Source organism: Astatotilapia calliptera, chromosome 20, assembly GCF_964374335.1.
Source record: "Astatotilapia calliptera chromosome 20, fAstCal68.1, whole genome shotgun sequence".
In the NCBI taxonomy this organism is placed as follows: Eukaryota; Metazoa; Chordata; class Actinopteri; order Cichliformes; family Cichlidae; genus Astatotilapia; species Astatotilapia calliptera.
This window is the reverse complement of record NC_137441.1, coordinates 4,555,389-4,627,477: the sequence shown is the minus strand read 5'-3', so window position 1 is coordinate 4,627,477 and position 72,089 is coordinate 4,555,389. Positions and strand designations below refer to the sequence as shown.

Sequence of the window (72,089 nt, the reverse complement as noted above, 5' to 3'; positions counted from 1 at the left end):
CAAACACCTCGTTTTGATTGTGTACAAGGAGGAGGGAAATGGTTTAGTGGTCAACAACATTTGTTGAGTGGTGATATGGAAATCGCTTTTATTACAAGAGCATGATTATATAAAGTGCAAACTGTGTCCAGGACAAAAAATGACAGTGTTATACCGCTAACATCGACTCTTTGTGAGCATCTGCACAGACAGCATGCTAATACAGAGCTAACGAAGAAGGCAGTGTGATGTTAAAGTTGAGCGTATGCTGACCCCAGGCCTGCATCCAGAGCCTGAGCTTCAACAGGTAACAAAGGCAGCGATTAAGTGACGCAGCCTCCACTTCTGTTCATGTTTCTACAGCAAAATCATCGTGGCGATGACTTTGAAGTTTCATTGAGCTGGTTTCAAACTTTGTTATGTCGGCTTTGTGTTCTTACATAGCCTCAGGTTTACATTGTGTTTCAGGTCACGTTACAGAGTAGCAAGAAAGTAACGTAATGAGTACTTTCTCTGGGGACAAATTCATAGATTACTTTGTTAATCACCCCAACACTGCTCAGGTGTTTGTGAGTTTACCTTCGGCAGTTTGAGACATTTTGATGACACGCCGTACTCGATGTAGGCCTCCTCCTTTCCACCGCTGCCTTGTCCTCCCTCTGTGTAACACACTTCCTGTGCTCTCCGCAACATTGTGTCTAACTCCGCCATGCCATAAACGCAGAGAGCTGAACGATTTGTTGCTACGGGCGTGGACGCCTGCCCCGCTGCCATGACGACAAACAGGTGAGGTTCACCTGAGTGGTTGCCTAACCATGCACCCTGTGCCAGGTTATACCCACCCTGGCACAGCAGCGGCACCTCAACGTACGAGTAGAAGCTACGATCAGAGATGCAGAGCCTAGAGGCATAAGTCCGGTACTCCTTCTTGTGCCGCCGTGAGAACAGGAAGTAGACATGGTTGCCATGGACAACAGCCTTCACAAAGTGGTTGTTGTAATCGGAGTAACTTCCTACAACAAGTTTTCCAAGCTCCTCCTCCTGAGAGAACGCTCTGCGGGGTGGAACCACTGGAAACAGCCGCCGTGTCGTGATTGGTGGGATGTCACCAGGGCCTTTGCTAGTGTAGCTTCGACCAACCAGCATCAGGCGCAGCACGTCACCATCCCCACCCCCTTCCTGCTTATTTTTCGTGGTTATTACCACGGCAACAGTGGAGACACCTGGAGCGTTGGCTGCGACGTACTGAGTGTCAACGGGATTGGACGTCTGATAGATGAGCTGAGAAATATTGGACAGATTCCTGCAGAGAAAGACAGGACAGAAAAGTCATTCTTCATACGTGTTTTGGCTAATCCAGACATCAGTCACCGTTGATACATGCAAAGAACAGATACAGTGTGAGAAAAATGTATTTGGATAAACTCTGGGAACACAGTGAGGAAAACTAGCACAGTAAACTGACGTACCTCTTTTCACAGATTCCCTGGAACAGTGATCCACAGACTATCAGACTCCCTGGCTCCACCCCCTGCCCCGTCTCCATCAGCAGCAGTTTGTTGTAGTTGTCGGTGTCCTTGGCTGATGGGCATTCCTGGAGCACGATTGGTGGGAGGCACTCTGGGGAGTCCCGGTAAGGGCCGGTCTTTACGTGCAACAACACCTCGAGGCCAGTGGTCAGCTGGTACAGATTATTGACCCCGCCCACATAAATATGTCCCGCTCCAGGATCCAGGAGCAGGTGCGACAGGGGGGCGCCCTTCAACTCCACATGTTTCGAGGCATCCACAGGTTGGGAGAAAGGGGAGAGGATGTGGAGGAAGAGGAGGAGTGACGGGGGGATGGAGGAGGCCAACATGGCAGCTCCTCTTTACCTGAAACAGATTAAAGTTCAGGAGAATTAAAACTTGTGAAAAGCAGCTGCTTATGATTATTCACAGGTCAGCAGGCCCACTTGCAGTTAATCTCACTGCCCGCTGGTCAAAAACAGACAAAACTTGTTTTTCTTGTTTTATCTGTCCAAACCCTAAAGATATTCCCTTTACAGGGCGATCTGGTGGAAAAAGGAAATGAAATAAACCCTCCGAGAAACTGAAACAAGACAATATTGTAGATTTTTGAATTGTGCAGAAACTGACCCCAGATCTGAACTTCACTGTAAAATTTGAAATCCACTAAAGAATGTCTTCTTGGCTTCACCGTCCGCCCACAGAAAGTCAGCGGTCTGTCTGAATACAAAACTCAAAGCTGTGATTGCATCTTATTTCCACTTTCTCCCCTGCAGCAGAAAACCTCGCCCGAGTTTCAGAGCAGAACTGAACCATGACTGTCTCAGATTAAGGTGGAGAAACACGGATCTATTTCATACCCCAAAAAGAAAAAAAAATCTTAAATATGTAAAATACACCTGAGCAGGTGAGGCTCAGCCCTGCAGACTCGCTGCACCGTTTCTCTTTCTCTCTCTCTGAAGTTATTAATAAAATATTTTTGCTGCTTCACACTTTTCATCTGGCGGTCAAACTGTAGTTGCCTGTAGTAACATCACCATGGCAACAAACCGGTATCCACGGCAACGCTGTGAAACGACTCAAACCTCTGGTGGGTTGTTTGGTTTTTATGACAGAGTGGAGTTTTAAACTGGTGTCAAACTGGTTTCAATCTTGCGGGTCCTTCTGTGTCTTCAGGTTGCATCACTCTGTCAAAGTGTAAAATATTCCTCAGACCTCATTCCTCTTCTCCTGAGGATAAATCCACGATCTTTCCTCCAGCTCTCCCACTACTGCTACAAACAGCCTCCGCCTTCACTTCACCTGAAACAAGCTGATTTACTATACAGCCGAAACGAGGAGAAAGATTCACTATTTAAAGATGAAATTTCAAGCAGCACAAAAAGTGTTCTTCCAATGCTGAACCTCCAAACGGTTTTATTCACAGGCCGCCTACAACAGACACGGTCAGCAATTAGTTAGCTGTTATGGGGTTTGTTTTGTGGAAGGCAGAAGTAACCATATACTGATGAGGGTGGAGTACTACGTTATCAGCCTTCGTAGACTGCAGGGGTGACTGGCACTAACACAAAACCTGCTAATTAGTGCTGATGATACTTTTGTTATTCCATCTGTAGTCATCTCTAATTGGTTGTGTGGCTTTAAATGGAAAGCCAGAAGGCAGTGAGAGTAGCACCACCTACTCACAGAGCAGAGCATGTATTATTACAATGGCTGTGTTATTGATAAAGTCAAAGATAGCATGAATGGCCTGAAACAAGCTGGGGGTGGAGGTGAGGTTGCAAAGTGGCATGCAGAGGTACCAGTAACCCTATGTTGAACAGCTTAAATATAATGTTATGTATAAGATTTACCAACAGGATGTACAGAGGGGTTTCAGGCGACATCAGCTGGCACTGAATTATGCATCTCTGCCAAATTTGCAGGAATTTGGCTCCATGGCTGTGATACAATTTTAACTTTTCATATTAGTCATATCGTTTATAAGATAATTACATTAAATTACTCTAATAGTGTCATTTATGCTTAGCTTATGCATGTATGTGTGTACATGTTTAGACATCTTTGTGAGGACAGAAACTACTATACTTGTGGGGACCAACAGTCAGTTATGGGGACAATGAGATGTCCTCACTAAGATATGAAAACGAGTGTGTGTGTGTGTGTGTGTGTGTGTGTGTGTGTGTGTGTGTGTGTGTGTGTGTGTGTGTGTGTGTGTGTGTGTGTGTGTCATTATGAAGGGATAAAGCAGGTTTATTTGTACTGTAAATCTGGGCATTTTAACACAGGAGTCTATGGGGGCTGACTCGCTTTTTGAGCCAGCCTCAAGAGGCCATTTGCACTACAGTTTTTGGCGCTTCTACTTGGACTTCATATCTCTGTCCCAAGTGGTTGCCACATGGTTCTATCCAGTATGTGTTGGAAAACACGCCTGTTTAGATACTCAAAATATGGAGAGAATGCACACAAACAGCTTAGCTTGTCCATCGGTGTAATAATGTGTAAACATTTTCAGTTCAGATATAATCTGTTTTGATTTTCACTTTTACCTTATAAAGAGAAACCCAGGGGTTTTCTTTGACTGGTATTTTCAGATAGTGGGGCCAAAAAAACTCCCAAAACTCGAGCAGAACCATGCACAGGAGGAACTGTTTGGAAACATTTTTGCAAATCTGTATATTTTTTGCTTAAAGACAACATCAAATAATCCTGGCAAATATCCAGTCTTTCAAACAACCATCAGGTCTAAATCAAACCGCAGCAGTTAGAAAAGCCAAATTCTATCCATGACATAAACTCACAGTTATGACATTTGATCATCAAACTCCCAATAAAATGGTTTTTAATCTCCTTTTTTTAACAAAGGTCAGTCAGATTAATCTTGAGCACTAATGTGGTCAAAGGTTTTACCACAAGCCTCAGAATTTCCTCTGAACACTTTCAATCAGTTGTCTTTTTCTCGACAGCAAAACAGATCTTTAACTCACATTTCCACACAAACAGCCAGCGCATATCCTCTTTTTAACAATATTCCCAGTTCGGCAACAAAGAGGACTTTCTCTTGCTTTCTCGACACGTCAAAACAGTCACACATCAGATCTGATTCAGCTTCATGCAAATCAGAGGAAGAAAAACTCATTTACATCTGTAGTCTCAGAAAATACCACAAACTGTGGGTTTTACTGTGCTGTGGCGTGCCTCTGATTAGAGCCTGGGACCTCCAAACCAAAAAATAAATCATCAGGATTTTTCCTCTTAATCCAGCTGGAGCCTGAGGGAGACGACACACCAGGCGTGCACCGATTGTGAAATTCTGGGTCAGTACTGTTTGCAATTTTCAAAATAAAAATCTGCATCCTAGTATATACATATACATATAACACTCAGAGGGTGATTTCAAACAGAAAGCCAAACATTAAGCCCCGATTAACATTGATTAACAGTATTGTTAATACATCACATGTGATGACATCACATAAAAGAAGGTCTATGAAACATGAATTAAGAAGTTGTTTAAAGGAGGAGGTTACTGATTTCATCAGTCGTATCTCCTCAGGCAGGTTGTTCTAAAATCGAGGGCCCTGATAGCAAAAGCACAGTCACCACCCAGGAGGATCGACATATCTGGTATGTATCTCAGGCTCAGACTCAGATGTACTTTTAAAGGGATCAGCAAAATCTTACAAGTTGACTCTATAAGCTTACAGATAGTCAAAGCACAGAAGTCAGGACTGGGGTGAAGCTCTGCAGTCCACCAAAACCAATAAAACCCCAGCTGTTGCATTTTGAATGAGCCAGAGGCGAGAGAGTAACTTTGTGTTTATACGAGTGTGGACAGAGTTGCAGTAGCCAAGCCTGGAGAAAACAAACATGGGGATGACTTTTTCCAGGTATGACAGTGAAAGCTGTGATTTAATTGAAACAAGACCAGGCGGCTTCTTTGATGTGTGCCTCAAAGCTGAATCAACTTGTGCTCACAAGATCCTGGCAATGGGCTTCACTTATGTGGACCAGGGTCAGGGTAATGGTCGCGGGGCGCGGGTAAAGTTGAGTAAAGCTGGGGTCAGCGGGGGAGCTGGCCCCAGGGAGGGGTCACTTGCCCCTCCCTTCCTTCCCTCCCCATCTCCAGCTGCCTCCCTCTTCCCGCTCCACCACAACCACCCACACATGCAGGACCTTGGAGTAGGGGTATGTCACCAGGGTGCAGAGGAGGCCACCGTCCCCTTCTGGCTGCCTCTGCCTCAATTTTATCCCACAACTTAGACATTCACATTACTCACACTCTCATTACACATACATATAGGATCTTGGGGGTGGGCACGATACACGGAGTCCAAGTTACCATCAGGGTGTACACCTCACCCCTGGCATCGTTGCCCACCTCTCAATTTTAAATGCACGTAGACATTGAGGGCCAGCAGGAGGGACCATGCGCTTACCTGCTGCTCTCTGGCAGGTAGCTCCATGCCCTCCTGGGTTTTAAATGCACCTTAGAACACACATGCATCAACACTACAATGAGCGGGTGGGGAGGAGGAGTTGGCCGTCCGACTGCGGTGGGGTGTGGGGCCTCCCTGCTGCTGCGGAGTCGGGGCGGTCTGCCTCCCCCCACCGCAGGGAAAAGGGTAACACCACCTGGGTCTGGGTGCAGTTCCCCCCTCCAGGGGCAAGGGTACCTAGACCCGGTTTGTAGAGTACGCTTGGGGAGTGTGATCATGTGTACAGCGTCTCTTTATGTCTGTCTCCACGTTGGTTGAGTGTGGAGTAAGTGCATATGAGAGCATGAGGGTGGGAATGGATGTTTGTGTCTGTGTGTGCCTGTATTTCTGTGTCTATATGTCAGGTTGGGTGTCAGGCGCCACCTCTCTGGGGACATCTCAGGCCCTCCAAGGTTTGGAGGCCTATCTCCCCCTACCACCACTTCCCCTGCCAGTGGCAGACTCCCTCAGACATCGGTGCGTTGGTGGTTCTTTGTGTCCGGGGGTGGGCGTCCAGGTACACACCGGCTCACTCCTTGGCGGCCGCTTATCGGGGCCTGGAGCCTGGGGCTCGCTCGGGCCACTTCGGAGGTGGGGTGCCCCCGGCCTCTCGGCCTGGGGCTCGGTCACTCAGGCACGGCTGGCTGCCGGCGGAGCTCACGGGCGCGTCACTAAAACTCCCCCTGGCTTCTGCTCCGCGGCTGCTGAGTGAGCCCTCATCTGGGACTCTCCTCAGCTCTTTCTGGGACAGTGGCGCAGCTGCCCCTCTGTTGGTCTTCCTTGGTCTCTTGTGTTCTGGGGGCCTCTGGATGTCTGGAGTTTTGATCTCCTCCATACCTGCTTCATGCCCTGGAGGACGGGGCTGTGGCCCCCCCACACCCTCTAGCAGATTATTACATGAAGGAACCTTTTAAAAAACAAAAAACAAGCGCGTCCATGCTTACAGGTGTACACACGGGTGATCACACCCACAAACTACACCCTTTTTGGCTCCTACCTCAAAGCACACTGTGTTCTGTTGATCTTATGTGCTGCACAATAATGTTTAACATTTAGTATTTACTGTCATATTCCCATATGTCATTGTGATGTTGTTTATTCTATTACTCTTGTTCTCTTCTGCTTGTTTTCTTTTTTCTTTCTCAGCAGGTGATCCAGGTGATCGATAGATGCATTTTTTTTCTTCTTTTTTTTTCTGCTCATTCTGTTGGTTTTTGTCTTTTGCCCTTCTCCCCCGTCCCTCTTCTCAGCTGTTTCTCTTTCCCTCTTTCTTTCTCCCCTTCTTTACCCCAGTCAAGTCTGTCCCGTATTCAGTAAGTGAAAATAAAATGAACAATAAAAGGTGAATCAAATGGACCATTACGGCAAGGCTGGGATGGTCAATTTGGTAAAGTAAATCCGTTGGGCATCTTTCTTTGCCTTTAGACAACAATTCTGATGGCAAAAGAGCCAAACGGGACAGGCAAAAAAACAAAAAAAAAACAAAAAAAGAGTTGGAAAAAAAAAGACTAACATGGTGGGAAACAGCAATTAGGCTCTTAAGGTCACCGAAACTCATGGGAAGGTACACTGCATGGACAAACCTACTGGGTCACCTACACATTACACCTCATCACCACAGAAACCCAGCCATGAAGCTCCTGGTGTGTAGTTTTTGTGCAGCTCAGCACTTGGTAACAACACTCTTTAACTTTTCTGCTGAATTGCTGTGCTTCTTAAACACTTTCTACGTTCGAGTTCAGTGACCTGTTAATAGTGACTCATTGTAAAGGCAATCGGCATGGCTTGGTGCTTGACTTTATACACCTGTGGATATGAGACTGAAAACATTTTAGTCCACATATCTGTATGTTGTGAGAGTAGCGAAGAAAAAAGATTTAAGATTTAGCTGAATGGAAATGAAATTGAAATTAAATAAAAATAGGACCTAGAATTGAACCTTGCGGTACACCACGGTTAGTGTGAACAGCAGCTTAAACACAGCAGCTTTAATGCTTTTTCTGCCCACCAAAGGACAAACTACAATGTGAACTTCAAGGCCATTTTAAGACACGTTTGACAGCTTCTCCTTCATCCCTTTATCAGATACCTTAATTCAATCACACAAACAGTCTCACTGAATCTGGTTCATACCCAGTGCTTTATAGCAGTGGGCCATGTTTCCATCACTGATACTTGGTGCCATTTGCTTGGCACCATGTGAGTATAAGTCAAGTTATTCACTCATAGTAAGCCATAAAAGAGGTGGCTTTATCTGTCAACTGACAAGGTTTTTTCTCTCTCTCTCTTTCATTTGGTTTTAGGTCCTGTGCAAAGGTGGTTAGTTGTGGTTGTAATCGGTGCTCCTGTATAAGAAACACCTCAATGTCAAGTGGGGCCTTTGATGTGCCACAGTCTTATAACCATCCCACAGCTACACAGACACATTTTACAAATACACAGAGACACTCAGGTAAGGTGAACATAGCTGTAGGGAACACACGACCGAGGTAACGAGGCTGGGAAAGTAAAACTGAATACTAAATACAGAGACAAAGGCTACCAAAATAAAACAGGAAATAACATTACAGGAACAGCTAACACAGAGACGAAGGCTAGACAGGGTACTAGGGAACATGCGGGAGGCGGAGAACTGTAAATATAGACCTAAAGAGACAAAACTGAGTACAAAAACAAACAATACCTGTAACTGGGGATATATATACTAGGAATCAAACTAAACATAAGACCTTATGAGTCCAAATACAAAAAACGATGGGTCAAAGACCATCTCAGACCGCAAAGGTACACCTGCACTTGCCTCAAGGCACACCATTTGGAGATCACTGTTCTCAAAGATAAGAATTAAAACCAACCAAATGCAGTGTCCTTGATGCAAACTCATTTTCCAACAGGGGGCAGTCGCTTAAAATGGCATGATCTACCCTGAGTGTGACGGGCAGATATCAGTCAGCAGGGCTCATATCGGCTGATATGCACATCCCGGTGCCGTCCTGCCATGAAGAATAGGAACTGGATGTGACAGCTGATTTGAGCCTAGGTGAGCTGGTCAGATAAAAGTTGGAGTAGATAAATAAAAGCAGACTACTGAGTGTAACAGTTTTTTAAAAGAAAATGAATTTAAAAAATCTCTGTGCAGCTGGGCTGATGAAGAAAAAGTGAAGGCTTCAAACCAGCAAGGACAGAAGAGGCTAATCTGAGTTCGGCTAGCCCGTGTAGCTTTCAGCCAACTTCAGTTCGGTCCAAAGCTTCAAGAGGACTTTACACGATCAGTTTGGCTTCATATCTCTCAGGAAAACAAGATTTTCTGCCCCAGTAAAATTAATAAGAGCCTCTGACATGTTTTACAGAGTGTGTTCCTCTGATACAAAACACTATTCATCTCTCTCTCTCCTGGTTAACTCGTGCTCGCTCTACCCTCCCTCCTGCTGCGTGTTGGTACAGACTGAAACTCGCTGTTTAACTTCCCCCCCAGTGCATGCTGGGAAACAGCCAGTGAGGCCTCGGGACACACAAACACACGGTGCCGAACACACACAGCAAGAGGCACACATGCTTCAACATTTCCATGGTAATACTGATCATCCTCACACACAGTCAGTCTGTATGCTAATCACTTCCTCCTTCAGCCTGATGGGTGGGGAGGGGGGCTTCATCTATAATTCATGCTGCTGAGGAGAGAGAGAGCGAGAGAGTTGTAGGCTGTCAGAAAGTAAAATGAGAGGGAGAGTTAAAGTTGGAAGAAAGAAAAAGAGAGAGAGGTTATAAGAAGGACAGAAGAAGGCGAGAGAGAGCGCTGGAGGCGACGGAGCGTTAAAGTAAAAAATGAGGAAAAAGACTCAGAGAGAAAATAAATTCATGTTTGATCTGCTGAATTCAGATCAGCTTCTGTCAGCCTGTCTATCTGTCTCTCTGTTGACCCTGAGAGCTCTGCACACTGCAGCTTAAGAAAGCTCAGGCATGGGAAAGTGCTACGGACACGTCCATGATACCTTTTTAAAATAAAGCCAGTCTCCGTCCATACTAACGCGCCTAAGAACATATCGCGTACACCGAGCCACGTCTCCTAAGCACAGATGCAGAAGCAGAATGATAAAAGGCAAAGTTGAATGGCAACAGCTGGTGCCAGACATCAAGGTCAGCAACGCCTGTTATTCATCCTGCGTGTTAGTCAAGGCTGATGTCTTTGTTATCTTCTCAAAAAGCATCATATGATAAGAGTGTCACAAATCAGAGTGGAACACTTAGCGCCCCAGCAAACACGTGCGCCTGCATCGCCGTTTCCAAAAGTCAAAGTTTCCGCGGAAGGCTCAGTTTTCAGTCTCAACTCAGCTGCATTTACAGAAGCCTCCACATGCCAGGCGAGCGTGGATGCTCGGTCAAAGCACAGAAGAAGAAAGTACATGAAAATAAAATGCATAGTTTATGACTAGTTGGTTAACCCTTGAATTGAAATTTCTATGTTAATTTTCATGTTGCTCTTATTATACTCATCATGTTTTCAGGATTATTTAAACAGGAGGGCGAGCAGGGTCAGAGAACGAGGCAGGGGTGACTGCAGGAAACCAGAATAGCTCATCATAGATAAATACACTGTAAAAACTGGTGTATTGTCTTAAAATACTATAAAAAATTTGATTTCACAAAAACATCTATAATATAATGCTGTCTATAGTAATATGTCCCAGTGTAATAATAACTAAATAATAACTAAAATCAAATCAGGGATGTGGAGTACATTTACAGCTATAATATATTAGAGTAAACTATATTTCAGTAAAGTACTCGAGTAGATGTACCAAGTTGCATTCCCCCATTGGTCCCATCTCTGTCATGAGGTGGCACATTAACTGTAATTTTAGTCCGGTGGAATTATTCAGGAGGAGAGGACCCCCTGAATGAGACAGACAAGCTCATTGTCATAATAATTGCTAAAATAATTAAACCATAATTAGCTAAACAAAAAAAAGTGCGTTTGAGAGACCACGTTTTATCTTCAACGCTTCTCTTTTCAATGCAATCATTAGCTGTCGTAACCTGTCAGCTGCTGTAAGAGCTCACAGAAGGAGAAAGCAACAAACGCCTTCGTGTTCACTGTGAGCAGAAAGCCAGCATCTGAATTTAATGACAGCCAAAACTCCAAAAATGTGTTCAGGGTTTAAATGAAACAGCTATACAGCTGAAAAGTGAGGCGTGATTTACATATTTGTGTGATGCCTCAGTTTCCTAATGACTCTGATCAAAACAAAGCCAGGAAACAGACTGTGCCTGGAAAAAGAGTTTGATCAAGGCAGTTGCTCCCGGCCATCGAGACAGACAAAGATCCACAGTGAAGCAGACGCCCGAGTTTCTCGCTAGATTTAAAGGCAACTTTCCCAAAAATCCTGTTGACATTACACAATTACCACAGATATGTTATTCATATTTATTTTTAGGTAAAACTTTATTATTTAATGATAGTTTGGTAACACTTTATATGGTTCAATTTAAGTAAGCTGTTTAGTATAATGTCTTATGTATTGTATTAAAGCTGTTAAAATATTAATAATTTAATTTAACATATAGAAACTGTTAAAAACTGTATTATGTATTTGCTCATGACTGTGTCCGTTAGTAATGGGTCATGTGATACTTGGGCTGAATTCCTTGCTGTCCCATTTTAACCTGTTAAGCACTCCGGGGCATCAGTTTTTCATGTGCAGGGCTAACAATGTGAATTTTAAACCTACTCAAGCAGTTCTGCAGCCTAAATCTGACCGTGTAGTGAGTGAAAGTGACATTAGAGGACACAGCAACCTACCAATATACCTGAAAAACTATCTGAAGTGTCCTGAAGTGGCCTTCAGGTCAACACTTCGTGTATTTTAAATGTGCTGTACGTGATAATAAAGCTGACTTGACTATAACTACAGGTTAATTAACTCTCACTTTACTGTTTATTACTGATGATTGTTACAAAGTAACTGCTCAGAGGACAGTTGTCTGAAAACTTATTTCAAAACTGGGGGTATTATTAAAAAAGGTCAGAGAAGCCCTGAAACATGCAGGCAAAAACACAAAAACTGAAACATGACCGAGGAGAATCGTTTTCCCTTCCAGGCTGACCAAACCCCCTTGAAGGATCCCCAGAAACTATTCCAGTAACCTTCATGCCTCCTCAGGGGCTCGAGGAACATTTTTACAGGCTTATTTAACCTCCTTAAAAGGCCTGACAATTTCTTCGACATCCCCTGGAAACTTTTCATGCTCCTTTGGAATCACCCCAGGGGCCATTTTCACATCCTCCAGGTCCCCCGAAACTTCTTTTGTGACCCGAGTCCTTTCCAAGGACAGACCCGAGGAATTAGCTGCACTAAAAGGCACCTGAAACATCTTCCATTACTTCTGAACCCTACTCCTGCTTCCTCAAGGACCACGTCACTTCTCCAAAAGCCTTGAGACCTCCTCCAGGACCGCTAGGACTTCCTCTGCGACCTGGAACTTTGTCTAGCGCTCAGAATTAAACAGCCGTGAAGAACAGGTCCTGCTCTCTGATTGACCGCCAGGTGAGCAGATTAACCTCTGTTTCTGCATCGCAGCTCCAGGTGTTTTATTGTGCTAGTAACCGTGGCAACGGGGACGATGCTGCAGGTGTGTCTGCAGTGAAACACGCAGCAGTTTACTTTGCTAATCGCAGCAGTTTGTACTTCACTAGTCTTTTGTTCCTGCCCTCCCTCCCCTCTCTCCCTTCTCTCTTTCTCTCTTTTTTTAATTTTCTCATGGGTCCTCTCCTCGCCTCGCTCGCCCCCCTTCTTTTCTCCGCTTCCCTCCTCTCTCTCTCTGTATGTAAATGAAGGACAGCCTGCTTTCAACACAGTGAGGTGATGATTACAGGCTGCCTTACCTCAGGCGCACACACACGCACACACACACACACCTCCACCCCCATATTATCTCTGTGGTTTGGTGCTGACTCTCACACTCACTCTTCAAAGAGACGACAGAATCAGACGCATACACAGCTGTGAGTGTGTTACTGTGTGCAGTTAAATTTCTTGTCTTTGTTCATTTCCTGTCCTTCCCTCTCGGCGACTCCCCTCCCTCTGTGTTTGTACTCGTCCTAGTTTCAGTCTGCTGAGGAGCCTCAGAGCCAGGCAGCTGCAGAATACCCTCAGCACATCAGGGTCCATCCTGAACCCGGTCTCAGCACAACCTTTGGCTCCCGCTTTCTACCTCATAAGAAAGCAGAAATGAGCCAGCCACACCTTCCCGCTTACATTCCAGTGGAGGAGATTCAGACCGCCGTCTTCCTCCCTCTTTACCTTCAGGCAACATTCCAGAGTAGGAAAAATTTCATGCTGATGCATCAACGGCCTCGCAGAGCATCACATGTTCAGCATCATATAATGCAGAGGCTCGTCACATGATCTGTGGTGCCTGAATCTATGCACTGTGTCTGCAGCACTGACAGGATCCATGCAAGTATTCAGTAAAAGCATCTGAAGTGTAACACAAAGTAAGACGCTGCACAATGCTGTAATACATTAGTGTCTGCAGCCTCTTCCATCCACCTCCAGTTTTTGGCACACTGTATGTTAGGCACATGTAGCCTGATGGCATCATTATGACTGCATTGTGACATGCCACAAAGGGACATCATCCAGCTCTTTTTACACGCCGATGAAGAACAACCAGGACACGAGAACCTCACAGCTGCTTCTGGATTCACATCTATCACAGCATCTCAATCGGGGAACATCTGCAGACCAACTACAGCTGATGTGGACGTGCCAAAAGCTGCAGTTCCTCTAATGACCACATCACAAAGCTGACTCTTAAAGCGAGTCGATCCCTTCAACTCCCATCTTTAAATCCCCAACCTAACAGCAAAAATGAGCCATGTTTGTTTCGGTCTGTGGCTGTTGTACACTTTGATCAGCTGCACTGGATTGTGCACTGTGTTCTAATTCACCCATTAAGGCTAAACTGAGGCTTAAAGTTAGGGCTGGTCTGGTCTGATAGCTGCTCAGCTTCAGTAAAATTCTATTGCTTTATTTGTGCATTAGTACATTTGCATTTTAAGTACACCCTGCTGTTACTATAACACTCCACCAAATCATCCAAATACAGTCACAAATATATGTGCTATGGACAAAACGCTACTATCAAGGTTTCAAAGCAAAATGCAATAATAGAATGATAATACAGCAGTAAGAAAGCAGGAGAGAGCAGGGAGAAGACACGCACTGTCTGCAATATCCTTACGTCATATGGGTCGCCTGCTAATCGGTGGACTCTGGACACCCCCGCAGAATACACTTAGTGGGAAGGAAGCGCTTTAACAGGAAGAGACCCCTAACAGATCGAGGCTCACCCTTAACCATGTGACGTGTTGTTACAACAACAACTTTCTTGTACAGACAGAATTATTTGCTGAAACATTTTATAATAACATGAAAAGTATTCAAATGCTTCAGCTGGTAACAACAGTGTTGTGGTAAAAACACGAGAAGTTTCTTTGTTATGAGGAGAAAGCAGGTCAGAGCTGCTGTGGGACAGAAAACGGGAACAACGGCTGATGAGACTCCTAACAGTGCTGGAGGTCCTGGGGACAGGTACACTACAGGGTACAGACACACAGCAATACTACCTCAAATACTAAAGAATGTGAACCACATACACACAAACACTCATGTCGGGTATTCATATCTTGTGCAGACATCTAATTGATATAGTGTTTTCCCTAGCTACTAACTCTAACCATCAAAACTAAATGCCTAACCCTAACCTTACCCTAAACCTAACTATAACGTTATGGTAACCCGGACACTAGAACCACATTTTGAGTCTCAAAAATGCCTTCAAACTTGTGGGGACCAAGATTTTGGTCCCCATAAGGGCTCTTGGTCTCCACAAGTATGGTAAACTTCACCTTTTGGTCCCCACAAAGATATGAATACACACTTACACACACACACTCAGAGGACTACCACTTCTCTATGCATTTCCTCTCCCTTCCTTTGTTTTTCTTTTCCTTCTTTGTCTCTTTCTTCTGCTTCAGGATTATTTTGTTGTGTGTTTGGCTTTGTTATCACACACACACACACACACACATACACACACACACACATTAAAAAACACTCCCCTGGTGAGCTCATGAATATTTTTTGGTGTTCGAAGAGACGAGGACGGTTTGATATCATCGAGGGTGTGTGACAACTGTGACACACAGACACACTCCGTGACACACACACTCTAAATCCCACTGGGATTTAGAGTGTGTGTGTTTCTCTGTGTGTCTCTGTGTGCGTGTTATGCATGTTGTCAGCTACTGTCACAAAAAGTCATTTCCCAAAAAGGCATTTTTTATGTCTGCGTGTGAATCATAGAGCTGACTGTACACAGACCTTCATCATCGTCCCCACAGGAAGTCAATTTGTTGCCGTGGTGATGCAGCTCATTGATGTAGAAACATGATGAGATGTTTAAAAACAAACAGCCCATGCTCCGGTGCTATTATTATGGCAGTTACTGTACAGCAGGCTCGTAGCAGGGTTTGAACTCGCAGGTCTTTTAGTGTTTATTGGTAAATGTTTAGCATTTGAATTTAAATAGTCTGCCTCTGTGTCACTTTTTATTCTGCTGCTGTTCAGTACAACATATACACAAGCTGGTAGAACTAAAAGGAGGCCTCGGAAGCATATTACCAGCCAACAAAAACTTACAGAAGGGCCAACTTTGTCAAACTTCTAAACAATGTTGAGGTTTTATTAAAAGGTAAAATGTAAGGGTGTGTCTGCCAAATGAAAAAGCTTCGATTTAAGTCTAGAAAGTCACTTCTTTATTTCTGCATCGTTCTCAGATGGTTCCTAAAGTTAAACCGTTGAGGCTTTCACTTTGATAGTGACGTCCCACCTGATGTTCTTTAGCTCACTAATCAACAGGAAGCTGTCCAAAGGGGGTAAATGTGAGAAGGTCAATGGTTGAAATTTGGTTGAATTCAAGAGAAGATTACTTTTCACCTTTCACTTCTAAATTCTGACTTACAGGGGACATGTTATTAAAGAACATAATGGGTCAAACTGTTACCTACATATTGTGTCATAGCAACGTGATGCATATCATGTTACTGGGATTAGATTTAATCATATATCTCAATACTTTGTGATACTCTGAGGATTTCTTTCAGGAAATCTGATTGTAAAGAATTTGTCTTATTATAAAGAAAACCTTACTTAATTATACCGTTAGATTTGTGGTCTTTGTATTTGCTTTCATCACAGTTCAGTCAGGAGCACTTTCATCAAAATATAGCTGTTATTCGGTCTGCAGTAATTTGTATTTGGTGGAATGGGTCTGAAAAGCCTGAAAAGGGGGACCTGACATAAATGTGGGTTGCAGAGCGGCTTGCAGAAGTGTGGGAAGGCTGAAGCAGCTTCAATAGCCCACACTGTCTTAGATTTTTCAATTGGATGTGTAGAAGAATATCAGCTGAGCTATCAGGTCACATCGACGGCCACGGAGCCGCTGATCTCCCGTCATTACAGCTAAACTAACGCTGTGCTACAACCCAGGAAGGTAGCAACATTTTCCCTGTAAAAGCTTTGCTTGTTATTTGCTAACAAGTGGCTAAATAAGATAATAAGATAAAACGATGATAAGATGATAAGTTGCCACAGACACTGAACATCAGTAAGCGGAACAAAGGAGCTTAGTGATAATGACCTTACAGTCATGCGACAGTGGTGTAGTTTATTTTTGTCATTAGAGTTTTATTTTGCCGAATGCATTTACACTCAGAATCCACAAAAACAGACTAATTTCTGTAGATCATCTTTCTAAATAAAGTCTCTTAAGTGTCATAAACCTTTATGCCAAGCAGACCTTATTTTTTGTGATAATCCAAAAACCTGAGGGAAAATCCTTGTGTCGAGGAAAACAATGCTAACTACCAGGGTGGCCTATACAAGCAAGCTATTCATGCAGAACTGTTTTGATAGAAGTGTGTCGATAATTTCTCACGGCTAATCGCGTTAGCTTGATGTGGACACAGGACCGAACTGTAGCTCAGACTTTAGTTTTTGTGCAGCAGATGTCTTTGTCTCCGTCTGAACTGTTTTCAGCAGCAGTGGGACTCACTTTGATTCTGGGCCGTTGTGTTCTGATCCGATCTGAATGGAGCTAATTCCTCTTTTTTTTTTTCACAGACAGAAGAATGGTCCATCGGGCTTTAAACTGTAACTGTGTGCTTTCACATAATCATCAGCTCACACTGGGTCTTTTTTGATGATGACGAGGCTGCTGAGCAGCTATTCCTGCCTCTGTGTCTTTAATCTGGATTAAATCCTGTTTGCACTGACAACACATGTAAACACACTCAGAGCCGAACGCTTGACAGCAGGATCAGATCAGAATAAGAAGAATTAGAGATTCTCCTCAGCTTAATCCCAGACACCAGATCAGAATAATATGTGAATAACAGCAGATTAACAGCAGTTCTCCTGCAGGGAAACAACAACCATCTAAAAATATCTGAAACTCGAAGGAATTAAAGGAGTCGTAGCGTTTCTGTGAACAACTGCAGCTCAAGTTTGGAATTCACATTTCTGCTGCACATCACATCTTATTCATAAAAGCAACAGTCCAGCAGTCTGTAAATATCTCTGTTCTGAGTGCTTTTGGAACCCGTAAGAACCTGTGCAGACTGGGTTGCAGGTTATGACTGCTTTTCATTGTGCTTTCAAACCAGAAGCTTTTAGATAGGTGTCAGTGAAGGCCAGCACTGAACACGAGGTGTTTAAAAGGCAAATATTGACACCAAATATTTGATTCAGGCTTTTAGGTACACGGGTACTTTATTGTCATTCAGTGCACTCCCGCCACAGTATGTGAGCACACTGTGAATGGAAATGCTCAAAGTAAATAAAGCAGTAAGATACTAAGTGGCCTGAACATACATTTATTTTAAAATTCTAGTAATTTAAAGATTTTGATATACCTGTTACAGTTTTCTTTCTTTCTGTGCAAGTTAAACTGTTTATGTTTGATTACATTTAAATATTTAGTAGATTGACTCAGACACCTACTGAGTCAATATAATGACTTTACTGCTTATTTCTATTGTGTGGATCTGTTTTTCTCTGTGCTTGTCCATTACTGCTGTAAGATCCAGACTGAGCATGTAGGCAAAGCTGCAGGTCTGCAGGAGCAAATTACAGACGTTAGCTAAAATACTGCATGCTGTCATACAGGTTGTTTGTTTTACCTTCATGGTAGAAACACTCTGAAAACTCTGACACCATGAATACATTAGGTTGCTGGTTTCATCACCGTGTCAGCACTGATAGAAGTGTACTGAGGGATGGCCTTCTTATTGTAGAAGGGAAGCTTTTGAAGTAAAGCTATTTTATTGCCGCTCGTCAAAAGTGAAACATCACTCACCATAAATATTTTAAGAACTAATAAGGCAAAAAGGAGATCTAAGTCATGGTCTGTGATGACCCCCAACCCTACGGCTTTGTTGTCAATATATGAGTTTTTTTATTGTTCTCCCATATTGCAGGGAATAAAGCAAATAGTTCTAAGCAACACATCAAGAACTCTTTATTTTAGGGTTAAAACCTAACAGTTGTGTTCCTTCAGGGCAAGCAAGGCGAGGATTACTAGTTTCTAATTTAGCACTACCAAGTTCGAAAAACAGACATCAATTAAAACCAAAGTAAAGCAATTTCTCTATTTGCATCTAACACAGTGTTCTGTCTTAAAGCTTCTGGCTTGTTTGCATTATACCTTTAAATTTTTGCCATCTTGTGGCTGCAGTTGGCCACTGTCTCTGGAAGCAGTCTTAACTCTGCTTGACTATGAGCCACTGAAATCTGTATCGTGTCAACAGCTTTTTCTGGTTGTGTTTGTGCATTGCGGATGAACCTAAACTAACTCAGAGTAACTCAAAGATAAAACAAATCCACAGACTTCTGTTCTAAAATATATATATATTTCTTTATTCATCACATCCACCAGGTTACAAATAACTTGGTGGATAAACTGGTTTAGTTGTAGGGTTAAAGGTCAAGGTTAGGCTCCTACTACTCCAACCTAACCCTAACTGTGGGGACATAACAGTTATTCAAAGGTGTAGCACTGGACCTCAGTTGCCCTCTTAAATTTTCTGTCAACTTATTGGGTTTCACAGTGAGCGCCAAACGTTGAGGCCTCAGAAGTCATCTGTGCTGAGTAAAAGCAACAACTGTGCTTGTGCTGTCAATAGATTTTTGTAATCAGATACTTGCATTTTTTCCTGCTGAACATAAATATTTCAAAAAAGTGGCCATGCAGCAAAATGTTAACTGAAGGTGAAAGGTCGCCGCTGCACTGACAGCAGGACAAAAGTAAAAGGGATTGCTCCGCCCAAAGCTCAGAAAGATCAGCAGAGGAGTTTCTTCTTCTGCACAGACAGAATAAATCCACTCGGCCTCAAACACACATCACATAGTTTCTACTGCTCCCTTTCTGCACTGATGTTTGGGGGTCTCTACTTGGTTTTCCACCACAGCATAAAATCTTTAAATTTGTTCATTTCACAGTTTTCATCTCACACTGTGTTCTGCTGCACTGTACTGTACTCTATTGTACTCTACTGTAATTGTTTCTACTGTATTTCAGTGCAGTCCTCTGCAGCCACAGCAGCAGCAGCCTGTTCTCCTCCACAAACTGAATACTGATCACTGCAAACATTAAATATTAATAACTACAAGACTTTGATACTCAAACTATAACACACACACAGATGTGTGTGTGTGTGTTTGAGGGTAAATGTGTGAACAAGTGCAGGGAGGTGATGGGCGTTAATGATATTGATGCTAATTCCATCACTCTAAGTGCAAGTATGTGTGTTTCTGTGTGTGTTTCTGCATCCGTGTCTGTGTGCGTGGGTATGTGTGTGAATATATTATCTCTCCAGCCTCCTCTCCAATTAGCAGACTATGTAAGTGGTTCTGATCAGCAGGAGATCACATGACAGGATTTACCTACACCTCCTCGGCTCGCGGGTCCATCACAGCTACACTGAGAGGCTGTTAACACACCTCAGTGAGCCAGAGTAACACTTCCAGTCCCTGTCGGCACCCCTGACAGGATGCAGCCTTCAGAACAGAAACGATGAGCACAAATGATGTAAACAAATAATCGTTCTCCGAGGAGTGCCTTTTTATGCAATCGTAATCCTCCACAACATAAGACCATCCTTTAAACTCTACACAGTGTCACTCTCTAGAGAGTGAAGTCCTGTTTTAATCCCTAATATTAGCATTTGGGTGTTAGAAGCAACCCCTAGCAGCCATGTGAGTACTTGTAAAATGTATAATGTGCACTGGTATCACCACTTCTAAATGAGGTGGTAGAGAGGTAAGAGATGGTTTGGACATGTGCAGAGGAGGGATAGAGGATATATGGGACAAAGAGTGCTGAAGATGGAGCTGCCAGGCAGGAGGAAAAGAGAACTACAGAGATTGTTCATGGACGTAGCGAACAAGGACATGCAGAGGTTGGTGTGACAGGTTTGGGATAAGGTGAGGCAGATGATCCTCTGTGGTGACCCCTAAAGCCAAAAGAAGGTACTCAGCACCCTGGAAACCTAAAAAAGGAAATCTATTAACATGTATTTAACATTGTAAAAGGGGGCATTTCAACCACAATCATGATCTTAATAATGCTTAGCATTAAAGGTTAAAGTTGTTTTTGTACCTAAATTTAACAAAAAATGAAAATGATTCTTAAAATGAGTCCATAATGAAACTCTAGCTCCAGTCTCCCAGTTGATTCATGTTTATGGATGTATGGACACATCACACAGACACCAAAACTTAAACCTTTTCTTCGTTTTTGAATTATTAGTACAATTAACCACACATCAAACCATATTATTTGTCAGATAGTTGTACTGGAAATGCTCCAACAGTCGCCATCTTCCCCCCGTTCAGCGCAAACATTCAGTGAACCAATGGCGCTAAGGTAAAGTCAGCTACAGCTTCCTGTCACTCAAAGTGGCCACTCCCCTTTCTTTAAGCCTTAATAAAAATTTTAATAAAACAATCTCCCTCAGTTCCTTTGAAAGGCAAGCTTAGCCAAAGAGGCCTGAACCATTTTTGTGCCAGACCGTAAACATGTGTTCTCTGCTGTAAATTTGCCCATTTAACACAGGAGTCTGTGGGGATCTAATCAGTTTGAAGTCTCAAGTGGCCGTTAGAGGAACTGCAGTTTTGGGCTCTTCTGTTTCTCAGCCCCCGAGGCTGTTTTGTTGGACTGTTCACCGCTCTGCTGGTTGGGGTCCACCGGGACCAGCCCCTCCATCAGATCTAATTCTGCCCCCCAGGCTATTAGACTCCCTCCTGGACCCAATCCCAGCTGAGGACCAGGTGTTTGCCTTTAGACCAGAATGCTGAAAACAAATATGTCCAGTATCAATGGATTAAATGATAATTGTTTAAGGTAGTCCTACCCCTCTCACAATACGAGCCCAGCTGAGGATCGGGGGTCTTTCTGAGATACAGTGATTTAGTGTTTGGGGTTGACAAAGAAGAGGGAAACAAAGTCATGTTTAAATCTGGTGAAAGTGTCTTATTCTGAACCCTGGACCTGAATTCACCCCAGAGCCTCACCTGGACCCGGGGCATCATCTCAACAAGTCATCTATTCAGCCCCCATAACTGCTGCCGGTAATAATAACTCCTCAGCTGCGGCACTGAGACCCTCTATTAAATCGCACGTTGGTCCAGATTCAGTTGTCATGACAACAAACACAAAGACGAGCAGAAGAAGACAACAGCTGGACGGAGAAATGGTTAAAACGGGAATGAAACAGGAAGTCGACCTCAGAGCGTCGCCGCTGACACCGATAATCCAGTGCGAGCATGAAAGTGACGCATCAGCAGATTCAAACTACCGAGGCGCAAACAGGGGAGAAAAAATGAGGGCTACATTTTCCTGCATCAGGGTGGAGACGTGTAGAGGAGAAAGAGGAGGAGGTGCAGTTATATTAAAACCGAAACCCTGACTGTGTTTTACAGCTGCTGTCTCTGCTGCCTGCCGCCCCTCCCTCTGTAGCTAACAGGCGTGAACCAGCTTCATTATGTGTTTATGAGAGAAGAATATTTTACAAGATTAAAACAAGGCTTTGAAGGGGGGTGGGGGAGGCAGAGGGGGGCAGTAAATGACAAAAATACTGTAATAACAGAGAGGAGGAGGAGAAAGAGGAGGGGGGGGGATCTGAACTCTAATAAACATGGGGGAAAAAGCAAAGGGAGGAGATTCCTTTATTTAGCAATCTGTTTGATTCCCCACAGAAACAAGAAGATCAGGACGAGAGGAGACAACTGGACCTCCATCATCTCCTCCCGCACCGGAGGACGACTGAAGCCAACGAGCCTCGTGGAGCACAGATTTCCTCTAACAACCTAATTGAATTTCTGAATGCATGAGTGACTCCAGTGTTGAAGTCACTCGTGCAATATATATATATATATAAAAGAAGGAATATGAAAATAAAATGAAGATAAAACACATTAATGGCTGCAAGTTCACCGCTTTTATGATTTTTATAGTCACATTCTCTCCTTTAACATCTCCATAACCATTACATTAGACCTAGTCTTGTCTGAACTGCTCATTAGATCCATTTTTATTGCTTTTTTATGTCACACTGTTCCCCCTCTTCTGTCTGCTCCAATGGCAGCTTTATTTTTAATATATCATCGTTTCAGTTGCTCTTATATAACCCCCGACTGTGGTAGCTGTACTGTTGGGGAGTAGTCAGAGAAATGTAATTAAACCCGTAGTTGAACTACATTTCACTGCATCTTGCTGAGCTTTCAGCTACAATCGCAATCATCCCTCAGGTATTTAGATTACTTTTTTAGCATTTTTGTTGAAGTTAACTATTGAATAAGGAGCACGGAAAGAGAGGAATGTTGTGTTAACTCATTTTACCGGTGCTCCTCTGTTGCCTCACTCCCTTCTCCTTTCATCCTGACCACTGTAAAGGCATGCAATCATTCATCAGTCAGCCGCCACCACAGACTTTAACTTCACCGGAGTCCACGGGGGAAAAGAGCGGGCGTTACCCAGCATTCACACAGCAACAATGCCATACATCTCCTGCATCTCAACCTAAAAAAAGCATCGCCACAAAAGTCACCAACAAGTCCTTTGTTCGTGTGCGAGCAACGAAAGCCGAGAGTAAAACACACTCTGCACTGCAAAGACTGATCTTTTTTTTTTACAAACTAGTTTAGATCACCTTTATCTGAGTAGCTTTAGTTAGCTACGCTAGAGTTCTCCCTCAGGTGGCTTTTATGTAATTTGGTTTCTCCCTGTGCAGAATAAGTGGTAGGTCTGCTTTCACAGAAGTTTCCCCACCAGCAGATATCTGGAACAGGAATTTAAAACATTTTACTTCCTCACACAAAGCAGAGCAGATAGCAGATCGGTGGAAATTCAGGTGGTGATTATGCTTGTGTTGTTTTTTGGCTAATGCACTTCATAACTGAGGTGCTTCCATTGTCTGTGTGAGGTCATCACACAGTTAATTAGTCCTGAACGTGCAGAACTTTTGCACAGACTTTTTAATGATATTCATAATTCACCGCACTCAATGGAATATTCTTCAGATAATTGAATTAAAAATGCTCCAAAAGGCCTTCATATTACAAACACAGTGGATTGGTTGAGTTCAGTCTGTAATTATGAAACTTTAGGCATTAATGCAATCTAAACTCTCTGGGTTATAAAACAGTTGCATCCAAAGCCTAAAAGCCTAAAACCATTTTTGTATCAGGCTGTAAATGTTTATTTCTGCTGTGCAGTTTAACATTAGAGTCTATGGGGAGGGACTTAGTTTTGGAGCCAGCCTCAAGTGGTCATTGGAGGAACTGCAGCTCTTTTTAAGCACTGGCTTCATTTGTGAGCAGAACTCAGGTTAGAGAAGTTCATGAGAAAAGACTGAATTGTTTTCAATGAGACTCAAACACTTTAAAATGAAATTTGTATCAGCAGCCACAGACTCAAAGTTCTGCTTTAAGTAATCGGTAGATGTGCTTCAAACACTGAGTTTCATCAAAAACTGGGTCTTTGCTGCCAGAGCACAGGCGAATGCGCCGACCATCGGCCAGAATCCAGCTGCTTCGGGCTGTTTTTCTCTTTGGTTCATTCATAACAGAAGAAAATGATCAGAGACTGTCAGCGATGAAACAGTAAAGTGTCTCCGTCACCGTCTGTGCTGCACACATCTGCATCTCTCAGAGTCTCAGAGCAGGAATGCAAAGATGTCAGGTGCCAGACTTCGGCACAAACAGGTAACCACAGAACAAAAGGCCCGTACTGCAGCATCATGTGGACCACAGCACCGATCTGATTGGTTGATCTGTCCCCTTACAGAGAACCGATTCAAGTCATTAACATGTAAACTGGATGCGGTCGCCCACAGAGACGCACGCCGACACATTCAGGCGACACATCAGATGGTTAGCCTTCCACCAAAGATCAGCTGAACTTCTAGAAAACGTTCAAAAGAAAATTCTGACTGAATGCTCGTTTCCATGCACTGCGGCTGATGGCCGGTCGGGCGAGCAGCAGGTGGAGAAAATTCACCACAGAACCACCGAAGAACCCACGCGGTCGAGGTCATTAAAATGACTCCAATCGCAGCTGAAACAGTGCAAAAGGGAATCAGAAAACATGGCAGAAACAGGCTGTTTCTGTTGGCTTAAAATGACACTAACAGAATCAGGATTTCCCTTCATGATTATCATGGTTTTGGCATTATTGCAGCTATAAAAAAAAAGCAATAAAGCTGTCAGTCAAATTCAGATTATATTACTATACTATCTGTGGCAAGATAATTAAACTCATAGAACAGGTGCACGGAGGTAATGAGAGTCTGTAAACTAAGTCTAAAGTGTACAAAAAGAACAAATATTTATAATATTTTCATACGTGCATAACTAACACGACCTTTCGGTTGTCATGCCACCGCTAGTCAAAGATTCATCCTAGAACGTGCCCTCGTCCAAGCAACAGCTGGCTGTGTCACCTGACAGCAGCCAACAAATTTGTTATTTACAGAGACGACATCCGTTAAACTGTATGTCGAGAGCAGAGAAATCCAAACTCAGCATTCAGTCGTTCAAACATGTGCTTCAGCTCGAAACTACTCTGGACAAAGAACATAAACGTAACCTGCCAGCTCGCTGGCACAAAGACCGTGCGTTGTGCAAAGCCACAGATGTGCAAACAGTGGAACTAATTCCAGTGCACTCCCTATTAAAGGCTGGTGTCTGCCTCCATCCAGGCTGCTCCATCACCTGAACCACATACAGTCTGTCAGTGCAGAAGTTAAATTGTCCTCAACCTGCCAATTCTCTAGCACACATTCCCCATCACACCTGAATGCACCAGTGTGAGAATAACACAGGTAAATGAGTGCAACACGACCTGCACACTCCATCCCAGCAGCTCCCAGCATTTTTATACTATGAACATGCATTAGAGGTGGGCTGCGTCCCACTGCGTGCTACGTGTGAGAAGAGGGATCTCCACAAGGTTAATGTGTGAAAATGGCTCAAGTTAAATTCTTTTTGCAAACCTGGATGATTTACTGACAAACGGCAGCTCTGCATGTTGTTTGTGCAGCAATGTGAGTGCATGTAACAAGTGCTTCAGTTTCACCACCTTTAGATGGGACAGAATTAATCGCTAACCCTGTGGTTTCCTCTGGCGTGCTGAAAATAGTCCTTGTATCACACCTCATGCTTTGTTTGTTTTTCCACTTAATCAGTCATACAAAAATCCAAGTAGAGCTTTATATAAATACACGTCACCTTTATTTTTGCAGGAGCTATGACCCCCTCTCACCAAAAACATCAAATTCACTTTATCTTCACTTCGTGTTATTAACCTAATTGTTTGCACACAACTTGCAGCGTCTTCACTTCCCAGTTTAAACACCACCGCTCTAATCCAAACCTAGCCCCGTGACATATTCTCAGAAATAAAGCTTTCAAACAGCTTTCAAGCTTTCAAAAGCTTTTAACCTTTTAAAGGGCTGCCTGATGTTTTCCTAACCTGATCAAGAGGACACGGATGAAGACCGAGCTTTAAAAAAAACTGTCCCAAACCAGATTTGAACCCAAGTCTCCTGAAACTTGGGATGTTTCCTCCTCTATGACCTGATTCACTAGTGAGACTTTATATTCTTGGAAATGGTTGGATACTTCAGGCGCGTTTACGTGGACACAAAGCGGTCAGGTTCGTGACAGGTGCTTAGAACATTGGAGTGAGATGATCAAACCACAGAGCATGTTACATACCGAGAAATGTCACTCTGTTAACACAGGAAGCCCAAATACTTCAGATATGACACATTTCTGATGCTGCAGGAAATTTTTCTGCAACGGCAGCATCACACCTTCAGAGCACTCGACTGTGTTTCCTGGCGGAGCTCAAAGTTTCCTCAGTGACTCACTGAAATGTCCTGATGGTTCAGCCTCTGTCTGAACTGACAGACGAGGCAAACGCTGCAGACAGTCGTGCATGCGTGTTGCAGACGGCAGAGAAAACTGAACTCCGGCGAGTTCGCTTCAACATCTGCAAACAATCTGCAGATTATTTTCCCATTTAATCAATTAATTGTTGCTGCTTCCAGTCTGAATCTCCAGCTGTGACGCATTCAGCCACCATGAAAACTCATTAAGGGCATTAAAACGCTGCACTTCATTCAAAGAGCGCGTTTAATATTTATCCCATCACACTGCTCTCAGTTATTGCTGTGCAACCTAATAGTTTACAAACAATAACTACAATGAGATAATAAAATATAAAGATTTATTAAACTAAACTGCAGTTTAAATGTGATTTCACTGTAGAGCTATTAAAATCTGCCCCTCCAGCTACTTTATTACTGACGCATCAATAATAATGAAATATATAAACACAGGAGGGTTTCACACAGCATAACACACACACACATGAAAAGAAGGATTGTACATTCACTGATCAGAATTCATTAAACTTTATTCATGAGATAAAAAGATAAAAATGAGTTTTTTAAACACCCAAATCAGGCGACATCATCAAAACTTAATTAGCTTTAATTAATTATTCTGCCAAACTCTGCAACCTTTCGCCTCAAAAATCACACCCAAGCAAAGAACGTGACAAGACCGATCAGACAAATATGGTTAATTATTCTTTGATTCATTGCTTCTGCTGTTTTTGCCACACAGGGCGGGGCTGTTATTGTCTAATGAGCCCATAAAGCTGGTTAACTGACCTTCATTTGTAAAGATGTTAAAGGATCCTTTGAGAAACAGACAGTTTTATTCAGTTATTAACTCGAGGTTTTATTGTCCGGCTCTGTGTGTCTCTCTCGGGGCCCTGCAGGTCCACGTCACGAGCTGGTTCAGTTTAATTAAAGCGCTTCATAAGACGGTACGAGAAGCTTTGCTGTTGTTCAGCAGGTTTGGAGCAGCGTTCACGTCCCCGTGCGTCCTGTACTGTGCGGTGTTCACACATAGAGGGGCGAGTGTGACATAAGTCTGCCTGTCAGGAGTGGATAGCTTGCATGTTTTTGTTTTGATCTTGTTTTTACCCACAAATGTGTTTCACTTTTACTCACTGCTGAGAATCAGACACAAACTTTCTGAGGCTTTGGAAAGCACCGCTGGCTTACATTTGGACACTCCTCACTGAGAGGGACGATGCTCGCAAGATGCCACGGGTGTTGGTTGCTTTTTGGTTTTTCTGCCCTCACTATTTAAAAAATATATATGTTATGACCGGCAGCCCAAACGCAGCCGTCAGAACTAAAACTTAAAAGTTGCTGCAGCTTTCAATGCTTGGGCTAAAATATAACCCTTCGCAGCATTTGTCATGTAGGTTAAACGATGACAGCCACCAAGAGCGTTTAACGTGATGCTTTAGAAGTGTCCACATGTGATGAGCTGTGAGTGACGGGCCTGTTTCACTCAATCTAAACTGCTTTGAGAAGTGGCAGGGGCTTTGAAACAACAGCAGTGTTTGACGCTGTGTGAATCAGACTGAGCTGACTGTTCATAGACGTCCAGTTTCAGGTAAAACTGACTGCGTTTAAATCCTGTGACACTTGTACTAACAGGTTGGGGCGGGTCCATTTTTGACTGGGATGGTTCTGCTTGCTTTGAAATGCTGCTTCATCCTGAATTTGATGTTTTACTTGTAATTTACTGTAAAATATTTTGTTCTGAATAAAGATTTCCAGGGTTTTACTGCACAGTGTTGTACTTTTGCAGCAATGCTGCATTTTTGCCCTGTGATCGACCGGTGACCTGTCCAGGGTGAACCCCACCTCTCGCTTAATGTCAGCTGCAAAAGGCTGCAGCCCCCCTGCCTCTCTCCAAAGGATAAAGCAGGCAGAGCTAACAGATGGGTGAATGGATGGATAGATGGAGACCCGCCGCACTTCTTCTACAGTGTACATTGTCAAGCAGCTTTCAAAGGAAACAACACAACTCAGACACAATAATGAAGGGTTAAGTTACCGATCACTGCACACGGGGGACACTTTTCATTTCAAACTGCAGGATCTACTGTTTCTATTTTATTTCACTGTCGGTGAGTTTTTATCTGTTTCACGTCAAACATTTTTGTCCCAAATGAGACTTCAGACACAGACCATGACCATGAGTCTCTGCTGCAAAGAAGCACACAGATTTCAGCATTACATGGACTCGTGCATCCTCGGGTTGGCACATTTTTAAGTGGAGGGGAGGGTTTTCGTGGGAAATTCTTCCACATCTTAATTGAATAAAGCCCTCAAACAGCGGCAGCTTTGTCACAGAGCTTGACACAGCGGCTGCACCTTTATGCGCACAGCGCTGAATAAACTGCCAGCAGCAGGAGGAAGACACAAAAAGATGTTTACAGGGAGATGCTTCACGTTTGTAGCTTCTTTTCTTTCTTGTTTGACATGTCTGAAGTTCATCACTCTGAACACTTTACTGAAGCCGTGACTGCACTACCACGGAATAAAACCAGCGTGAAAACAGAATTCAACAGTCAGCGACACATTTCAGAGCAAAAGAAACACAGCTGCGGGAAACTTCTGCGCACAGCGAGAGAAAGCGACGGTCAGAGTCCACGGCTCTGTGCCACTGATCTGATTCCTGCTCCACTAATTAAATAACGGCGCAATTAAGGAGAGTCAGCTGTCAATCAAAGCCTCCTCTACGAGCGAGAGGAGCGCACAGCGAGGACGGAGTGAGAGAGGGGGAGAGAAACGGGCACTTACTTCTTTCAGGAAACAGTCCGTTTTTCTTTCATTCCTCCAGAAAATTTAAATTAAAGAGGCGACAAGAACTGAAAGAGCCTGAACACCGGGCGAGAGAGAGGGGGAGAGAGGGAGGACGCAGGACTACCAACAGACAGATGGAGAGAGAGAGGGGATGACAAGAGAGAGAGAGAGGGAGGGAGGGAGAGCAGCCGGCTAGATGGCTGTAATCCCATTATTGTGAACGACACATTGTTCTGAGAGAGAGAGAGCGAGAGACGTTCACAGGAAGCAGGGAGAGAGAGAGCGAGACATTCAAAGAGAGCGGGGAAGAGAGAGAGAGAGAGAGAGAGAGAGACCCACTGGGAATAAAAGGGGCGGGGCTTATCGGCCACACTCCTAGGTGGTGTCAGAGGGGGCGTGGTCTTATATTAATATTTAATAGGTAGGTTGAAGCGTGAAGTTAGAGAAAGAGAGGGCGAGAGGTAGTAAATCAGAGTGTCGCCACACCCCTGCAACTGTGTGAGCTGCTGTGGGCTGAAGGAGTCCAACCATGAATCCAGCCCCAACATACTGCAGCACCACCTGCAAACTTCTGTTATTATTACACGATCAGACCAGGCGCTTCGACATATTCAACAAGCATGTGAGTTTATGAGAATGAAAAATAATTGCTACACCTGAAAGGAAACCGACCAGCAAAGCTCAACGTTTCTCACACAAACGAGAGTTCTGAGTATTTTTAAAGTGGTTTAAGTTTTATTTGCACGCGGTTATCGAGACGGCTGTGGCTCGTGTGGTTAAGCTACTCCGGCTACCCCGGTCCACATGTTGAAGTATCCTCGGGTAAGATACCAAACCCTGAGATGTCCCCAGTGCATCTATTGGGGTGTGTGCATGGATGAAAAAGTGTTCAGGCATGGAGTTGTGCGATTGGGAGAATGAGACGTGTAGTAGGAAGCACTTTGAGTGCTCATGTTGAGTAGAAAGGCACTGATCCATCTTTGTGAGGGTGCCTTTGCACTGCAGGAAAGTTGGACTGTTAAATAGCAGCAAATCAACACAACAGTTGGCCTCAAAGCGCTTTATACTGTAAGGTAAAGACCCCACAGTAGCACACATGACAACTCCTTTACGGAAGCGTTAACACGGGAGTCTATGGGGGTTTAATTGGTTTTAGAAACAGCCTCAAGTGGTCATTGGAGGAACTGCAGCTTCTTTTTTCCACTTCCGTGTTGGTTTCCTTTTCAGCCTGGAGGTCTGCTGCTCTCTAACCGACCCTTTTAGACTTTATGCTTCCACTGCTGTGCAGTAGGATCCATCAGATCGAACTGATGATGAAATGATTTTGCAACAGCTTTGTGATGCAGTTGCATCATTGCTGTTTGTTGCATCCACCTAAATGATGAGTTTTATGTTGTCGATAGTCAAGTGGAAGAGGAGACGAATGCTACCGCTAATACATTTGGTGCTTCTTGTCATCGTTTTCTCCAAGTCGACCTCCACCCTGCAGTTTTCTGTGCCCAGAGAAGTACCTACCCCAGAGTAGGCCGTTTGTTCTGCCCCGAAAATAGCAGTAAAAGAGGCTCTTCAAAGGCAGTTCCTGCTGTTGGAACCGGAACAAACAGCCACCAGTACATGCAGTGGGAAATTATTACATTATACTTGTTTAGTCAAAACTTTGTGTTAGTTTAAATGAAGTGAAAATGCAAACAGAGCAGGACTGGGGAGAATCTGCTGCTAAATCAATTCGGACTAATCTCAACCAAACCCAGTGGAATCACACACTTTATATAAATAAGTGTTCCAGATATTTGACTGATTATTGATGAGCTTCTCCTGGTCTGTTTTTTAGTTCATGTTTTCTCATGAACTGCTTTAATTGAACAGAAGCAACTTTTTCTCGCATGAAAGCCGAGCAGCTGCTATCTGAAGTGCATCGTGAATCTTCAGACATCTATCTCTGTTCACTTTGATGCTGAAGAAAACTTAAATACTAAAAGGTTCTCAGGCAGAGTCAGAACTTTCTGTGGGTTTCTCGTGGTTTATTTTGGATAGAGATCAGACACAATGACATCCTCAGGAAGTGGAAGTAACACAGAATCTAAACATGCTGTGTGCGCGCCTCAATGTGAGGTATACGTTCTCATTTCTAACACTAATGCCTGCCTCGCACCAAACTTTTCAAGCACTTTTAGTGTCTCAGACAAATTTCCATCGTGGCATTAAAATCCTGACAGTTTTGTGGAAGCTCATTTTGATGGTTAGGTGTAGAGTGAGCATAAAAAAGTCTTTTTCTTTTCTTGAATGACTGATAAATTCAGATTTCTCTAATATTAATGTACATTTTCCCGACTTGGCCTTCTCTCTGACTAAAAACCGACACATTATCTTTAGACATGACAATTTCCCAGACCATAGCAAGTCTTTTCAAAGTCTTGTAGAGTGTGGTAGGTATAAGATAAACTTCCTGTTCTGCTTACATATAACCTGCAGTTCTCTGATTGAGGATGTTGGCCTCATGTTTCGCTGACAGTCTGAAAACTGCCTTTTCACAACTGGAAACAAATCAAAACCAATTTACCAGCAGGATTACAGGATACAGCTGCCAAAATCTGACAACGCTGGAGCCACTTCCTGTCAAAGCAGGCATCCGGACGTTATCTGTCCGTGTTATACATGTTATGAGATATTTGAGTCATAATTAACAGGCTCGGGGCTCAGATTTCGCGTGCTTGGGGAACGCCGCCTTCTTCAGTAAAACCTCCTCTGCAGCGAAATGAAGCGTCTCACAGAGAAAGCAGAGTCCCTCTGAGGACGTCTCTCTGAGGATGTCCCACAGCCGACGCGTCTCTTTGATTCTCCTCCATCAGCTGCTGCTGTGGGCGGCCCAGCAATCCCACTGCGAGCCACAGTGCATGATGGGAACCAGCTGCTTAGTCTCCTACATGTTCTCACAGTCTTCAAATTGCAGCAGGTGCTCGTCATTTCCCTGCTCCGGACCGAGGTCGGTCTTATTCATGTCTTTTTGATGTTGTTTGCTCTTCTTTGCTCTTCCTTTGTCAGGTTTTTTGTCCCACACAGAAATGAAATCCAGCAGCAGAGCAACGAGCAGACTCACGTTATCAGATTGGCTCGGGCTCGACACTAAACGTCTCTGCTAAGGTGAGTGAAAGTTTCTGTTTTCTGTCGCCTGATTGGTTCACAGCTGACAGGTCACAGCAGGTGAGAATCCCAAAGTGTTCAGGTCGTCATGGTAACCACCGACTGTTTAATGTGATGTGAAGACAGCGTGAAGACTTGGTGCGTGCGCGAGTGTGTGTGTGTCTGTTATCGCCGTCATCTTATCTGTGACACACACTCTGCTGATAAAACGTGTGTGACCTCAAGTTACTCAGTGTGTGTGTGTGTGTGTGTGTGAGACGATATACTCATGCATTCATTCATGTGTGTGTGTGTGTGTGTGTGTGTGTGTGTGTGTGTGTGTGTGTGTGTGTTAGAGCTCAGCTGGGAGTGTTTGTCCACCTCTCATCAGGAGCCCTCATGTAATATTAATCACACACGCATACTTAGGGTCACACGCACTACTGAACACACACACACACCGATCACATCAATCAAACACACAAAGAGAAACACACACAGCCGTACCCCAGGATTAGCTACTATCTATCTTTGTGGGGACATTTTGTTCAGGCCTCACTCTGGGACGGGCCTCAAAGGGCCGCTCAGGGTTCAGATCCGTGGAGCAGAAGCAGGTTTACGCTCAGGGTTACAAAAGCGTCACACTTTCCGCACTCGTGGGCTAAATTAAGTCATCGGGCTTTTGTGCGGTTGTCTGCAAACTTCACATTGTCGCTGTTGTTGTGTAGACTTGTCTGCATTGCCGCCACCCAACTCTGCATATAAGTAACGCGTTCTCCAAGCAGACCAGAAAGTGCATATAATAAGAGCAACCACCCGTCCGTTGTGCCTGCAGCTGTCCGTGTGTGCATCCGCAACCCAGTATAATCCGGGCCCGAGTGTCCCAGGAGTGCAGTGTGTGCCTGAGGGTCCTCGCAAATATAGGAGAACGGCCGTGTGTGTGGCCAGCTGGTGCAGCAGCGTCCATGATGTGATTTTATATTTCTGCATTAACGTCTCAAACAAACACTCGTTATTTAAAGGCCATTTAAAATCCGTCCACTCGACAATTTACTGCCAGTCACACAAAGGAAATAAAACATGCGACCAATTATAGCCTGCTCTCTTTTTCTAAATAATCCACTGCAGGACTGTGTCCTCACTGAGCCACACACTCATGTTCTCAGCTTTTCCATTAGTTTCAGCAGCTGTTCAACAAACAACAACAGACCACATACCTCCACCAAGGCTGGAAAGTTTCTCTACACCCTCGATTCAGAATCATATTTGGGTTAGTAGTAGATATTTCATCTCAAAGGATGAAAGGAGGGATAAAAAAATATTAAATTTTTCCTTCAAGATTCCTGCTTCTGGATCCCGGTCTGAAACAACTCTAAAAGTTCATGATGTTGGGCCGAGCTCTGGATACCATCCACCCACACACAACTTCTTGAGCAATCTTGCTAATAAACTGGACAAATAAAAAATAAATTGAGCCAATCACAGTGGAGATAACACCCATGGGAACAAAACAAACTTGAAACTTGCTAACTTGAAATTCAAAACTTTGCTACTTTCTGCTGCTTGCTCGTGCATCCTAAAACATCTGATGTAGACATGAAGAAAAGTGAATAGATTCTTGAAGTACAGTGAGACTAAAGTCAGAGTTTTCAATATTTCATAAAGGGATCTTTACACCTGGCCTACTGTGGTTCCATGTAGATGCTCAATCATCCAGGCAAGGAAATCCCAAAAAGTTGATTCTGTTCATCTGGACAGAGAAACGTTTCGTCACTCGTCCAAGTGACGTCTTCAGTCTCAGCTGACTGCAGGTTTCCCCAATCTTTTAAACAGTACATTTTCACAATAACTGAAACTAGCACCACTGAGGGAACAATGGACTGTGAGGTCAGGTTTTTGATCACTAATATGCAAATTGCCATGACCATTGATCAATGGCCATGAGTACCATTCACAGTGTGTTGGGGAATGGCTGCAATCACAGCATTGTAAGATGGTGAAAGAGGTCCTCTTAGGCTCCCTCCTTGATTCAGAGATGGTCTTTCCCTTTTCACGTAAATGGCCTCCTTGACTCCGCGCCCATCCAGAAAGTGCACATCTTCATCATTGAAAGTGTCCACTGGCCCGTAGGTATGTTTCTGCCACTGAAAACGGTTCATCCAGATGAACAGAATCAACTTTTTGGGATTTCCTTGCCTAGATAGATTGCAAATATGTTCGCAATCTGTCTGCATTTATTTGCAAGTTTTCATCAATCTGTCTGATTGTTTGGAGTCAGGTTGCCTCCCACCAACCAATCTGCAGAATCAACGTGTTAGTGCAAGTGCTCGCCCAGGTCTTGGGCATGTTGCACACTCCTGTTTATAAACCAGGCGGTCGCCACAACTAATTGCGAAAACGTCAGTGCAGTCACCACTGATTTTTCATAGTCACGAGGAGGCTGCAGCCTGTTTTTCCCTCAGGATTCCCTCAGGAGTTTGCATGCATGCAGGTCAGAATGGGGGGAAAAATAAAAAGAGCATAAATATATGTCATGTTTAGTGTTGATTTGCAGCTGTTATTACAGCTAAAAGCAGCTAAATGCACTTCTTGTGAGCATGTTTAAATATTTCTAGTTTTAGAAAATATTTCTACAATTTTAGAGCTTTGTTAACTGCTGGGAATCAGTCTGCAGGCACTCAAAGGGCCTTCATGCAGTTTCTCGTTAGACATGATCGGCATCACTGAATCCAATGAATAATAGAAAAAATATATTCATATATGAAGTTACAGAGGTAACTATTTTCTGCCAGCATCCTGCTATCTCGTCTTTTCTCTGCACCAGTGTAGATATTTGCTGTGCAAAGAGTCAATTGATGCATCAAAAGCCCTCTTTTATGTGAGCCTGAGGAAGAAAGCCTGGGGTAACAAAGAAAGTTGATAACCGCTGATGTGATACCCATTATCTCTGATTGGAGTTTTAGGTTTTGTATAGGCAGCCAACACAAAAGAAGGCTGGCTATGTCAAACTTCACAGCGCAGCCCTCCTCGAGACTTCGGCATGAGATAAGATATGATATTTCGGGGTGCGTGTGTTTTTTCCCAGGTAAGGCTTTGCAGTAGAAACAAAAGATGAAGGACGAGTGAAGAGGCTTTAAAGGGGGCGGAGGATGGGTCGAGGAGGAGCGGGAGGAGGGGAGAGGTACGTGATGAAGGGGGAGGTGGGGGTGAGAGAAGGGGGCAGGTTTAGAGAGCGTGAAAAGCAGCTTGTACAGAGACGAACCAACCAGGCGGAGTAATGAATGAGGGGGGAGGGGAGGAGGAGGTGAAAGGTGACACGCAGTAATTGGGGGGAAATGTGTGTGTGCGATGCAGCGAGGCGACGTGTCCCAGATAAAAATCAAAAAATCTAATTCACCTTTATTTATCTTCGGGGTCGTTTCGTTTAACAATCAGTGAAATAAATTAGGTTAACGCAAACTAACACATGACGGGAAATACATCTGTGTTTATAGATATGGATACAGATATAGCTGTATGAGAGACAGGAGACGGAAATGAAAAATATGTTCTTATGACACAGCTGAATGTGGAATTTAATTTTGGGTGAATTTATGGCCGTAGAAATGTTTCTTTTATTAAAGTCATCTGTCTGAATTTTCCTGTCTGTAATCTGCAGAAACTCATTTCAACAGCAAGGCAGCTGAAACCTGATCACGCAAAAGTTTGATTAATCACGCGATTGACTACCCTACGAGAGGGAGAGAGACACAGGAACACAGAGAGAGAGGCGCCCTGGTAACAATGGCTCTTCTGTTGCAGTAACTCTCTCTGATGATCTTTGGGTCACTGATCCTGAATCTGCAGATTCTCTGTACCAACTAATTAGATCACTGCATCCTCCATCTATCACTGAACTCCCAGCGACTGTAATAAGCCGTTTTCACACGTGAACTTCGGCGTCGGAACAATCAGGTCAGGACTTATTCCACAGTTGTCGTTTCTAATGTGCAGCGCGCAGCAGGAAATAGTCCGCTTCCGACTCGTTCTCGTTTCTAATCCGTTTGGTTTAGGCGAGGGCGCAGAGGCAGCACACACGACGCCCACTCACTCGCTGTGAATTAACTGAACAATTAGCTGCGGTACTCTCACATGGGCACAATCAAGCATCACATGGACTTTGTAGCAGGGAGCTGGCAGGTTAGAGACTGTTTAACGTCCAACTCGTTCTCACGTGCAGCTCCGTCAGTTGAGAAAGGTTCAAGGCTTCAGGTGTGAAATGCAATACAGACACAATAAGCAGCAGAATATCACACAAAGGCAACTCTACGGGGCAAGCGTTTAGTCTCAGTGATGTTCAAGAATGATGACATCATCAGGAGCCATGTGGCAGCTGCCTGTGAGGTCACCGGTGAGGACATCCGGACTTATCAGAAGACAGAGATTAGAGCCGCACCAACCTGTTGAGGCAACCTGCTGCTGTGATGTAGAAACTGAGCTGTGAGGAAGAGGAACCTTCTTCATCAGGAGGACGTTCTGGAGGAACACAAAGATGTACATCAGCACAGATGTGAAGTGCATTAATCCCAACTTTTCTTCTAACGGCCGGGGGTGACCTCTCTGGCTTCAAATCAGATCAGTTTGTATGGAAGTCTATGGGAAAATGACTCACCTGATTTATAAGCTCTGCAAACACAATTCTGAGTTTATGGACTCAGCCTTTACTTTAAAGTCTTATTGAATACAACATGATGCTAATTTTTTAAAGTTTTGGCCCTGTGTGGAGTAAAACAGGTGATAAAACAGTAGAAACTAGTGCTGTCAGCGTTAATCTCTTTAAAATGACGTTAATGCCATTACTGCATTAACGCCCCAAATCTCAGTTATCAAGTTAGCGTGGATCGCCCCGTGAGTGGGATTGGACGGCACTAACGCGTTAACAAGCTAACTGCCCTGACGCGTTGACACCGTGCAGCCCGACGGATGGAACGATCGCACTAGAAGAAACATATAAACAGGTGTTAAACAGTCTGAAAATTGAACTCAGTTCCTTAAACTTGTATTATTTTATGACCAGCAGGGGGCGACTCCTCTGGTTGAAAGAAGACTTCCAGTTGTATAGAAGGGAAACTGCTCCTGGGCTCCCGCGCTCTTTGGCCTCAGTAAAATTGACTTTATGGGCGCAAGTGTCACATAATACTAGATAAAACACAAAGTTCATTTTTGAAAACTATGGTCATACTAGGGTCAGAGAGAGGGATAAACAAGCAGGCAGCTTTCTTTCATAAAAAAAGGATTTGAGGCTTTCAGAAAGCAGTTGGTGACGTCACAGTGGCTGCATCCATCTTTCATATACAGTCTATGAGTATCCGTCTCTGTTAGTGAAATGAAGTTTCATTCAACTTGAGGCAGAAGACTTTTTTTCTCTTGGTCAACATGTTGACAAACTCTCACATCCAGCAGGTTTATCTGACCCCCGGGGTTCAGGTGTTAATCAATAACAATTGTCAGCACCGCAGATGAATTATTGATCGGCTCCCTGATAAATCAATGGTTTCGGCATTATTTTCATGTGTAATCACAGACATTTCCCCGTCCGCAGTCTGAGATGTCAGAGCTGTCATCAGGGCAAAGCAGACAGCGGCTGCGGGCCCCTGAGGGTCTAAAGTCCCTAAAGGTTTCTGTCATCATTCGAGCTAGGAAACCATGGAAACAGGCGTGTTCACCCTGTCAAAGTGTCTCCTGCATCTCCTGGCCGTGTGCCCACAGTCTCGTGTTTTGGGTGGATTACTCCTTTATTGGCTCTTCATCAGCCATCTGCCTTCAAGGCCAACTGTGAGGTCAAGCAATGAATCACTTCCTGTTTGCCTGCCGGAGCCTATAATGAGTTAATGAGCTACGTGGAGTGTACAGCTAATCAATCACCGCAGCTATTGATTGATGATCTATAGACCGAGCTGCTCCTGCTCATCTGTCCTCGTCAATACAGCCGCTTCTCGCTTATTAACCTGCACACACCCGAGATCTGACATCAGCACATTTAAAGAGGACTTGGGCTAAAGTGCACTGAGAACTTCTCTTTGAGACTGGATGCTTCACCAGTTTAATCCAAACTGGGAAAAGGGAGATTCTCTGACAGCTGCTCACCAATACTTGCCCTCTAAGTGAATCATAAGTGTGAGTGTCATAAGTATTTTGGCATCTTCAGCTGAGGTTAATATCTACATGTGTGTGAACAGGCCGAGGAAAAACCTCCCACCTCCAACCCTTCGCAGTCAATTTAAGACTGACTTTAAAAACTGAACCTGTCCTTTAATGAACACAGCCTGCGGCTCCGCCCCCTGTTAATCAAACACAGTCATCAGGTCACAAACGCTGAAGCACTAAAGCAGCTTCGGTCTGTCGCTGTCAGGCGTTTTAAAAAGAATGAAGGACGACCGACAGCGCAGAGCCAGCTGAGGCATTCGGTGACCTTGAAGACAAAAACCAGGGATTACGACCCTTCCGTGTGTTTGTGTTGTCATTGTCTCTTTTTGAGGATCAGTGTCCTCGCTGCTGATAAATCCAGCCTTCACTCCCTCTTACAGCAATAAAATCTGATCTTAAGAGTCCGTTTGTTTCAGATTTTAACAACAGGAAGCGTACATGAAGTTAATTTTTTGGAGAGTTCATGTCTTATTCATGTTTTCGCGTTTTTCTTTGAAGATGTTCGTCCTTAAGCTGAGCTGAAGTCAGAGACAGATGTTGTAGATTTGTTCTATTTTAAGACTCAGCAGCTTGTAAAGTCACGCTTTAAGGATTACTGTCGACAATGTGAGGAATTTTCTTTGTTTTGTGATATAAACTCCTGAACGGAGGCGACTTTAAAGACAAATAATCCAGCCTGGAGGATCATTAACTTTTATTTCACACAGTTTATTGTTCATACGAGGCTCCATATCGAGCCTTTTTGTTGGCTGTTTGTTTGGATTGCAATTTTTCTTTTTCGTGCACACAATTTCATACTTAATGCTCTTTTATGCTAATTTTTATACTTCAAGGAAACTTACATTTCTGTTTTGTTTTTTGCAGAATACTAAAGTCTCCATTATATTCAGCAGCTCGTCTCTGTCTGTCAGTTGTTTGCTGCGTGTGGCTTTTTATAGACGTTTCTCCATAAAACACCGCCAAGAGTGAGGCAGAGCTGTACAGTTGTAGCTGGACAGCTGAACAAAGGGATGACTCGCTGTAAAGAGCAGAGCTGCAGAATCAGCTCATAATTGTCTGCAGCTTTGCTACTATAACAATTAAATCTGTTTTCACACTGTCATTAAATACAGTGGGATAATAAACACAGTTTATAGTCTGTTTAATTAAAAGTGGTGCAATTAAAGCTGAAATATCTCTCTGAAAGGCAACATTACGTATTTGTTGTGAATGTGGATTTTGCAGTTCAGGCAGGCTAAAGAGGTTTTCAGATCATGTCTCTGGGTTCTAATAGTAAACACAGAACCAAAAACAGGAGCTGAAAGAGGCTAAAAGAGCAGAAGATGCCGACTGATGGCGTTTCAGGTTCTACACGAGGTCGGCGTCTTACTCTGCACATGTGACTGGTTTACAGTCGGCCTGGTAGCGATATCAAACAGCACCAGCGTCAGAGGAAGTGATCCCGTAGTGAGGTCAGAAGGTCTCCGACAAACACAGAGGCTATTCACTCATGCATGCATTCATCCGTCAGAGTAAAATATCAGCTCTTTCGTCACTCGGCCCAGTGTTCACATTCAGCCCAGTGTTCAGCAGCAGGAAGTTTACGGAAGTCAAAATCCAGGGTTTTCCCTGCCACTTAAACAGTTTTATACAGCCCCAAAGTCAAACGAGCCAGAACACACATGGAGACTGGTTTATACTGGGTTATATGGTGGGGAGCTACACAACAACCTGTTCAGTAATGTTTAATAATGGAGGGTTTCCCAGGTTGTTGCTGTGGTAGCCTCAGATTCGCCCGCTAACTCCGGTAAAGGGTTTTATTTTCACAAAAGAAAGAAGAAGCTCGACCGTCACACATGCTGAGCTCCAAACAACAATCTGAAAATGCCACAGAAACCAGAGGAAAGCATTATGTTATTCATTAACCACTGACACGTCCTCCAACCTGATGCACCACATTGGTGTTTTATTACTCTCAGGGGATCCGCTGCAGCAAACCAGCAAGAGGTAAACCGTTAAAACCAGTAATTAACTCTTCCTTATGTGACAGTGCTGTGGTAAATGGATGGTTTGGGGCTAAAAAAAATAACCTGCTGCAGTTTAGAGAACAGATCCATTCTGGGTAGAAATAAACACTCTGTTGAGGTTAGCAGACCTGTTTCATCATGGTTAGAGTAACAACAATGTGGTGAAAGGGAAACTAATTTAAAAAAACTTAAAGTATAGCTGGGTGTCATCTCCATGAAAACAGAAAGATCTGAGACTTTCTACAAATAGGAACCAAAGAATTCATACAAGGAAGGAAACTGGACCTAGTAAAGATCCTTGCGGTGCTCCTCACCACCACAGGTGATCCAGACGAAGACACCTTGTTACTCACTAACAGAGGCTGATCTGTTGATGCTGGAAATCCACTGAATAAAAACTTGATGAACTTAAAGCGGACTCTTATCTGTCAGGAGTTTTTCCGAGGAGCCGATAAGGTGAAGTCTTTCTTTGAACAGATGACGGTGTGTCAAAATAAACCCATCTATCCTCCTCCCTCACTGCTTCATGGCCCTGGAGTATACAGATGGGCTCCACATGAACTCCAGGGTGCACTAATTGATAAAGAAAAATAGCGTCGGTTGTAAGAAGCTGCCGAGCAGGCAGAAACAGCCCGTCCAGCTGAAGCTGGCTGCCTCTATGTCCATGACGGCTGCCTGGATTTTTAAAAAGTGGATTTTGAATTTCCACTTTACCTCCCGTGTCTTACATTTTACTTCTCTCGTCTTCCCTGTGGTTGTTCTCCTGTATGCATTTATGTTTCCTGCTGATCAGGTGTAGCTGAATTAAAGCATAAGGACACATTTCTCTCTCTATATATATTCTATAATAATTATAATGAAACGCGATACCCGTCTCCATGAGGTCAGCAGATATGCTTCATTACGACTCCCAGACTTCTTCTTTTATGTCTAATATGAAGGCAGTGGCTGAGCAATACTCAGAAAAACCCTGACAATGCAGCTGTCACATTTTCAACTTGTGATGCTTGAAAATTGTCACCTCGCTCTGACCACTATCACCTCTGAGAAAACCACAAGGGCTCATTACTGTGAAAATCACACATTTCTACAAAATCTCTGCCTTTCAGAAACTGACAAACATCCTCGTTCACACCTCTAAACTTTCAAGCAAGCGGAGGAGAAGAGAGCAGCTGATGAGAAACCTCATCCTGGATGAGAGGACCGACCCTGGCTCTTCACCAGAACCAGACTTTCATTCTGCGTCGGTGCCTTTGGTTTATTTAGATCTTCCACTGTTCTGTGATTTTTATTCTAGTGTTTAATCTCTTCGTTTTATCTTCTTATCTTTTATCTCCCTGCGTCTCTGTTTTCGAATCCTCCTGCGTTTCTTGTATCTTGTCTCGAAGCCTCGCGCGTTTCATGTGCAGCCCTCTGTAGCAGACAGCAGATCTGAGATAAAGCTGTAAACTGTCGGATCTTTCATCAGGCAGTTTGGGTCAGAGTCCTCCTGCTCACACACTTCTCTAAATAAACTGGACAAACCGGTTCAACAGTTTATAAGACTCCGTGCTGAAGGTTTCTCAGGTTTGGATTAAACTTGCAGATGTGGAGCTCATCTCATTAACAAGAGGGGGTGGTTGAGATGTTGTAAGTCGTGTAACTCTGCAGGGAAATGAGGAGCCAGACCCAGAGAATGTTAGGAAGGGGCGCCGCGGGAGCCCCGACCCTGACTGACTGACAGTGTTTCTGAGCGTTGCATCATCAGCTAACGGAGACTCATCTGCAAATATTTTCATAACTAACAGCTCAGATGTGCTTTAATGTGGGAACAACAGGCTGCAGGCTCGTCACTGACACGCTGGTATTCTGTGACAAAGGTGCCTCTGTAGAGCTGAGAAGCAGCTGTGAGCACATTTTGAGGAAAATGCAATTCAACCGTGACCACAATGTCTAACCGCTTATTACTGATGTGTGGTTAATCAGCATGCAAACATTGAACCTTACACACACATATCAGACCGTGCTTGAACACTTCTTCTAGCTACACATGCGTGTAACTGCATTTTCATCACTTTTACTTGTCACTACATTTTTGGATCTGTAAACTTCTTCAGTGAGTCTCGGTTTCACATTAGGTCAAATTTAGCTGTTTCCTTTCTGTTTTCATTTCCGCCAGTGACTAATTCACCAAAGACTTGACACCAAAGATCTATGAAAGTGGATGGCGTGCATGCACTATTTAACAAACGTCACAAAAACAATGAACACTTCTGCCTTTGAGCGTACGCAGCTACACTTGACCTCCTCCTGTTTATCCTCCATCCACCCGGACCTCCTGCAGAAGACTCTGGTGCAGCTAAAAAATATTAATCAATTAAAGAGAGGGAAACTTGATGCACTGATATGAGAGCTTAAAGCGAGAAACATTTCCGTGCTTGAAAGTGCTCTGTGTGTGTGTCTGTACATGTTTACATATTTATGTGGGGACCAACAACCCTTATGGGGACAAAACCCCGCCCCCTGCAAGTTTGAAGGTGCTTTTGAGGCTCAAAATGTGGTTTTAGGGTCAAGGTTACAGTTACGTTATGGTTAAGCATTAATTTTTGATGGCAAGGGTTAGGGAAAGCATTATGTCAATTAGATGTCCCCACAAAGACATGAAAACACGATTGTGTGTGTTTGGCTCGATATGCCTACTCTTGCCCATCATGTAAAATTGTAAGCATCCTCTGCTTCATTTCCCGCACTCTGGTGAATGTTTGTGCACCACTTTGTGCGTTGTCTGCATGAGTTTTTTGTTAAATGTTCACATCAATGATGAATTAATTCATTTTAATTAAAACAACTCCTCCTCCTTTGCTCTTCTCGCTCCTCGATAGTTATCAGGCTGACTGCCTGCGCAGGGCTCCAGATGAGAGGAGGAGATTCTGTGCCACTGCTGATTGAGATCACAACACTGTGCATGTGTGTGTGCGTGGCAGGGATAAATACGTTTGCATCAAACAACTCAGAAGCTGTGCGACTTCAAAATAAAATTCTTTTTCTCTTTTTCTTTATTTAACCTTGTGCACGTGTCCTCGACCACGAACGGCAGCAGTAAGTTGGTGTTTTCAGTGGAGGATGAAAGATTTGGACCCACTTCCTGTGAGGCAAGAGTTCAAACCACCAAACCAAACTAATGCAGTGGTGCTGCCACTGCATTAGTTTACTCACAAATTCATATTTACGAACACTCGTGCTACATATAGAGGGGAAAGTAAGCAAGAATATTCTTCTAGAAATGTAACTATCCATTCAGGAATCTAAATTATTGCTAAAATATTACTTTAAATAAAAGCTTGTTTCAGAGTTTGATATCTTGTTGTTCTTCTTACAGGTTCAAATTTGTTTTGTTTTGCAGGATTACACAAAACGAGGCAGAATTTCATGAAAATTTGGAGATGTAGCACATGGCTGAAGACATAATCCATAAAATCTGTGTGCAGAGCTACATTTCTTTCACTAAAACTGTGAAATAGGGCACCTGCTGTGGAAGCGAGTGCTCCTCTACTTTCTGCTGCTTCTATCTGATCTGCGAAACTGAACCAAACTCGGCATTCAATTTTTATTTTTGGTGCACAAAAAAAATTAAACCGAAGCTTCCAAATAGGCCACCAGTCCTTTAAATCCCCATTAAACCTGCCCCTGAAACACACACACACACACACACGCAGTCAGTAGATTAGGCAGCCTGCCTTCAAACACTAATCTGTGGAGTTAATCTGATGGTTGTAACTCTGCAAACTGAGACATTATAGAGCTATAATCTGCATATATGGAACACACACACACATGCGCGCACACACACATAGAGTCAGCCTTGTATGCAACATCTTTTTGATGCAGGTTTTTTGCACAGAAGTCTCTGTTTCAGGTTGGAAACTCATGAAAGGTCAGTTTCAAGCTGTGTTTACGCCGTGTGTTGTCATGTGATCCATACCTGCACTCTCACACCTTCACCTTCCACTACAGCGTCATTCTGCTCTTTGTTTACATGTTACACAGCAGCCTAAAGCAAATGTGGTTGTAAATACGTACGGCAACAATCTAAACTCCAAACATGAAACACACCTGCGATGCCGCCACACGTGCACCACTACTCTCACTTATTCATTACTGCCTTTGTTACATTCACGTGCTGCTTATGTCGTCTGCAGCTCTGAATGTGTGCACTCAAACTGAAGGAATGATTTAATGTCCTGGTGTGTGTGTGTGTGTGTGTGTGTGTGTGTGTGTGTGTGTGTGTGTGTGTGTGTGTGTGTGTGTGTGTGTGTGTGTGTGTGTTTCTAAGTTGGGGGTGTAACAGATGCTGGTGAATGAAGACAGCTGCACTCCAAGATACCAATTATACACACACACACACACACACACACATACAGACTGTATAATCTTCAGTGTGAGGCAGTGACACCACATTATTTCAGTCTGTAATCTGAACACTGACAGAGGCCATTAAAAGGAACAGTCCAACATTTAAATGAAGAGTACAACGGCATGTAAAGTACGGGTGTAACGTATAAAAATCCAATATTTAAAATATAATTTTGAGCCCAACATTTAGAGGAACAGCACACATTAAGTGTAATATTTACCAGGACAGCCTGGTAGGGCTGTCCTGGTAAAGAGGGTCGATAGTGTGTGTCAGAAGGCAGTCAAGTAAGGAGGATCTGGCGGACCAATCCCTGACTGAATACCTGGAGACCCAGGACACGCTGGAGAGATTACATCTCTTGGCTGGCCTGGGAACACCTCGATGTTCTCCCGAGGAGGAGGTGGAGGAAAGGGAAGTCTGGGTTTGAGCTGCTGCCCCCACGACCCAATCCCAGGTAGGAAGGAAGGAAGGAAGGATGGATGGATTAAAAAAAACTGGCATTCAATGCAACAGCCCATCTACCCAAGGTAGAGCATGAGGGCCCAAAGTTCCCCTAACACACTTTAAAGTACAGGAGACTTTCATCCATCACAGAAGACAGCAAAACTGCATCTCAGCTAAAAAGTGAGACAAATATAGTCAGAGAAAAAACTTCTGAGACACTCAGAGGCTCAAACTACGTGATGTTAAAATAAATAGCAGCACAAGTCCTGAAAACGCTTCTGTAACATGGCAAACAGAACAATCCAAGGTTGACTAGAGAGTCAAACTGGGAATCAGCAGCTGTTAAATAACAAGAACCACATAGAAACAGATCAATGAATCAATACCTCCAGTGGATGGATGAGTCAATCCAACCACTGAGATCAGTTTGTTTTTATTACAAGACAATTTTTGGATGTTTTTTTTTCTGAATATCAAAATCAAATAGTCTTAAAAAAAATGGAGGATACTATAATCCACACATGTGACATTTTCTTGAATGTATGATTTTGTGCTGTTTTGATAAAATATTGCCTCAGACAGACAGAATGATACAGACAGATGGACAGAAAGAGCCAAGAATAGAGGGGAAAAGGAAGGAAGAGCAGCACAAGGGGAGGAAATGGAAACACAGAGACAGTAAAAACAGCTCATTGTACCACAGAACAGGAACTTCCTCCTTCATTAAACACAGCAGGATACAGTCACAGTAAGCACACACACACACACACACACACAAAGTAACACAAACACACGGTGTGTATCCTGACAGTATCAGAGTGAAGCAGTGTCTCATTGGGACAAACTATCCTGTTAGTCACCGTCTCATGAAGCTCGCTCTGTCCCTCTAAATATACAATGTAACAACCGAGTGCATCATTACAGGCTGATCCAGGGTCAGCGAGGTCTTTCAAACAGTCACTGTGATAACAGACTCGTGGCGAATCAGCTCCAACCTTCAAACTCAAAGACTAATCACAGAGCTGAGACAATCGAGTCGTTGTTGGACGCCTTGACGTTTAGAGTAAAATCATTTCATGGTTTGTTATCGCTGCTTTAAATATAGCTTATAGTTCTAACATTTCCGCTGCCTCGCCCCAGTAACTTTACACAGCGATAAGACTGTAAACACCGCGTGCTGTCAATAAAGCTTTTCCAAAGAGCTCATTTTTTCGTCCTGTCATTTTGTTCCCCTTTGTTCACAGACTTTGTTTAAATAAAGGCTCCCTGTTGAAGCCTGACTGTTCATTAACACTGTTCACCCCGAGTCTTTCAATAAAGTTCATTTAAATTCACATCCTTTTGTTCAGGCGGTCTTTGTCTGCAGAGCTCATTTAAATAAAGAGACAGTGTCAAAGCCTGGAGTTTCAATAAAAACTATTCAGCGTGCTGCTGTGAAGATCCTGTTTTCAGTAAAGTTCACTTCATCAGTCCCGAATATGCTGGAACACCCAGCAGGCCGCGAGGTTCCTCGAGTCGTGTCCAGAGACGGTTTGACACACAGAGATGTTCAACGACAACAAAAACAGCTCTCTCTGTATAGCAGGCCCGATTAAAGCCCTGAGGGGCCCCGAACTCCCAGGGGGTCCCTGATTAAAGTGCCAGGGGGCTACAGGGACCACCATTATTCAGTCGCCAGAAAACGTTTGCAAACCCTTTAAAATTACCGTAATTTTAAATGTGGTCTGATCTTCATTTAAGTTATAATCACAGACAAGCACAATCGGACTGTAAACTGTCAACAACAGATATTCTAAATTCAGTTACACGATGCAGTTTAATGACAAGAAAATAAATCTAACAGTTCTGACAGCTGTTTGTCTCCAAAGCTGCAGAGCTGCTGGATACGTAGAGATGTGGATCTTTTATAAGACGTGTTTCTGTAGAAATATTTAGTAAAACTTTTCATTTTTTTGCTTTAAGGACATTTCAGGGGTTTGAGGGGGCATTTTAAAATTCCATTATCCACAAAACTACCTGAACTAGGTCCTTGAAATGTTTTAGGGTAAATATCTGGTACCGTGTTTCGATGAATATGGACACTCTGGAGTGGATGATGGATGCTTGAATTCTGTAAAATATTTGGATGTCCGACCACAGACAGCAGATTTGGAGGCCTGTAGAAACCACAGGTTTGCAGCAAAGCGACTGATGTTTTATTTACAGCTTCTCAGATTCGAAGCCCTCAATATTCTTTGGCCCAATCAGGTGAATGGTTTCACAGATATTACAGCTTGAATGTGAAGGGACTTCAGCGTGATATTCCCCGGACAGGACACCATGCACCAAATCCAAATGAACTTTTTTAGACAGAGTGAGTTTCTGTTATTATTTCTATTTGTGATCATGCTCTCTCTCAGTTTCATAATATCAGTTGTTGGAAATGTTTATATCTATGTATGGCAGCCAAATATTTCATATTTTCTAAAAATTTGCTTGTTTTTCCTCTTTCATGCCTGGTTTTCTTTCTTCAAACCAAATCTATTTTTAAATTTTTTGTTTTTAATTTTTTTAAATATGATGACTTGAAATCCCTCCTAAAACATTTTTGAGACATTTTACATGCTTTATTGTATTTTTTTTTAACTTTTTAAGTAACTTTACTTAAAGGTAATGTACTTTCTATTCTTACTTTATTTTGTTTTGTACTTCATTGAGTTCCTTTTGTGTGTGTATTTTTCCTTAATGAGCTATTTACCTTTGTTATAATGTGTGTGTGTGCCCTCATCAGGTCCTGTGTTATATATATATATATTATATCCTCTCTGAGTTTGATTTAAAACTTGTGTTATTATTGGGAGATATGTCACAACGCCCCTTTTGTGGGACACGGGGCTCGGGGGTCCAAGGTCAGCTATAACATCACTAATTTACTCTACATATAGTATTAATATCAAGAAAACATATGAAACAATGTGAAATACTCTTATATTTATACACTATGCACATACTATACCCAACAGAGGTAAGCAGAAGTTAAACACTGATCGAGATGACTCCTTTTTCACACACGCGCAGACAAAAACTGACAATAAAGACAACAAAGAACCAAAGAGTGAACAATAATAAAGAATTCCAGCTCAAACCCCGGGAACACCCAGTTTTCATGACAGTGTGGGCGTTTTTTTCTACATTTTAACACAAGTTTTGACCAGTTTTGACAGCCCCACGCTAAACTAATAGCGCAACAACAGCTACACTTTTATATCATTTGAACACATTGTGTCATCTGTGCAGTGCAGGCTGCAAAAAACAAGCAAGCCTCTGTGCTAACGGCTTCTTCAAAGGCTACTTGGAGTCAGGTGTTTTAAGTTAAGGAGTGAGTGAATTGTGCAACGCTGCTTTATTCAGAGGTGAGCCGGTCTATAAATAAAGGCATTCAAAGACTGCCTATTAGGAAAGATTGACTGGTATGAACTTTCACAGGGCGTCAGAGGAACCATTACAGAGATGCACACAGATATAAAAGACTACAAAAGCTTTTCTAAAGACCACAGTCCTCATCAGTCCACAACCAGACAAACCACTGACAAAAGGAAGAGATTCAGGACTGCTGCTACTCCTTCCTTAGAGTGAAAGTCCTACAAATACTACACAAAGAGCATAACAAGTCATTCTGAAAGAGATGAAAAGAGCTCAAGGTTAAGAGGAACACACCTGCAGAAATCTCCTCAGCTCGCTCAAATCTTTGTTCTTGCGTCTCTCTGGACGACATTTGTGAGGCTGGAGAGCATCCTCGGACACACACACGCTGTTTTGTCACTGATGTTTGTGTCACAGCTCAAGTTTGTGTTGACTCTTACTGTATATGTATATCACAAATCAGACGGCTGGTTCTGGGTGACTGGTTCTTTGCTTACTGGTTCTGGCTTCACTTCAACATCAAAGAGAATATTTTATCACAGCCAATTATAAACACACACACACACGCTCGTGTTGGTATTCCTATCATTCTGAGGTCCCTCACTGCTCGCCGTCAGCCATACTCCTCATCACCATGGTAACCCCGACCGTCTCCATGGAAACTCGCCTGACTTTAACCACAGAGCGAGTTTCTTCCTGTCTGTGCAGGAATCCTGAAACTGAACCCTGCGTAATTCTGGTCCCGGTCCGGATCCTGGTCCTCACCCAAAGCCGCAAGTCTGAACTTTAAACTGGCTCCAGTGACATGAAGAGTGATGTGACTCCTCTCTCAGCTGTCAGGCTGCAGTCAACACCATGGACGTGTGAAAGCTGTCACAGGGAGGCAAGAGAGAGAGTGAAACATCCCAACAGGTTCGCTTTTAGGTGGAAGTGTGGCTGCCGTCCACTGGGACCCACTAAACGGGAGGAAACACTCCCATTAATGCTCAGTTTTATTCCAAACACCTCTGGACTGTCAGTGAGCTGATACCGGGGAGGCTGAAATGCTTATTACAACAGCAAATTCAGTCCTGCGAGTGATTCATATTGTAGCAGCTGTAACCGGATTTCTTTCATATAGTTTTTGCCTTAAGGCCTTCGTTGTGAAAGACTGAATATTTTTTTAGCATGCTTATAAAACAGAAGTCTAGATTTTACAGTTTTTTGAAAAGTTCCCCTGAGCAGGAGCAGTTTAGGTGTAAAACAACTTCCTCGCTCAGACCTGATTGTGTCTGCTGCTTGCCAGGAAAAGCTCCTGCACTGGAAAATTTCACTGGCTCTTTCTCACTTTTGCTTCAGTTTCAGCAAATTAAGTTTCAGCTCTAATTTACTTTCTTTGTTTATTATAAAACATGTCGCAAAATGAAACCCGAGTGCTTCTGTAAGCGAGTCTTACTGCTCTGTAATCATGCTGAAAAGCCTCCAGCTGCTTATTTTTGGCAGTTATTTTGAAGTATTATAAATCATTTTTAATTTCAAGAGACACAGGGACATAAAAGCTGCATGAATACAATAATCAATTAAATCTGATACTTAAAAAGTTAGCTGACTTTGCCCCAATAAAAGCTTCATCCTCCACCTGCTCTGCTCATGAATAGTCGTTTATGGGGCTTCTTATCTTTTCATAAAGACAACGATGAGGTGAGGCATAACTGGCTGACTGTGGCTGCTGTTCATACTGGTGTGCCGTGAGTCTGTGGTGTTTATACAGCTGACCACGAGAAGCATCGAGAGCCAGTAACTGCAGTGTTTGTGCACCTCACTGCAAAACCAATGAGTGAATGAATGAATCTCACTCATCCAAAAAGAAAACTGCATCCACCCGAATGAAGCTGTGTTATGAGGATGTTATAATTCTTGTTCCTGGCAGTTTGTGTGCCAGGGCCAAATCTGTGCACAACAATTTTTTCTGTCTGTGCTGCTGAAAAGCAGTACCCACTCAAAACTGACTGGCAGAGTGCTGGAAAGCAGTCGAGGAAGGAACAGCTCTCCTTTTCTACTTCACTGTCAGCATAGACTGTATATAAAAGATGGGCGTACTCCTGTCATGCAAATTTTAAAAAGCTAAAAATGGCGTCAGTGAAGACACTTAGATTGAGGATTTGAGAACTGTACCATGCAAACCAGTGGGTGATGTCACCGTGGCTACACCCATCCTTTATAATAAGCAAAGCCTTTAATTGGCAGTGATGGTACATGTAATTGGTACATTGCTGCTACCTGCAACTCTGGAGACTGTAAGGTGAAACCTGCTCACAACCTTTTCATATAGCACATTTTACAGGACACAAATAAACAAGTTTGTTAAGTAATATGTAAGTTTCCAAAGTGCTTGAGTAATTTTAATAACTGCATAACTTCAGGTATTTCACTGGAACGGAGACAAATTAATCGGCAAGTAATTTAAAGTACTGCATAAGTCATTTTAAGTAGTGTATATCTTTATGTATTTTACAGGAAAGAAGGAAAAATTACACTGCAAGTAATTTCAAGTACTGCGTTTCTGGTAGTTTTGCAGAAAAATAGATAATCTTTCCCATCTTACACTGTGAATATCCTGTTTTTTTGTCTTGCTTTTTTCCATCTTTACTTATTGTTCATTATGCTGATGTGCAGAATAGATGTTTTGTTTCTCAACTATCCTGTATTTTTACCAATATAAATGTGCTGTTCTACTTTACCAGGTTACAAGAAAAAAATCACTAGCATCAACATTTGCATGTCTATGCCATCTTATAATGAACTTCTTTTCCCCCCATCACTTAATTGTTCAAACACAACTTTCAAAAGTAGTGTGCAGGACAGGTGTGCCGACCTTGCTGTAAAATACCTGGACCAGGTTAAGTCACTCCATAGTAAGGCCACACCCCAAACAGTGTACTTTAATTTTGTAAGATGGGGAAATATTATTTGTTTTTCTGCAAAATTACCAGGAAATTATGTGGTTCTTACTTATGTAGTACCTAAAATTACTTAATATTTGTGTCACCTTTACTGTAAAACATCTGAAGTCTACACAATATTACTTACACCTTATTTAAAATTAGGTAATAATATAAATTTGGTGATGTAAAAACCTCCCTTGTTCGCCCTCATTCTAGTGTGTATACTTTTAATCTGTAGATAAATATAAATACATTGTCATTTCAAATAAAATACATGATATTATAGAATATGGGAGAATTAATTAATCTGAGGTCATATTGTAAATGGTTTATTAGACCATCTGCTATAAAAACAAGAAATCACTTTTTATGTCCTTATTTTGTTATTTATTTAAAAATTTACAAACTGAAATCATGTTTTTATGGCAAGATTTAACCGACACACCAGACGTCTCTGAAAAGTCAGAAATGAATCAATCAAAACAATCAACCACTAAAACTATTTTTTTCTGTTCAGGAATCCAAGTAAATAACTCTAATTTGGACTCCTAAACAACAAATTCACTATTTTCTTCTGCTTTTTAAGCAAATTTGAAAATCATTGCATATTAACGATATGCAACTTCTCAGCCAAGCTTGCTCGCGTCAGCTGGTAAGTTAGCATTCCACCCTTAGATTTGGCCTGTTTTGCTCAGAGAAACCAGGGAACTGCACATAAACAGTCTATGATGGAAACACTACAGGTGCATTTGTTGATAAGCTAAAGATCAGTTTGTCAGTGTAACTGCTGAGTGGCTGAACTTTCACAGCATAGAGGACACTTGAAACACTAACCAAAGGAATTTCCACAAACAGCTGAACACTGCAGCATGTCTGCAGCTCCACCACGTGCAGCAGAACCGTCAGTCAAAATGAGTGCATTAGTGCATCTGCACTAAAGCAGATCTCTAACATATGGCACCTCACAGATGTTTTATGGAAATTTGCAGGTAAACAGCAAGAAGGGTTTTTATTTTTTGTTGTTGCTGTTCATTTCTGTATAAAATGTCTAAATATAAACGGCGATGTTTACATGTGGTGATTGTTTAATTTGTCAATGTGCACGTCCTCCCGAACGCTCGCTGCCGAGAACAGAGTCGGCAAAGATTCGGCTCAAGTTTCCAGGAAATTAGCTGAAAATATGTGACTGTAAACTGAAGTGTTACAGTGAGAAGGCAGAAAGTGACTCCACCATCCTGTCTGTCTGACAGGCAGCGAGACAGCTGGTTAGCACTGTGTGTGTGTGTGTGTGTGTGTGTGTGTGTGTGTGTGTGTGTGTGTGTGTGTGTGTGTGTGTGCTCCACAGGGAGCGATTGAGAGAAACCAGCTTCTTTATGGATTATTAATATCACCTCCAGCTACACACACAGTTAGTGTGTGTGTGATTTCACACACACACACATACGGGGGAGAATGGGAGGGTGGGTGGGGGAGGGTTGGGTGAGTTTGAGGAATAGGACGGGGGGGGGGGGGGCTCAGCAGTTGGTGCGATCAAGGACACTTCATTCATACTCCACTCTACGGTGCATGCGTGTGTGTGTATAATCGGTGTGGAGGCCCCACCCTAATCTGGGATCAACAATAGACCCCCAAACACCCACCCAGAACCCCCCTTTACTCGTCTTTGTGAGTTCTTGTTTGTTTCAACTCGTCCTCTGGTCACCCTCCAACCCCCAAACACCACAATGCACCCCGCCCTCCTCTTCCTCCGTCTTATCAGGTCTGTCAGTTCAGGTTCAAGCCGCCACAAAAAACATCAAACACACCTGCTACAGCAGACTGCACACGGCCCACTTATGAACCATTTCAGAATGCTAAAGTCTGCTATGGTTCACTGCAGAAGTAACTATTTTTAATTTCTGGCTTATCCAAAGATTCTCTGCAGGATTAATCGATTGAGAACTTCAATAAAACATCAAAAACCGGTAAAAACATGAATCAGCGGGAACATCCTTCTATGTCTTTTATACGTCTAAAACTTCTGCAGTTTTGCTCAGTAAGTCACTTAATAAGAACTTAATTAACTGAGTTATTTTACATTAGCAGGCTTTTGTCCAAATGTAGAACAAGCTGTAACCAAATTTCATGAAAATCTCAAAAACATGAATTAAAGCGTGTTTTCTTCCACCATCTTTGTGTGAATTTGACTTCATTGGTTCTCACAGCAGGTGGAGATTATCCTCAGTCTGTCCATTAAATGACTTCAGAAGCAGACTGCAGTCTAAGCCAGAGAATCTCTAATATAACCAGTAACTCGCACTCTCTCAGATTTCTTAGAGGGCACACATGAGATAATCCTGAAGGAAAAGCCGTGAAGTCCAGAAAATGAAGTGAAAAATCTTCATCATGTTTTTGATAAAAGAGTTGGACACAATAGTTCAGATTTTGATTGCAGTAAAATACCTTCAGGTGAGTTTTAGGGACGTCACAGCAAGGGAACATTGGTGCCCTCACAAGTTATCGCCCAAAATACTAGTTGGTTAAAGGAATCACTCATAAGTCAGCAGTGTAAAACACTAGTAAACCCTCATTAGGATGCATTCCCATACAGCTGTGCCTGTCTGTGCTGGTAAGCTATAAACACCCACAGTAGCAAGCTAAGATGACATTTGGATGAACAAGCTCTGCATTAAAAAATGAGTGATTTTATCTCCGCTGTGTCAGAGTAAACCGGCACGAAACCACAGGAATACCGTGACAGCTGACCACGTTCTGCAGTGGACTGCCTTGTTTATCAAAACTTTAACAGATATATTGTTAAAAATGCTCGCTCTGACTGTGCCAGCTGACAGACACCAACACCAATTTGTCTAGCAGCAGGTGAGTGCGTTTTCCCTGCAGGCCTTTACAGACACAGCACCAACATAAGGATGCTCTTCTTTAACTACAGCTTGGTGTTAATACAGTCACACAGGAGAAGCTGTTCGGCACGCTCCGCTCCCTCATCAGCTGCCTCCAGACTCTCCAACTGGGCGAGTGCACATCCTCCACCCTGAGCGCTGGGATCCCTCCATGGTTGTGTGATGAGCCCCCACTTTCATGCACTCTTCACGCATGGCTGCTAGCCCAGCCACACTTCAAACCTATTGTTAGGTTTGCGGGTGATATGACAGCCTTCAGGCTCATCAGACTGCAATGAAGCTGCATTTACGGAGGAGAATCAGAACCTGAAAACACACAGTGTTCAACAATAACCTGGTTCTGAAACACCACAAAGACCAAGGAGGTCTTTGAAGAGAACCCCCACCTTTGGGCTCCTGGGAATCCCCATTAAAGAGGACCTCTGCCTGTCTGACAGGATGTCTGCAGTGCTGGGGAAAGATGTGCCTTCATTAGAGCCTTACTGGGAGGGCCAATATATTGGTCCGTTTTAGCCATATATTGGCCTGTATATTTAATAAATGAAAATCTAAAACAGTAAAGAAGAGATGGGAGAAACTCCCATCGATGATATAAAATGATGACATCACACAGTTTGTTCAACAGAAGGCAACAGCACAACAACTAGTAGATCCAAGCAGTCCATGACTTAATGTGATCATTCATATTTTGTTTAGTCACATGACCAACTCGCTACCCTGGCGGGCCAAACATTACTCCATCATGAGGGCAGATAGTGGACAGTCGGAGTACTATTGGTTTTTTTTCACCTGTCTCAAGGCAAGATTACCTGGATCAGCGGTCCTCAACCTTTTTTGCGCTACAGACCGGTTTATGTCCGACAATATTTTCACAGACTGGCCTTTAAGGAGTCGCGGGTAAATACAACAAAATAAAACCAGTACAGTACCAAAAAAAAGAAGATTTATTCATAACACACGGGAAAAGACCCAGGGAAACCGAGTAAATGATAAAAACGATTAAAAAAATAACAATAAAATCCCTGAAAACCATAAATTTCACACCTGAGCCTCAACTATCGCGGCCCGGTACCAAACAACTCATGGACCGGTACCGGTCTGTGGCCCGGGGGTTGGGGACCGCTGACTTGGATCATCTATCCACACATCCATCGATCGAAAACTAAGATGTGAAGAGAAACTACACATTTTGGGGACTTGTTCCAAAACCAGTGGTTTTATTTAAATTTCTGAAAGTGGTGATGTGTCCCCCAGAGCTTCAGCTCAGTGTCATCTACGTGTATCTTTGCTCACCTCACACCACTGCAAGGATGAAAGCTTTCAAAGTACAGACAGCTACATGCATTTTCTTTGTGGATGGGTAGGTAAGACGGCCGTGTGGGAGATGAAGAACACGAACTTGTGTGTGGTTACGACAAACATAAGTGCTACATAGCTAGCTTAAATTAACTACCACACTTGTGTTTTGCTGACTTGGACAGAGAAGTTCCAGTAGTATAAATTTGTCACATTAATGTCGCATCATAACAGTGAAGTCAACCGAGTATTCTTCCAGTGTCGGGTAAATCATTCCTACGGTTTAAATGAGCCACCACTGACAGCCGGGGCTGCTGTGGAGGGAGGTGTTGGTGCCATACTCCACAAACTCTGCCCTGCTGGCAGCTGTAAATAAACGCTGATTAGTGCACCCGACTGCACAGGAGCTATCTGGCAAGTTAAACTCGAAGATGTTCAAAGGATGGCTGGAGGGCAAAGGACTGCAGTGCTCCAGGTGGGCATGTCCCAGTGGCTCTGACATCATGTGAAAACTAAGGATAAAAAGATGATGTTAGGGAAATATTTGTGCTTTGTGTGTTGAAATGCAAAAAAGGTAACAAAAACTGGCCAATACATATTTTTACATGACCAAATATCAGTTCTGGTTCTTTCTGGTTTGAGTTCATATTCTTTGATTTGTTGTTGGTGGTGGTTTCGTTTCTCTTCATGGTTTTGTGCTCATGTTATAGTTTATAGTCTTTAGGCTTCTGTCTATGTGTCTCCCTGTGTTTCATGTTTTTGTGTCTCCTTGTCTCAGTGTCAAGTCCGTGTCTTTGTGTTTGTCTCGTGTTTCCTGTTTTACTTTGACAGTCTCACGTCCTGTGTTAGTGTATTCCCCGTCTCGTTATGTTTGATCTCTCCCAGCTGGGTTTCTACCTCCCTCGTTAGTCCCTCGTGTGTTTTCCTCTGCCCGTTGTCTCGGCATCCCCACGTCCTGAGTGTTTCCTGCGTGGTCCTCATCATCCACGCTCCTAGTTTCTAGCTCTCCAGTTTATAGTTTCCCAGCATCTCAGTTCCTCATTTCAGTTGTTGGTTTCTGTATTGAGTAATTTTGCTACATTGCAATAAAGCTGCCTCTTTTACTTTAATTCAGTTCAATTTCAATTTTATGTATACAGCGCCAAATCACAACAACAGTCGCCTCAAGGCGCTTTATACTGTAAGGTAGACCCTGCAATAATACATACAGAGAAAAACCCAACAATCATATGACCCCCTATGAGCAGCACTTTGGCGACAGTGGGAAGGAAAAACTCCCTTTTAACAGGAAGAAACCTCCAGCAGAACCAGGCTCAGGGAGGGGCGGGGCCATCTGCTGCGATTGGTTGAGGTGAGAGAAGGAAGACGGGATAGAAGACAAGCAGTGGAACAAAGCCAGAGATTAATAACACGTGTGATTCAGCAGAGAGGTCTATTAACACAAGCTGAGTGACAAAGGTGACTGAAGAAGACTCAGTGCATCACAGAATCAGCCTTTGTGTTCGTGAGTCCTGCATTTGGGTCCTTATCCTAAATATTCTGTATCAGTTGGCCTGTAATCAGTTACATTTGAATAGATATTGTGATAGTTTACAAACAGTCATTTAAATGATGTTTACTGTTTGACCCAGCAGCATTATAGATGTCAACCAATGATTCTGGCTGGCTTTATCCACCCAGGTTTCAAAGCAAAGTCCATCCAGAAACGAGGTGATGTCATGGGGTTTGTGTCCATCTTTTATATACAGTGTTTGGACAATAGAAAAAAATAAAAACGCACTGAGTGACAGCTTCTTCTAAACGCTGTGGCTTTGCTGATCTCAAGCTTCCCCTGTGCTGACGTCACACCCGGGTACCCCACCACCGCCACTTAGTACCTGTCACACTGCACCTGTAGTACACTGACTCTGGCTCATGCTCTGAGGTTGTGTCTATTTACAGAATATCAGTCCGCTCTGATTCGATTTACTGGATCAATCTGATTAATCCTCAGTGTAAAAGTTGAGGCTCTGAATTCAGCTCTGCAGCTGCTGGAGTCCTCGCTGATTGACCGGCAGTCCCTGGAGGGAAAAACGAAGCACCTCCATTCAGCCGCTGGGGGAGTGTGAAATGCATTCTGGGATAGCTGGCTGCCACAGTGTCCAAAGAAAACACGGGGAGTGAGACAACTTCCGCCAAGAAAACTCGTACTCTTGAAGTGAAGCTGCTCAGAAGAATGCAACCAAAACAAAAGAAAAACATGATGGAACCTGGATCAGGAGAAACACACACGCACGCACACGCAGACACACAACCTCCTGAGGATTGGTGTGTGCGTCATTGTGGTTCAAATCAGTAGCAGCCAGCCGCTGGCTGAGAGTCCCTGAGGAATCAAACCAGCAACTCTTTCATCTGCAGGAACACATGAAACACACACACACACAAGATCCTCTGATGTTCTGCAGCCAGTGGTTGTCCTACAGGATTAATAACATTAAAGGGTCAGTTCACCCAAACCAGCAGTGCCGTTTTCTGCTCAGAGGGTCTGATTCTGGTTCCAGGTGGATTCTGGGGTCCGTTTGGGGGAATTTATGTTTGGAGATTTGATTTTATTAAGAATTCAGAAACATAAATTGATAAAACATAAAGTCAGATTTTCTCTGTATTTCTTGTTTTTATGAGTCAAACTATGTTCTAATCAGATTTTATGTGTGAAAAGCAGCAAACATCATTCGGGCCACAGATCGATTAATCGTTCGGTGCATAAAACATCAGAGAACAGCTCGGCTCAGTTTCACAGAGCAGCGTGTGACGTCAGCAAAAGTCCAAACCATGAAAACACTTCGCTTCACGTCAGCATGTTTAAGAAGTTCTCGATTCAAACACGTAAACAGTCATTCTCCTTTGATCAGCTGATCAATCTACGGCCTGATACGTGCGGCTCTGCTGGTTCGTCTCGGGGTCTTTGCTGGAAAATATGGCTCTGAAGGAGACTCCTCTTTTTAATATTCTGAGCGCTGAAGCTAATCTCCGGTTATTTCACTGTTGCTGTTTCTGTTGCTCATGTTTGTTCAAGATAAGCGCTAATAAAGAGCTTCAGGTGACAAAACTGAGAAGAACTGAAAACCATGCCAAGAGCAGCTACAGCAGTCATTACTCTGCTGCTCATCCACAAAAATGCTCACAGTTTACTTTATATTTTAACTTTTAAGACTACAACGTTATAAATAAAGTCGATAAAGAAGTAAGGAGGTCTGAGTGAAGATCACGAGGAGCTGCTGCAGACAGCACGGAGGAGGGCGGTTTGAGAAACGAGCGGGACGACTTTCAGTTGGTTCGCGAAGCTCCTCGCTCGGAGGAAACAAATGAAACCTGGAGACTTTTAGACACTTAGACAAGCAGAGATACATCGAGCGGTGATCGGGGGAAGCTTTCTGTGGGAAGATGCGGCTCACTGGTAGCTGTGCTAAGCAAGATTACAGCTGACACAGCAGCGAGCGTGCGGGCGAGTCGCCACTCAGGAGACTCTTGAGTAGAAATTCATGGGAAAACTGCCCAACGCCAGTGATGGAGTGATGGCGGTTGCCCCGCCGCCTCTCAAAAACCCAATCTGCTTTACAACATATTAGCCAATCATGACGGGGCACACAGCCGGCACACAGCTTGATGACTGTTTCAGCTGTGTGCTGGTGAGTACAGCTGCTCCTTATCAGAGCAAAGATATAGCCCAGTGTATGTTCTCACTCTTTCTGGTTCACTGCACCCATAATGTGTCAGAGAAGTGTCACCGACAAACACACCAAACTTTTCTACCTATTTTTAAACCAGACTTAACTGATCTGAAGTGATCGCGTTCCCAAACATCATCCAGATCTGGAGAGCAGCCTCGCTCACTGAACCTTCTGCAGATATTAGATCTTAAATTAATTCCAATTATCTTTAAAAGAACCTGCAGACACATAACAGCACCTGTGCAGGCGTGTGTGCATACATGGAACATGTGATAACAATTCCCAGGAGCACACACACACACCCAGTGTGTACAGTGGAGTAAAACAGATGGTCACACAGATTGTATTAGAAACTGACAGCTAATCAGACACACAAACAGTGAAGCGCACACACTGTTGCTGTTTCTTCAGCTCAGCTCCTCGAGACTGACAGCAAAGCGGGCGAACACTTTTAGTATTTACGAAACAAATTTCAACTCAAATGTATTTTCTTTATTTTGTCTTTTTTGTGTTTCTCATGTTTCCCAAACTGTCATTTATCTTTAGGACACAGAGTTATATAAATCATTACAAAAGTCTTTATCACATTATCTGCAGGGCTGAAGATAATAATTCCCCTCCTGAGGGGAAGGAGTTGTCAGCGGGGCCCCCGTTGGCCCCCTTCGCACATGTCAGTAGGATTATTTCCCCAGAAACCAGCGAGCAGTCCACACCTGACCCGATTACTCGATTAGCAGATGGACGGGAAATTATCTGGAAGCAGTTTTATTACTGATAAGTATTGTGAGTCATTTCTAAACACAAAAGAAGAAAGAGAAAAAAATGTGCTCCGTCGCTCTCATTGAGATGTCACTTGACGTTTTCTGAACAATCAGTAGATTATGAGAGAAAAATAGAACCTGCTTGGATGTCTTCTGCCTCCACATGGCTTCAGTCAAACTTATCTTAATGTAATAATTGTCATTAGGATGACTGAACATGATTATTCACTAACTTAACAAACATTGTGCAGTTACTAAATTTTCTGAAATGTTTCCTTTTATGTTGGATCTCCTCAACTTATTGAACTTTAATTTTATACTAATAAGTGAAAATAAGGAGGTGAGTGTGAGGGAGGACATCCAGCTGTTTGAGCTCGGTCACGACTCACATCTTTGGGACTATAAAGTATCACATGACCCAGTAAAAGATTGTGAGAGACAAAGGCAGCTGCAGGAGCGCCTGATGATCTTTCCACAGGCTCATTGAGAAAATGTCACTTCCTCTTGTGAGTCAGTGTGGGCTTTTATTTATAGAGGGGGTGGTAATGCAATGTAAAGCAAACATAAAATACTATGAGAGTAAAATTTTAACCCCAATTATCTTGTTGTTACTTTATAAACCTTTATAAACTGAGTTCAGATGTTAGAAGCAGATCCTCGCTCAGAGTCTCTCCACAGCACTCGGAGCACAGGGCGGGGGGTGGAGAACCAGAACATTTAACAATCCTCTTCCCCTGTATTAGGATTCCCCCCCCATCTCCACCGTCTCCAACTTGTTTCCTAAATATGATGACTAATATTAGTTTACATATTCGCCTAACAAGCAAAAGATCCCCGGTTCGAAAAAACAAAACTCTTTCGGGTTGTGTTAGGGAGGGCATCCGGTGTAAAAACTGCCAAATCAGACACGCTGTGAATAAGGGAGCAGCCGAAAGAAGCTTCCTCGTTAACATTTATTTATTCTGATCTTTCTCTCACATCATCGTGAACACTTTTTCTATCTGTTATTTATGCCTTCGCACCTCCACAAACACATTCAGCGCAGTAGTAAAGTACATTGTACAACCAGAGCATATAGAAATATAGAAATGGCACATTAACACCAGCAACCAAAGTGGTCTTCACAGTGATCACACACAGGACTAAAATAATCACATATTTCTCACATCTGTGAAGTGATGTTGTCACTGATTCTGCAGATTCTGCCCCGTTTAAAAAGACCTCACTCTATTTGTATTTGCTGATTAATCAATTAGCTGATCAGATCAGCTCATCTGCTAACACTGCATCAAATCCTCTGCAGCAGGAAACGAGGAAACACGATGGTGACTTTCAGGAAAGTAGAGCACTCTGTGCTGGTGTTACTGGTGCGAGCCCAGTTGGACTAAAACTGCAGATTAAAGCACATTAACCCTGTGTGTGTGTGTGTGTGTGTGTGTGTGTGTGTGTGTGTGTGTGTGTGTGTGTGTGTGTGTGTGTGTGTGTGTGCGCGTGCGTGCGTGCGTGCGTGCGTGCGTGCATGTGTGTGTGGATTTGACAGTAATCTGACTCTGAAGCTGGACTCAGACTAAACCCTTCAGATTAGTCAAATGGGCATTTCGGTTAAGTAATCTTCATCTCACTGATGATGAGGAGGAAAAGGAGGATGAGGAGGAGGAGCATGATGTCACTGCCTCAAGCCGATCACATGCCAGGGTGGTCAGTGGGTGAGCTTCATTCGGGTTTCTGGGTTAAATCGGGTAAAGGAGTCTTCAGGTTGTCTCTTTAAACCAGAGTCCATTCAGAAAATCTACAATTTAACATTTTTATCAGTGCGGCCCTGAACTGTGACTGTCAGGCTGCTGCAGAAATCTAATGATTGCACAAAGAAACAAAGTCATGCATTAGAGCTGCTCCTCACTGCCAGCAGCGAAACCTTCATTTTGTTTTCAATAAACTTTGACCACACCGCCTCTATTTTAAATCTGTTAATTGATTTTCATCAGTTTCCATTTGTTCCATCTACGTGTGAATCACCTTTACTGTGAATTATCAAGGTTATTAAACATTAGTTATGATATTTTTTCATTTGGACAGTTTTTATGTATTTGATGCATTTTGTTGTTCTATTATAATCTTATTGTCTTACTTATGCAGCATGTGGGCAGCTCCTGTACTTTTCAATAAAAAGGAGCTGGAGGAATAACACGGCTTTGCTTGTGAGTTAAACTGAAATAATTTAATCAATAATCAAAATTCATGTTTGGATTTTTTTCAGTCTCTGTGATTTTTTTTCTGTTTTTCTCTAAAAGAACGAGGTTTTGTATAAAAGAAACCTGAAGTGCGTACAGTCAGAAATCCAAACACAAAATCATTTCAACCAGAATTATAAGAAAGACGTGGTGTTCAAACGAAAAGCAGCACAGATGGAGGTACGAGTAAATCTTCTGAGAGGAAAAAGAAGGTTTTTAAAACTTAATGTTGAGGAAAACCTTTTAGGCAGATTCTTTCATATTTCACCTGCAGCTTTCATGTCCTGGTGACCATTAAAACTGGCAGCTGTCATCAGAGGATGGGTACACTGAGGTCAGAAAGGTGTGGACATGCTCAGTAAAAATATTAAGGCAGGCTGTGATGGTTAAAAGACGCTCAGTTGGTACTAAGGTGCACAAAGTGTCCAAAGAAAATATGCTCCACACCATTTCACCAGCAGCAGCCTGAACTGTTCACAAAGCAGGATGGATTCATGCTGTCATGCTGTTTAAAGTCTGTCCCTATCATGTGAATGATGCAGCAGAAATTGAGACTGACCAGACAATGTCTTTCCAGTCTTCTCCTGCCCAGTTTTGGTGAGCCCGCGGGAACTGCAGCCTCAGTTTTCGGTCTTCTGCTGCTGTAACCCTGCTTCAAGGTTCAATGTGTTGGCCGTTCAGAGATGCTCTTCTGCATACCTTGGCAGCAATGGGTGGTTATTTAAGTAAATGTTGCTTTCTTATCGCCTCAAAGCAGCTTGTCAACACATCATTTTAACCCAGAGAGCTGCAGCTCACAGGGTATTTTCCCTTTTACAGACCATTCTCTGTAAACCCTGGAGATGCATGTTTGGGAAAATCCCAGCAGATGATCATTTTCTGAAATACTCGGACAGACCCTCTGGCACCAACAACCATCACTGTTCTTCCTCATTCTGATGAGTAGGTCAGCTTGACCATGTCTACATGCCTAAATGCAATGAGCTGCTGCCATGTGGTTGCCTCATTAGATATTTGTGCTAACAAGCAGTTGAACAGGTGTACCTAATAAAGTGGCTGATGAGCTTAAGTGACTGGAAACATTCCCAAGATAGCAAGATGTCTGGAAGAGGAGTGGGTAAACTGAAGCAAGTTAGCTGAGCACTGGAATCCAGATTTAAACACAGTTTCTTTCTGTCTTTAAAAGCATGAACTTTAAGTATCTAAACAAACCATTTTCCCCAGTGTTCCATGTATTGTGTTCAGTAATTCAAACCTTCATGCAGAACATCAAGAGTTTGAACAAAAAAAAGGTTCAGCTGTTCCTAAACATCACAAAATAATAAAGGAGCATTCTGCTCTTTTTCGCACTTTTTCAGCAAACCACAGACTCAGACCGATAATCTCCTTCAGCACCATCAACCGGATTGTCACTGCAAACTAAACCAGAGCGCCACTTCTGCCTCTGGAAGGAGTCCCAACAACTTTACTATTCTATAGGCTACATTCAGCAGGAGCCAACATGCTGCAACCACAGACAGGAAGTCTGATACACCAACAAAGCAGCAGTTAAAGCCTGAGCAGGATCTGTGGAAGGGTAACACAGTGCAACTTTAAAAACTGAATCAGGACCAGCAGATCTGCATCAGCCTGGAGTCATGTGGTATCCAGGAGCTTAAGGGGCCCCGAGGGCCCAAACAGAAAATATCAGCGGCCCTGCCCAGTTTCCCTAGAAATACTGACCACATTAATTTAAACTGGAACAAAGAGCAGGTCCAGCAACTTTCTGTGTGTTTGTGTAGGAGGAGGAGAGGGGGAGGAGAGGGGGAGGACGGGGAGGGAGGGAGGGGGGGGGGGTTGTATTGTTTTTTGTTTATGTTCTCAGAGTGTCGCGTGATGCTCACTTCCCTTATGCAAGTCTGCAAAGGTGACTTCTAAACTCGCTCCAGCCATAACAGCAGCACAGAGTGTGAGAGTGTGTGTGTCTGTGTGTGTTGGAATGCCAGCTATTCAGTGGCTGCTGCGGCCGTGCCGTGCCGTGCCGTGCCAGGCTGGAAACGGCCGACACGGACACACACAGAAGCACTCAGTGAGGAGGCAGACTTACAAACTGAACCCAGCACCACATTTATCACTCCTGCTGTTAAACCGGCTTCAGTCAGACCGCCGGCCAGACTCCCTGAAGGGATTGTCCACTTTTAAACTCCCAGTCCAGAGTCTGAGCCGCTCTGTATTTACGGCTCTGTAAATTAAACCCGGGGGACATAACCTGGTGCTGGTCATAATATCAATGTTTCTGAGCGGAGTCAAAGAGCATCTCCTCCCGGTTCTAAAGCCATCGGCAGCTGCCTCCCTCAGATAAACAGCCTAACGGAAAACCGGCAACATCTAAAACTACTACATTCCTGAATGGAGTCTGGCGTGTGTCGGGCAGACACGCCTGACTCTCACGCCTTTTCCTTCCTACAGCAGCGGGACAACTCAGAGCCGTGACAAGGGGGGCGATGAGGTCCGGGTCCGACTCACCTGAGCTCGCCAGGCTGCTGTGCCGTCCTCCCGGCGTCCGAGTAGCCCGAGAAACTTCCAAAAGACCCCAGCAGACACCCGGATCCGCACAGTCCGCGCGGAGAGACGCACAACAGGTTTGACAGAGACCCCGCCCCGCTGCGCTCCAAGGTCCACAGCCGAAAACCCACCGCGAAGCCTGGCTTAGAAATCCAGAGGTTTTAATAATTAAAAGCTATCGATCCCATCTGTCCAGTCAACACTCAGTGTCAGTCAGAATATCGATCCTCTGAAAGTGAAATACTTCATGCGTGGGTTTAATATGAGAAAAAAAAATTTTATTTATATGAATAAAATAGGCGACTTTTACCTCTGATACTTAAGATGGCCCAATTAAATCCACGTTTAAATAACTCAACAAGTAAAGTCTTATTATTAATATTACAATGTGGGTTTTTAGCGGATGAGGATGTATCCAGATACTTTTGTTCTAATAGCAGTACTAACGAGCAAACGTGTAGTTAGTGTAGTACAGACGCATCCCTAACAGTAAATTCTCGCGTATGATGCTACATCTTGTACCCCTGTGACGTCTATTTGAAGAGTCGTGTGGTTTCCAGAGTCTCCGTAAACCACCAGTACAGTTTACTAAACCACAGTGGAGTACGTGTTTTATTAGCCAAACTCTTAATTTGAAAAGCCAACAGGGATTAAACTGGTGAAACTGGGCAGAGGTAGGAGCGCTTTTAAACCACGGGCTGGCAGGGGTTAAAGGTCCGGAACGCAGTTGAGTCTCACAGGCATGTTAGTGCGTATTTCTGTTGAATGAGTTCCTTTTAAATAAGCCCCGCATCGTTTCCAGCGACGGCATGCACATACTCGCTCAGTAATCACAAACTAATGACATCCTACGAACAGGATACACCTTCAGCACCTTTTCTAGTCCTCCTCCCTGTGATGCGTTCAAGGTGCAGATGTAACTTCATTGCGCCCGTGGTAATCAGAAGGTAGCCAGCGCGAAAAATAACGTTTGTTAATGTGCGTCAGACTCAGACATGGAGACATTTGTAAGAAAGATGAAGATGAAGATTATTGCTCACTTAAGAGGAAATAATTGATTATACTGTTTGTTGGTCACCTGATCAGAGGAAAAAACAACAACAAACAAAACGCATTAGTAAACTTTTTATTTATTTATTTTTAATAAACATCCAGACATCATCATCATGACATCACACAGCATCGTTATAATTGGATCTTCATCACCCTCCTCTTCTTCATTCTGATTGCACTGGAACATGTAGTTTACATTTCTCTAAATAAAGTTTCTTTATTCAAACTGCAGCAGCAGATTATTCTGTTGTTGATCAGTGAAGCTGCTGTTTATATTACTGATTGTGTATATAATATACTGTTTATTTGTACACGCAGGAAAGGATTAAATATCACAATTAAAAATATATATAAACGGACTCCGCTGTCACGTGACTGCTTAGCAGTCATGTGACTCAGCTGATCCTTTTCTGTCAAATCTGCTGCTCCTCTCTTTGTTCTCAGTCAGCTGACGGCTGCTGTCAGATCAGTGTTTACGGTCCTTGTCTTACTGTCTTTGGAGAACCAGCACAAACTTCACAGGTTTAAAAGGCAGATGTTATCCAGTGTAGCCCCACCCACAGCCTCTGACATCAGTGGTTTCCCCAGTGGAACTTATTTTTCTGGAGCTATACTGGTACTGTTTGTTTTTCTGTTGTTGTTTTTTTTTCTTTTTTTTGGGGGGGGGTTAGGACCAGCACACAGTTGGTGGAAAAAAGGTCAATGGCATATGTGGATAAACTGATCCTCACCTTTCAAATTAAAAGTCTGTTTACAAAAGCAGCTTACAGACTGTTTGGCGAGTGGTTGCTTGTGTTATCTAAATGAAACTGGTTTAAAAAATGTATACAGTGCTGCACCAAAAACCTCTCAGATTTCTTTGGTCACTAGCAGACTGCGACAGACGGATGTAGTTTGCATGGAAGATGGCAACCTGTCTGCAAACACTCACCAACCACTCACTAACAGAGACCGCCCACCTTCAAAGTAAAAGTTGCACATTTTGAAACATTTGTTTCACCAATAAGGCACAACTTTTACTTTGAAGGCAAATTGGTCTCCGCCTCTGAGTTGCATTTCACCTCCCCTCAGTGTTTAACGAGTGTTTGCAGACAAAACGGCATCTTCTACCAGCAACTGCAGCACTCTGGCAGCGACCAAAGCAATCACTAAGTTTTTAATGCAGCACAAATACACAACTACCATACTTGCAAACTGGTCAAGGAAAGCATATTTTTCCTAACACAGGCTACCAGGTGATCAAGACCATTTATCAAGTTGTATAAAAACCTGCTGTTTCTATACAAGAATACTTGAGCTATCAGCAGAAAAAACGTCCCCTCACCTCACCTGGACCACTTCAGGCTGACAGCCAACCTGTCATAGCCTCACAATGCAAAGCGCTCTAATGTGACTGCTGTGGCGATTTCTTATTGTAAATAAATGGTAAATGGCCTGTATTTGTACAAACGCTTTACTAGTCCCTAAGGACCCCAAAGCGCTTTACACATCCAGTCATCCACACACTGGTGATGGCAGCTACATTGTAGCCACAGCCACCCTGGGGCGCACTGACAGAGGCGAGGCTGCACTGGTGCCACCGGGCCCTCTGAACACCACCAGTAGGCAACGGGTGAAGTGTCTTGCCCAAGGACACAATGATCGAGACTGTCGGAGCCGGGGCTCGAACCGGCAGCCTTCCGATTACAAGGCGAACTCCCAACTCTCGAGCCACGATCGCCCCTAAAGCTGAATTGAATAAAAACTCTAGGTGCTTATTTATTCCAGCCAACTAATGTATGTAAACAAGGTTACGTGACAGTAGAAACGAGCCATTTAAAATAAGCGAGATAACCAATCAGGACAGGAAGTGCTTCGTAAAAAACAGGCCAACTGATCATGGGCGTCTTTGAGAAACAGCAGCTCTGACAGCAAACCGGCAGTGCTCACGAGATAAAATTTAAAAACAAACAAACTCACAGTTAAAACTCACTTCAGTCATACGATTTACCTGCTTAGCATGTGTGTGTGTGTGTGTGCGCGCGCGCGCATGTTTGTCCATCTTTGTGTGGCCCATCCATCAGGCACACTGCAATATGAGGACATTTCTGCATAGCCAAAGGTTTTCATGCACAGTGATGGAATTTCTGTAATATGAGGACAGTTCTGAATTACAAGGACATTTTGGAACACTTTGAACTATACTGGGATTTCTACACCATGAGGGCACTTGTGCTTTCTCAGAGCATTTACATCTCTGTATTATGAGGACATTTCTGAACTCTGGTGAGACGTCGACATTTTGAGGTAATATTAGGCTACTTTTTAATTCTGAGGATTTTTTTTTTTTTACTTTGAGGACACTTCTGAATTGTAAGGACATATCTTCACAGTGAGGACATTTGTGAATTATGAGGACATATCTGCATTTTGAGGACACTTTGGGGATAATTCTGCTTTACAAAGGCATTTGTACATTTTAAGGGTATTTATAACATGTGCGGTCACTTCCGCTCTCTGGGGACTTTGTGTCCAGTGCACATTACAGGAGTTACATCAAGTCAACGCGGGGCCCTACAAGTAAGGAATACAAACGTGTGTGTGCGTTTCTCTCAATGCTAACCAGTAAATACAATCATCAGTGTGTAATCTCAGGAGGCTAGCTTCTCTTCTTTCTCCCCTTCGGCCTCCCCCAACAGGACACACAGCTCTGAAAGTCTCTGCTGCATCTTAGGAATTCCCAGCAGCTGGTTCTCCAAACGATGTTTCTCCTCCTGAGACACAGCACATCACAGAAACCACAAACACAGACACATAGAAATACAATGAATATATTATGTTTACTTTTCTCTGAATATTGCTGTTACAGGTGTTGCATTTGTTTGTTTTCTCTAAGCTTCCTGTCACTCTTAAATCCACCGGTGTCTGTACTTGTACCTGAAAGCTCTGTTTCCTGATTCAGCAGCTTTATCCACCATTGCTACAAACAGCATCTAGAATTATAATAACTTTGGTTATTGCGTGTTTGCTTCCTTAATGTGGCCGCCTGTTCCTGGTTGATACCCCAGCTAAACAATAGTCATTAATGTTTACTCTACAGGCAAAGAAACAACTGACTGCAAGTCAATGGAAGACGAAAATATGACGCTACAAACTGAAGCCTGACACTCGACACTGCGTGATGCATCACAACTTCCTGTTAACATACCACAACTTTTTAGCGCTGTTATGATGCGATGGAGCCTTGTGAAGAAGCTCAAGACTGTCATAGTTACTCACTAAATACTAAATTTATCAAAACAAAGAAACACGAGGAAGCATTACTACAAATGTGTACTGCCACTCGCATGTCTATGTGGCTGGGAGCCAGCTGATGTGTGATTTATAGTTCTGCGTTTAATCTAGACTACACATGTAGCTCACGCTGTTGTTTATACTTGTTTCTCGTGTGCCTGTGTCTCTCTACACTTTCACAGCCAAAACACGAGCTCATGGTTGGATTTCTCTCCTCGAGCTGATCCATTCTCTTCCAGAACAGGAGGAAAAAATGCAGAAATAAAATTGTAAATAATGGCACGTACATTACATTGACATCTGTGAACGTAGCATAATGCACAGAGGGAAACGGTAAGTGGTCCAATCTTTACCTCCACTTTGCTCACAGTAAACTTGTCTGACACAAGAGTTCATTAACAGTGTTTGCATCCTCGGGCCTTTATCAATACACCCGGCTGGGACCTCACCAGGCTGCTTAGGGTCAGCTCAGGCATGATCGATACGTTCTTAAGGACTCTAATCACACAGCTCTGCTACTGCTGCTGAGTATCTCGGGCGTGAACACTAACACAGCGTTTTTTAGTGAGTGCAGTGAAAGTAATAGTGTTACAGAAATTACCAGAATCACACCAGAGGAGACTGTATCAGATCCTTCACCTGGTATCAATAATACAACTATCCAGCAGGTATTTTCCCGTAAATACCAGGATGTAACGATAGGCCATCTGTTATCCTGGAACGCCTTCGTCCGTGGGGACGAGTACACAGATTGCTTTTTTGTTATTTCTGCAGTTCAATCGGTGTAATGTGTATACGCCGAGCCTTTATTTCCTTTCGTATTTGGCAGCAAACACGACGCGCGATGCTAAATCATTGCATGGATCCTCGTGTGATATGACCGCTGATGTGCTGGTGCTTAATATCAATATTTTTGCATATTTTAGCCGCTCTAAGCGGTAATGACTTGAGTACCTGAAGTCAGTACTTCACCCGAGCTCCTCACATAAGTGAGGGTAAAATAAACAAAGTCACCAACGTGCACTGAAGAACAAGAGACCCGTTTGTGCACCAGTCAATCCTATAATTAGATACTGTGTTTAATCGCAGATTAAGTGTGCGATGATGTGCTTGAATCCTGCTGCTGTGTTTGTGTGTTAAATATATGTATCTTTGTCTGATTGTCCTTATTATAGTTTTCTCCGTGAAGCTGCAGGCTGAGCATCATGATCACTGCTGAGGTGTTGGGATCGACCCCTGAGGAGATGAAGTCTGTTAGACTTCCCGCAGAGTAGATCTGTGTGTTCTTCCCACAGCAGCTTCTGCTCAAACCTGTTTTCACTGTTTCAGGTGAAGCTGAGCAGGTTAATAAGCACTTCATGCTCTGGATTAATAAACTCTACCTTCAAATCTGGAGGCTAATGATAAACTGCAGCAGCCCTGCAGCCACTAATGATCCGTCACATGACAGCGAGGAGCCAGCTGACTGGCTGTTCTCACTCTCCTCGCCGCTTCCGCGCTTTGACCTCACTCGCTCACACATCATGTGCCGCAGGCGTGTTGTTGTGGTGCTGATGGTTACCACAGTAACCGCTGCATGCGCAAAGGCAGCAGTCAGAGGGGTCGCGGTAATTTTAGCGTGTTTACGAGTCAGGAGGGTTCAGTGATCAGCTCCACTCTCTCTCCTCGGCGCAGCGGGATGATCACAGCAGGATGTGAACATCGCTTTCACGGAGTTACAGATGCCGTAAGTGACGCCAGGGGGTCGTCCTGCGGGTACGAAACAGAAACGCACTGACAGAACTGATCCAGCAGCTGCTAACGGCTCACAGTCAGGACGCTGAGCTTGTTTAACTCCTGCAAAGAGTTTAGGTTTCTGTTCGCGCGGTATTGAGCTGTGTGTGGGTGTTCCAGTGACAGCCCTAAGTATCGCACCAAAGCCCCTCCCCTGTGCGAAATAATTATATTCTAAAAATCTGAACCGTATAAATTTCTATAAAGCTATCATCAGGCCTAGTTTTTCTTTTTATTGTGAAAGCCATCAACTCAACCTTTCACCTAACAAATCCCATCATGTGACCACGAAACTGAGAGGAGGGGAAGCATTTCAATGAAACTCTGCCGAGGAGTTTGCAAAGCCACCGCGCACTCTGACCCCCGATAACAAGACGCAATCTTTCAGAAACAAGTCATCCACATGATGTTGGACACGTGGCAGGTTTTAGAGATATTTCTGCCAAACTTGGAGATGCTTTTGGTACATTTCTGTCTTTAAAAGCAGTAAAAAACTTCCCAAAATGAACTGAGGTCATCAACAAAATATGCAGAAACGTCTGAACTGTGTAAAAGCTTAAAGTCTGCAAATGATAATGACCTCTGTTAACCCTGCATAACGAAGGGAGAACCGTTTAGATCCCACGTATAAGAGGAAACTGTCTAACAACGGGGCATCACTGATCATGATCCTTCATGTTTCTCCACTTTCTGTCACATTAGGAGAAGCTGTTAGAGTCCAATGAGCCCATAAAGCTGCAATAAGTGATCTCAATGTAAAAATAAGTCAAAGATACTTCTGAGATTCAGTTTAATTAAAGGAATTCATG

General features: G+C 43.3%; 2 protein-coding genes and 3 long non-coding RNA genes across 5 annotated transcripts in view; 3 read left to right on the top strand and 2 right to left on the bottom strand.

Annotated features, from left to right (window-relative positions):
- plxnb3 (plexin B3) overlaps nt 1-1,837 on the bottom strand; it is a 29,233-nt gene extending 27,396 nt beyond the window's left edge. Inside the window, exons 1-2 of the mRNA XM_026155157.2 lie at nt 1,449-1,837; nt 559-1,282 (exon numbers count right to left, since the gene is read on the bottom strand). Coding sequence (XP_026010942.2) covers nt 559-1,282; nt 1,449-1,837 — 1,113 coding nt within the window. The remainder of the gene's footprint in view (nt 1-558; nt 1,283-1,448) is intronic.
- LOC145423107 (uncharacterized) lies at nt 1,464-2,404 on the top strand. The gene is made up of 2 exons (XR_013904217.1): nt 1,464-1,612; nt 1,708-2,404. It is a non-coding gene; the product is annotated as an uncharacterized LOC145423107 (long non-coding RNA).
- Nucleotides 2,405-21,752: 19,348 nt separating this feature from the next.
- LOC145422846 (uncharacterized) lies at nt 21,753-22,503 on the top strand. The gene is made up of 2 exons (XR_013904056.1): nt 21,753-21,966; nt 22,285-22,503. It is a non-coding gene; the product is annotated as an uncharacterized LOC145422846 (long non-coding RNA).
- A 7,160-nt stretch (nt 22,504-29,663) lies between these two features.
- LOC113013923 (uncharacterized) lies at nt 29,664-40,881 on the top strand. Its single transcript, XR_003270889.2, has 3 exons — nt 29,664-29,886; nt 32,307-32,405; nt 39,435-40,881. It is a non-coding gene; the product is annotated as an uncharacterized LOC113013923 (long non-coding RNA).
- A 25,412-nt stretch (nt 40,882-66,293) lies between these two features.
- Nucleotides 66,294-72,089, bottom strand: part of abcd1 (ATP-binding cassette, sub-family D (ALD), member 1) — a 27,244-nt gene continuing 21,448 nt past the window's right edge. Inside the window, exon 17 of the mRNA XM_026153995.2 lies at nt 66,294-68,987. Coding sequence (XP_026009780.1) covers nt 68,865-68,987 — 123 coding nt within the window. The 3' untranslated portion in view covers nt 66,294-68,864. The remainder of the gene's footprint in view (nt 68,988-72,089) is intronic.